This window comes from Osmerus eperlanus, chromosome 26, assembly GCF_963692335.1.
Source record: "Osmerus eperlanus chromosome 26, fOsmEpe2.1, whole genome shotgun sequence".
Lineage (NCBI taxonomy): Eukaryota > Metazoa > Chordata > Actinopteri > Osmeriformes > Osmeridae > Osmerus > Osmerus eperlanus.
In genome coordinates, this window is record NC_085043.1 from 2,728,427 (window position 1) to 2,800,515 (window position 72,089).

General features: G+C 40.7%; 1 protein-coding gene and 2 long non-coding RNA genes across 5 annotated transcripts in view; 1 reads left to right on the top strand and 2 right to left on the bottom strand.

Annotated features, from left to right (window-relative positions):
* Positions 1-465: 465 nt before the first annotated feature.
* Positions 466-54,097, bottom strand: trmt13 (tRNA methyltransferase 13 homolog). 2 transcript variants are annotated; one of them, XM_062452677.1, is made up of 11 exons: positions 53,961-54,097; positions 52,077-52,126; positions 28,852-28,918; positions 28,161-28,223; positions 24,818-24,887; positions 24,611-24,717; positions 24,344-24,511; positions 23,524-23,596; positions 8,752-8,826; positions 1,625-2,009; positions 466-696 (listed from the first exon to the last, which is right to left on the bottom strand). In XM_062452677.1, exons 1-11 carry the CDS (start codon positions 54,093-54,095, stop codon positions 519-521), a joined length of 1,371 nt encoding a protein of 456 aa, XP_062308661.1. In that variant the 5' UTR covers positions 54,096-54,097; the 3' UTR covers positions 466-518. The 2 variants fall into 2 exon arrangements, with proteins under 2 accessions (XP_062308661.1, XP_062308662.1); XM_062452678.1 differs by lacking the exon at positions 52,077-52,126 and having other exon boundaries at positions 53,961-54,090.
* An 8,480-nt stretch (positions 54,098-62,577) lies between these two features.
* On the bottom strand, positions 62,578-63,639 carry LOC134012745 (uncharacterized). 2 transcript variants are annotated; one of them, XR_009928631.1, is made up of 3 exons: positions 63,453-63,639; positions 62,849-62,994; positions 62,578-62,699 (listed from the first exon to the last, which is right to left on the bottom strand). It is a non-coding gene; the product is annotated as an uncharacterized LOC134012745 (long non-coding RNA). The 2 variants fall into 2 exon arrangements; XR_009928632.1 differs by having other exon boundaries at positions 63,432-63,639.
* Positions 63,640-70,914: 7,275 nt separating this feature from the next.
* LOC134012930 (uncharacterized) overlaps positions 70,915-72,089 on the top strand; it is a 1,629-nt gene continuing 454 nt past the window's right edge. Inside the window, exon 1 of the long non-coding RNA XR_009928657.1 lies at positions 70,915-71,094. This is a non-coding gene — a long non-coding RNA (uncharacterized LOC134012930). The remainder of the gene's footprint in view (positions 71,095-72,089) is intronic.

Below are 72,089 nucleotides of genomic sequence, written 5' to 3' on the forward strand. Positions count from 1 at the left end.
AGACAATAATTGGGGGCACAGTTTTCATATTTTACTTATTTTTTACTTTAGTTTCCATCAGTTGACAAACAAGCAAGGTATCTCCCCCCAATGAAACTCTACAATGTTCAAAATAAAAATATACAACCAGTAACACAGAGTGAAATAATAGTGTCTATAGAAAGTGTGAAATGCACCCTTCTAAACATTAAAGGCTAGAATGTATTCCTTTTGTCACTTGGTTTTGGAATTTCTGTAGTATTTTCCCACCTTTGAGAGTTTATGGAATCTATGCTGTAAATGCAGAACACATTTGTTACATTTAGTGCCTTCACAACAGCATACATGTACACTTTAACGGTGTGGTATGCTTCAGCTGAAATTTGGTGTAAACAGGATCTTTGACGGGTGAACTGGCACTGGTTCTCAGAGACAGAACTTTGTTCAACTGAAGTTCTGAAATTTCTGGTAAAAGTTTTGTTCTTAAAATTTGTTTAGTCATATTGCCAAATATGTCATTGCACAAGCATGCTGCCACCTCACAGTGGAAAGGTAGGTAATGCAGTAAGCAACACATTTTCTAAAGATACATCTTTGCTGGTATAGTAGCGCAGACTGGATTTATATCCTTTTTGCTCCAGAAAGTGAACCCGTCCTTGGTCAATTAGCAGTTTGCAGAGGCTGCCTATGTGTTCACGATCCTCAATTGATAAGATTCTGAAAAAATTAAAGTACATTGAGATTTTTAACATGCATCTTATTTTTGCACTTACAAAGCTGAAGAATTTTAATGTAGATTTTTTCCTCTCTCTTTTCCAGACATTTTGGATCACTTAAAATGTGACTTTGATAGTCCATCTGAGCATTGTAGTAAACTTTGTATTTTTATGCCAACATTTTACAAGGGTTTATTTGTTTTCAATAAATGTTACAATGCTCAGAGTACCAAAGTCAAGTTGTAAGATAGTGTTTTGCACTGGAAAAAACACTGAGCTATAAAACCATTAACAGTCTGTAGCTGCGTCTTAACTAGTCACTGCTATTATGAACTGAAATCATGTCAGCTATGCACAACAGTAAAATGTTGCTAAACACAAAGTCAAATTTGTAACAAGATATTGACTTCAGAATAAAACTTAAGTTTATAAACGAGTAGTTCAGTTTATTTTTTTATCATATACATTCAACATTCTGGACACATTTTAGTATTATGGACAGCACTTTCTACAAAGAGCATATTCTCAACACTATCGTTGGACCCTATGTGAGTGCGAATTTCCTGGGACCTCCATTTCTTTCAAGGTACAGTATAGATGAAGTATATTAATCAAGTATAAAAGTCAAGACATTTATTAATCTTTTACTTGTGGCTAATATCTTGCCCAACTTTCCCTTCCCAAAAGCAGACAATGATCTAAAGCACACTGCTTCCAAAGTTTGCATTGCTAATGTGGGAATAAACTGGGCTGAGACGCAACAATTTTACGCTTCATGTATAGAGATCCAAACAAAGTGGACTGTCTTTTCTTACCCACTTGCTTTGTATACAGTATATTCGCAAATTCCTTGCAGACTGAAAAAACCCCACTACATGTTATTGATTTATCACACAAAATGATCTGATTAACCGAAAGCCAATACTTACTCCTTCAAGCTGTTTCCATCCTCTCCCTTAGTTGACTTCTCAGTAGTATGGTCACTTTGACATGGCTGCATAGGACTCTCTTTGGCCTTTCTTATACCGCAGGTAGCCCAACTTGACATGCGCTGGAAAGCATCAAATTCTGAAGCACCTAATCCTCGCTCTCTGAAGAACTCCTTTCCCACATAGTGCCTCCAGTCACAGCGATGGTGGCAGCATAAGGCAATGGCTATTCCAGATACTTTGACCTCGCCATTCAAAGCTCTGTCATCTGGTTCTAAATCCTCTATGGGTAGAGGCAGAAATTTACACATTTTTCTGGGTGGCTGGTCATCCATCCCATGATGAGTTTTTCCTGATCGCTCCAGCAGACATCTTAGAGCCAGATCTGTTTAGAGCAGCAGAGGTTTAACAGTAGAGCACAAAACACAATTCCAACAACCACTAGTAAAATCACTATAATCATAATGAAAATTATGTACTAAATGAACAACAACAAATAATCTGTATATTTTATATATTGCATATGAATATACTGACTTGACTAATTAAATGGTCAATGCGATCTTGTACACATTTCTGCAGAATATATTTGGCAGCTAAATAATATTATTAGTCTGTTTCTGCAGGTTTGTTAATCCAAAGAAGCAGTACTTAAGGTAATTTAGAAATGTTTCTGATCCCAGTGTATCCTAAATCAAAGATCTATGTGAAAAAACTATACATGTTGAGATGCTGTTGAATGCTACTTCCACTGACTAACTATAAATGTAAAGAAATATGTTTACTGGTGGATGGACAACATCTACTTCATTTAGACAGGATGACAGCACAACACATTTGAGCAGCTTTAGCTATGACCTCAGTGATTTATTTTAAATTACCGTATTTCTTCGATTAAACGCCACCCTCAAATAAACACCGCCCTCGAATAAACGCTGCACCAAAAATGAACACTGTGTAATAAACGCCGCCCTCGATTAAACTCTGCACCAAAAATGAACATTGGGTAATAAACGCCGCCCTCGATTAAACGCTGCACCAAAAATGAACATTGTGTAATAAACGCCGCCCCAGAAATACGGTAGTAGCAGCATGTCATTTTAATGAACATGAACAATGAACCCCCTAGTGTTGCACTAGGGGCCCACTGCTAGCTAAATACGTTTCAAATATCACATCAACATACCTTACTTAGCAAATGACTCTAGCTAGCTAGAAACTAGCTGCTAGTCGGCATTAGAAGGGAAGCTTACAAAAGACTAGCCAGAAAACGAATAGCAGTCTAGCCTATTGCTAACACCTGTCTAGATTATGGATAGGGATGGGTATCGAGAACCGGTTCTTGTTTAGAACCGGTTCCCAGTGAATCGATTCTTTGGAATCGTTAGCAAAATTCCTTAACGATTCTGTTAACGATTCTCTGTGCCGTTAAACAATTAAAATGCTAAAATGCTATTAAAATGCTAAAATGCGAACGTCTGTCTGAATAAACTATAAAAGTTCACGCACGCATGCGCGAAGACAGACTGCAGCAAACATGGCAACTAGGAAGAAGCGTTCTAAAGTTTGGTTGTATTTCACACAACAAAATGACAACAACGCCACTTGTAACGCGTGTAAAAAGTCTATTTCGTCGAAGGGAGGAAATACTACAAATATGAAGAAACATTTGAACACACAGCATGGAATGTAGTTACTGGAACGTCATGTGTTCGATGCATGCAGCAGCGCAGCTAACGTTCGCGCTTCATCTCTAACTATCTAAGGTAGAGCTAAACTGCTCAAAAGTGATCACAACCACTTGTTACTGTGTGAAGCAATTTGCCTTTATTGTGTGTAGTCGATCTAGTTATCTTCTGTCCCGTCGTTTGAAGCATACATTTTAGCTCCGGCATTCGTCTCCCATTAGTATTGAAGTTATTGATCATTTCACGTTATCGGGGCGGCGTGTATTATCAGCAAACGTTCGCGTGTCCCATTATTAAACTGAGCATATCGATTTTTAATACATTATTAAACTTAGCATTTTAATTGTTTAACCTTTTAATAGTCCTGTTAAATGTGCATGAAAACGCCTAAACAACATACCCAAAGTACATTGAATCAAATCAAATCAAATTTATTTGTATAGCCCTTTTTACATGCAAGCATGTCACAGAGGGCTTCACATATGCCCATAGAACTGCCCCTCAACCAACCTAAACCCTCAAGGAAGACAAGGAAAAACTCCCAAAAAACTCTCAACAGGAGAAAAAAAAATGGAAGAAACCTTGGGAGGAGCAATTCAGAGAGGGATCCCCTCCTCCAGAGACGGTTGGTGGGAGAGAGGAGCAGAACACAGGCTAAACATAGTCATACAGTGTCGATGGGTTTTTAAAACACCAAAATCCATTATTCAACTTTATAGATGTAGGACAGGACCGGGAGGACATTGAAAGCTGTTGTTGAACGATTTAGGGTACATGCATGTAAATGGTCTCTTTTGAAAGGTGACACTGAAGTTATTTCCCCTGTTGTTAGGACCCCTGTAAGTCCTACTGGTGTTGAGCAATAGAAGCTTGAACACAAGGAAACTGAAAGTTTCTATCTCCGACTAGATTTTGTTTTGAAAACAGAGGCCTGAAGAGGCCTAGAGGTGGTAGGTATTAGCTCATTTCAGAGCCAGTCAAAGCCAGTTTTAGAAATGTGTTTAGAACGAGTGTGTGTGTGGGGGGGTGCAGGACGCAGACCTAGTTGGCTGTAGAGGGGAACATCGATAAGGAATCGAATCGATAAGCAGGAATTGATAACTAGTCGGAATCGTTAAAATCTTATCAATACGCATCCCTAATTATGGAGAGAGATATGTCTCAAAAGTATTCGTAAATGCAAGTACCATGATCCACAAATGTTACACGATTTACAAATATGTTTTGCGATCCACAAAATTCTTTTTTGATTTGTAAGTTGGCATTTACATAAATGTGCTATGATTTGTACACATAGATGTCCATTTGTAAATATATCGTTTGTAATTTCTTAAAATACTTAACATTTCGTGTGTGCATTTCTCATGGTCTGTCATTTGTAAATCTACAATTCGCGTGTGAAGTGTTGAATCTGCATTTGTGGATCGCTCAATACACGCGTGCAATCCTTCTTCCAATTTTTGAGACATTCTTTTCGGTCTTTTGCGATCCACACACAAATAGCTTTTGGATCTACAAACACAACCCCCCCCCCCCTCCCCTTCGACAGTGCCATCCGGTAGGTGGCAGTGTTGTCCTCTGCCCACCGGCTTTCCTTTGACTGAGCTATTAGCCCAAAAGCTAACGTTATGCTAGCAAGATTCAAAGGCAATAACATTGTGTAAGGTTGACAAACAGTAAATATAATTTTACAGTATGTTTGACAAGAAGATTTGCTAGCTAACCAGCCATGTCACTGTCCCAAAATCAATATACATTTTTTTACGAACAAAGTATCGTCCATTTAGCTCTACTAGTACTAGGCTACACGTAACCGCTCATCTCACATCCCATTTGCTATTCACCTCGCTCCACAGGCTGCGGCCGTACTGTAGCGTAGTACTAGTATATGGCCGATAGGCCTACTTTGTTCGTGAAAATCTTGACGCGTGTATTGGGCGATCCACAAATGCAGATTCAACACTTCACACGCGAATTGTAGATTTACAAATGACAGACCTTGAGAAATGCACACACGAAATGTTAAGTATTTTAAGAAATTACAAACGATATATTTACAAATGGACATATGTGTACAAATCACAAGTAAGAATTTTGTTTTTGTGGATCGCAAAACACATTTGTAAATCGTGAAACATTTGTGGATACACAAAATAACTTTTGAGACATATCTCTCTCCATACTAGATTATCTATTGAAAGAACTGGAGAGACAGGTGCTTTTGCGTTAGCAAGCTAAACTAGTTTACATGGCTACAGTAGGTAGTGTTTTCGCTATCTAGCTGTTCTTGCATTCCTTTCAAATCAGTGTTAATAATAATTTTAAAAAAATAGATAGAGCTAGCTAGTCTAGCTAACATTTGTTCGTTGCTTAATTGGTGATTTAGAAGACCGTACTGTTCAAACTAGCTAAGAACATTTAATGTGGCAAGCTTGTCTAAAGACACGTTAGCATGCTAACGCAGCTAGCCTAGAATACCGTATTTCTTATAAATGCCGCCCTCGAATAAACGCTGCATCAAAAATGAACATTGTGTAATAAACGCTGCAGCGTTTAATTGAAGAAATATGGTAATATTAAAGTATTTATTTTTATGGTTCAGAAGTTTTTTTTTTTTTTACAAAACAAAAAACGTAGAATATCTTATGTTAGAGGCCATGTTGCAGGTTAACCACCACAGTCGATACATAAAGCATTTTTTTTAAAGCAATTCGGTGATGACGTCACATGGAGGAGACGTGGAGGAGACTAGCCTCAGCCTAGTACTAGAACTATGGCGACTGACTGGGATGATGAAGTGGTGGCAAGAACCACAATATGTATGATGGCCCGCAGCCGTATAATTTCGAACCTGTTAGACGTGAGAGGGCGAATGAGGAATTGCCGAGACCTGATGGCCGTCAAAGCCAATTAAATGCATTGTCCGAGGAGAATGAGTGGAGAATTGGTGAAGTGTCCTGGTGAGTTGCTATCAATTAGCAACGCAGCAACGAGCGCTGGAGCTAGTCTACGAACAGCAGTGCATACAATAACGACCCTTTTTTTTTTACTGTCAGTGAATAGCACCGAGTGAAAGTCAACGTTTTCTTTATATCTAGTGACAGTGATCATTCAGGGCTTGACATTAACTTTTTGAGGCACTTGTCCTTTGGACAAGTAGCCTACATTTAGGTTTCACTTGTCCATAAGTCACTTTTAAAGATTGTCCAGGTAAAGATTGTGCCTTTGACCAACAAAGATGAGCTGTAATATTATACAAATTATATAGGTAACAATTGAGGTGTTATTAAACATTTTATTTGTTACATTTACACAATTTCTGGCTAGTTCTGCCGGGCACTCTTCCTTAACATAATTTTTTGCTCCAAACACAACAACAGCGGATGATAAAACAACTGCTGCTGAGCTGACCAAATTATTTAATGCTGTGAAATATCACCACTCTTACAGGAGTTTAGACTGCAGTTTAGACTGTTGACTTATTAAAATGACTAATGTTATTGTCTTAATTTCATCCTTATGGCCCCCATCTCCCCCGGTCAACAACTTTTTGGGATTGTCCTCCTTTTTGGACACAAGTGTCCTCCTTTTCAGGGTCATGCTTCTGGTCACCCTACTAACGACATTGGCTAACTCAACTTCGTTAGGCTATCCTCAGTATTTGCAAGCTGGCCAGTGCAAGTAACATGGCATTTTATTTTCTTTGAGTTTTAACTTGTCCAGTGGGGCAAGAACATTTCTCTTCCACTTGCCCTACAAATATATATCCACTTGTCCGGGACAAGGGTCTCAAAGCGGGCTTTGGTCTTTCGTCTCCCCAACGTGACGTCATGCAATGCATTGTGGGGGAAAGGACAATCATTGAAAACAGCTGTAAAATAGTACCTACTTTTTCAACATCAAATACAATGGATAACAGTTTAAATGTTTATTACCAACAAGCAAATTCGTTGGAAAAATAAACATGCAACATGGCCTTTCATCACAATGGGCCTCATTCACCAAATGTTCTTCAGAACAAATCTGTTCCTAAACCCCACTTACGCACGTACTTTTCACGAAGATTCTGGCATTTACCAATGTTTTCTTATTTGGGATTTGTTCTTAGGTAAGAACAGAATTTACGCACACCCAAGAGCACTCTTACACACAATTGAGAGTTGACATGTTTGCCCAAGATAGTAGGCCCAAAATAAGTAGTTATACCGTTCTAATAAATTGAATATTTCTCCTTTATAACTTTGAAACTAATAATTTTCATAATTTTACACATTATTATATGTTTGTTTTAATAAATAAACAGTACACTTACACTTCTGCTCATTTGTAAAACACTTTGAATTGCCATTATGTATGCATTGTGCTAGGCCTATATAAATAAACTAGCATTGCTTTGCCTTCAATTCACATCAATTATGTTAACGGGGAACCTTGCCATTCAATAATAAGTGACTTATCACGGTATTTATAGGCCCAAAGTAGGCCTATTCCACACACTAGGACTACACCACACAATGGTGTATTTATTGCTGCTGCAAAATTTTACAGATCGTGCCCTGAGGAGGGAACGCATCTTCCGTGACCATACCTATTTATTTGCAGAGAGTGACAAATACCTGTTGGGACGCTTTAGGCTACCAAGAGCAGTCCTCATGGATATTTGTAACAGTCATCTGTCTTATGTTTTTTTGTCTCAGATTTCAGATCAAACCATTTCTTTTTCACTTCATCAGTTCTGCGCCCTTTTCCAGATACAGCGTTCACTGCATGAGTAATTGCATTCCATGCATCGGTTTTATTTACTGCTTTGTATCCACCGCTGACACTAAATATGATGTGTCATTTGTCGCCAACTTCTTGCAGCAGTACCTCCACTTCAGAATTACTAAGGTTTTTCTTTCTTTTGGAGTCGCGGCCTCCACCGTCTTTACGACATTTCTCTGAGTGTGCACACGGCCCTGCCATCACCTATGCTAAATTGGAGCAACGGGGCACAAGCTTTGGGATATTGGGATTCATCATTGTAAAACCACACCTGCTAACAATTCTGCTGTTTAGGAACACGTCATGAATCACACATATACTTTTCTTAGGAACGTTCTTAAGAACAAATGTAAGAAACAACTTCGGAAGATATTGGTGAATGAGGCCCAATCAGTAGATCAGATATTGCCTTATCTGTTATTATCCTGTATTATGCCTTATTGTTCCATTCATGTGTGCATGAATACAAGAAACCTAAACAATCTGCAGATATTACATTTAGTCACTTAGTCATGTTTACTTAGTCAGATATACTTATAAACCCAAAGCCAAACTGAATAGTCACACCGTTTAGTGGTTTAACATTCCCAGCTGTGGAATAAACAGCAGTAAAGTACGTAAAATGTATCAAAGTTTAAAAGGATCAAGTCCCACCCTAGCGGTCCCTGGATTTACCTGTTGCTGCACCACACAAGTGTTTACCCATGCCAACCACTGGAAGTCCCTTTTCTCTGAGGATGGGAACTTTGCCTAGAAGATACAAAATCAAAGCAAACACATTTGTGACATGCTCTGGTGAAAAGGGGCCGTTGTTGGCCAAGGTAATTTCTCAGTTTTTTACATATTCTGAAAGCGCAAATTGTAAACTTTCAAATGAAGTGTCATACATTGAAATCGTAAACAATTTGAAGAACATATGCGTATCTGAATGTTTCTAAACCTGGAATCCTCTAGCAGAGAAATCCCCCGTGAAAGATTCTATACCTTTTCACGCCTTCAGACAATTTTTTTTCGTGTTAATCATTAGAAGGCCAAAACGCCGGTCATTTCACCGCAGTGAAGAGAAAAGTTTTTATATCTTTGCACTCAATCAAATTCCAGGGTCCTGCCATCAGCCATTCTTTTTTTTTTATCACACTAGGAAAAGTTAGTTTAAAGCTATTTTCCTCCTGTTTTGTCAATTGCTGCCGTTTAGTTTTTAGTTAGCTAGCTATCTACCAGAAGTTAACAAGCTACTAAACTAATGTTCTACTAGGTAATCGCGCGTGGGTTTGTGACTAGCTAGTTAGCTTCACTTTTTTCCACAAAAACGTAATGATGCCTAAACCATCATACGGAAAGTTCACATGGATACAAGAAACACAATCTGGACTAAGATAAACTTTTGACACTGACATTGTGTATGTAGTGCAAAAATTTGAGTGTTAGAGTGGGAAAATAATAAAGAAATAATATCTATGAGAGAGAATATAGGTTGTGCCTTGTCAAAGGCAGACACACAAATATGCACAATTATGACAACAATTTAATAGATTTATATGAAGTGCATTTGCTTCACTAGATAGCCATTTGTGTGTAGACAAGCGCAATTGTTATGTTATGACATTAGCGGTAACAATAATTGTAATGGTAAAATGTTTTGTAAAGCGGACATACATAAATAAATGCATTTCTGAAATATCAAGAGGTATAAATGAGTCAAGTGAGTTACAACAATTTAGTATTCCACAACATCTTAGAAAGCTAAAGGAAATGTAGCCCTATTCTTGAGGTGATGAGCGCTGTTTAAGCATTGGAACGATTGGAATTTTGACGGTAACTTGACAGGAGTAGACTGCATCTCAGTAAATTTGAATATCATCAAAAAGTTCTTTTATTTAGATAATTCAATTCAAAAGGTGAATCTCATTATATAGTCATTTACTACAGAGTGAAATATTTCAAGCGTTTATTTCTTTTAATTTGGATGATTATGGCTTACAGCTAAAGAAAACCCAAAATGCAGTACCTCAGAACATTTGAATATTGTGAAAAAAGTCAATATTGTAGACTCGTTATGTCCCACTCTAATCAGCTAATTAACAACACCTGCAAAGGTTTCCTGAGCCTTAAAATTGTCTCTAAGGCTGGTTCAGTAGGCTACACAATCATGGGGAAGACCCTGACCTGACAATTGTCCAGAAGACAGTCATTGACACCCTCCACAAGGAGGGTTAGCCACAAAAGGTCATTGCTAAAGACGCTGGCTGTTCAGAGTGGTGTATCCAAGCATATTCATAGAAAGTTGAGTGGAAGGGAAAAGTGTGGTAGAAAAAGGTTCACAAGCAACAGGGATAACCACAGCCTTGAGAGGATTGTGAAGCTACGGCCATTCAAGAATTTGGGGGAGATTCACATGGAGTGGACTGAGGCTAACCACTCCTAAACCAGAAACAACGTCAGAAGCATCTTACCTGGGTTAAGGAGAAAAGGGAAAGGACTGTTGCTCGGTGGTTCAAAGTCCTCTTTTCTGTATTGGGTATTGTCAAGAGGAAGATGAGACACCAGACCCAAAAATGTAGACGAGCTGAAGGCCGCTATCAAAGCAACCTGGGCTTCCATAACACCTCAGCAGTGCCACAGGCTGGCCTCCATGCCACGCCGCATTGATGCAGTAATTCATGCAAATGGAGCCCTGACCAAGTACTGAGCGCATATATATATGAACATACTTTTCAGTAGGCTGACATTTCTGTATAAAAAATCCAATATTACATAAATTTGTTTTATGTAATATTCTAATTTATGAGATACAGAACGGGGTTTTCAATATCTATAAGCCATAATCATCAAAATTAAAAGAAATAAACACTTGAAATATTTCACTGTGTGTAATGACAATATACAGGGTGTCTACAGGTATAAACAAGTTCACGGTCTTAAGTTCAAGACTTAAGACATCGTTGCTAGCGGTGGAAATGGTGGAGCAGAAACTAGCAATTGCAGGCTGCTGGCGTGCCTTTACGTAGGCTAGTCTATTTTGTTTTTTGGTCTGCACATGCGATTCCACCGCTCTGAACCCCATTGTCCCAAGTTTTAAATTCTTCCGACACAACGCAGTTCATTTCATAAGCATTTCCAGGCACCGACCTTAACCAAGAATACTTCTTCTTTACAAGCCATTTGTTATTGAACTTGCATTTCCCCATGTTTCTAACTTGAGTGGCTATCAACCTGTAATACCTCTATTGCCGATGCTTTACGTCATCAAAAGCTGCACAGTCGGCTACGCTCTGACCTAACCATGGACAACGCAGCGCATAGCCTACCGTAACAGAACAGAACAGATTGCCTGCATTTTCGCAGTGACATGAAAAAATTTAATTAAGACCCATCCAATCTGAATTTAAGACAATTTAATACTTTTTAAGGCCTTATTTTTAGGAGAAGTGATTTAAGACTTAAGGACCCGCGACCACCCTGTATATATAATACGAGTTTCACTGAAATTTAATTATCGAAATAAATGAACTTTTCCATGATATTCAAATGTATTAAACACGCAGAAAGCATGCTTGAAAGTTGACAAAACTACTTGTGAAAGGTTATATTTAAGGGTTTTTTGATTAGGAGTGGGGGGTGGGATATCGCACTGTGAACAGACAAACACAGCCTACATACGAAACATTACAACTATTATAGTCCAACTTCTATGGGAACTACGCTAGAAAGATAGCCAACTGAATGGATTTGGGAAATGGGGGTAGAGTTCACTCCTGTTATGACATAATGTTCACTTGTCTATTAACTGTCCTTCTCGTTGTAGATTCTAGAAACTTCAGAATTTTCAAATAAATTATACTTGCCTCTCATATTTGCAATAGGCCTACTTGAACCGTGCCCTGACAATTGTAGCACAGAGTAAACCTTAAACACGGTCATAATCTGATCACCTCAGTAAGACATGGTACTACATTAGCACAAGAACCCCCGACTTTGCATTTTAAGACGCCTCATACAATACCACTATCTTTCTGGATGAAGGGTTGATACCAGACCTGGTGTCATGGGAGGGAGAAGGGCCAGACAAGTGGCCCATCTTCATCAGCCTCTCCGTACTCCATACAATGGATCAAACAAATTAACATCAAAACTGACCTTTTAATGTATGTACCAACATTTCTCAAGGACTACACTGTTTGTGGACATTACAAGGATTATTGGAATTTGTGTGCGACAATTTATGCTTTTCCCCTTTATGCTGTGTTGATTTAATTTGATGTTTTAATGCAACTTCCTGTCATGTTATGATAAGCTTGGTATCAATGTTGTATCCAGATTATGAAGTATATGCAAGATATAACCCTCAAGGCCACAATCCTGAAATTGTATTCCAGTTCACACAACTGTAAACCACCTCGGATAACACCCCAACCAAGGAACTGACCAATGGAAGTGCCTTACCTGCATGAAGACACTCCCCTTTATTCAGAGTATAAATAAGTCGCTCTGGATAAGAGCGTCTGCTAAAAATGACTAAATGTAAATACCAACCGCAAATCTCTCACTGAGTTAATTGATACTGCAAGTCCAGAAAATGGATAAGCATTCAAAAAGGATCTCACCAAGCTCCTGAGATTCAACATTACAGGTATTGCAACACTTTCTGGACGATTCTGCAGAAGTAACCAAACGCAATTCTAATCAATGCAAATCTGAGATAACCCAACTCCACCGCTGATTAAAAAGAATATTTTCACGAAATAACCATTTGATCGGATAACACAGATTTATTTACTACAGCCAAGACTACTCTGTCTTACCCCTACCCATTAGTTTTGCGCGTTCGCGTGAGAGTAAGTGGCAGTGTTGTGCATGAACGCAACTTAATGACAAATAATGAATTGAACGGTGTACACGTTCATATTATCTGAGGTCTAGCTAAAACGTTACGGAATGTTTTCCTTCTCCTGAGGAGAGACGCTGTCTAAATGGAATGCTTGCACAATGTCGTTGCTCAGTGCCCGTAAAATGTTCGCAATGTAGCCTAACCTAAACCAACTAACTCGACTTCGCACTACGTTACCCATGATTCATTGCACACACATGTAGACCAAACAAGCATCGTATTCCAAGACAACAGGTGTGTTCGACTTAATGCAGCGCTGGCGTCGCCTGCAGCTGCCTGCAGCCAGGCTGACTTGAAGTAGCCAATGGCATTCTCAGCATCAAGGCAGCCGGCTTCAGCCGTCTGTCGGCGCCGTCGTTGCATGAAGTCGAACACACCTATTAGCTCTCGGTCTCATAAAAATGGCAAGTGGAAGCAGAGACGCAGACTCTGACTCAGTGACAACATCTGGTGATGCACCTTATTATTTTTTGCAGGATTTCTACACACAGTGTCAGTCTGATAAAGATTCCGACAGTAAAAATCTCACCTTTCTGTGTAAATTGTGTCCTCCTGCGCTGAAAAAGCAAGTCCGGACATCAGCCTCATCTGCATCTAATTTAAAACGGCATGTGGAGCTGAAGCATCCAGCTAGCCTAAAACGTTATCTGCAAGTATATGAAAGTCAAAAAAAGACCAAGACCCCCTGCCAACAGACCCAAACCACATTGTCTGCAGCCTTCAAGGGTATGATTTCCCAGCAACAGGTAGACAAACTCGTAATTGACTACATAATTGGAGATTTACAGCCTCTGAGTAAAGTGGAAAAGCCCTCCATCAGGCTAGTGAATGGTTTGCAACCAGGCAGACGTGTGCCTTCAAGAAGGCAGGATAAGGGACTGTTAAATAAAGAATTCAGTGATGTTATCAGTAACCTTAAAGCTGAACTTGCTGATATTTACCATGTTTGCAGCAGCAGATTGTTGGTCAGCTGTCAACAAAGGATTTATGGGCATTACCATTCATTGGCTGGACAAAAATGATATATCACAGAGAAGGTCAGCAGTCCTTGCATGCCGCCGTGTCAGAGGAGCACACACACATGATGTGCTGGCAAAATTGTTGGCAGATGTGTATAAGGAGTTTAAAATTCAAAACAAAATTGTGTGCACTGTGATGGACAACGCTTCAAACTTTGTTAAAGCATTCAATTGTTTTGGAGAGAGTGTTGCCATTACTGATGCAACTGATGAACCAACTGAAGATGATGCATCAGAAGAATCTGGCCCTGCTAGTGAGAGCTCAGATGAGGATGATGGGATTGAGCCTGCACCTCTCTCAGATTTAGAGGATCCTTGCCTTCCACCTCACAGAAGGTGCATGGCTCACACCTTAAAGATCCTGTAAAGTGGACCTGGAAACGAGTTTTGAGTTTGCCACACCACAGAATAATGTGTTATTAACTACCCATCCAAATTCGAATGAAAAAATAACACCGACAAGTATGTTAAATTAGGCTTTGAAATAGTGAAAAAATCAGCAGTCTTCTCTGCTTGAGACTGGGGGGGGCGTGTCACCTGAAGGAGCTGAAGCTCCGCCCTTCACTGCCTAGTGCCTACCTCCGACCCAGATAATGGACGCTATGTCAAGCCGAACAAAACCGTATAGAATTAGAATTTATTTGTTCAATGAGTGAAACATACAGATGCATATAAATGAAATGTTCCCCTGAGCTGTAACAGTAAAAATGGACACCAGAGACAGCAGACAGGAGCTCTCCAACTAGGCTACTTCTAACACATTAGCTACCATATCACCAAAATTTCTCTAGTTTATTTTAGGAATTGATACATATGAACTACAGTTTGAGGCAAGGGGTAGTGATGGATAAAGTTTTCTTTATAAGGAGTAGCGTCGCACATATGTGATCATATGAAAGCGGGTCCCACAGTAGCGTCACACGTGTGATTATTATATGACTAACGCTATACTATGGCTTCAAATTTTACAATGAGGAAGCTAACAAGTAACCCTAGTAGTAGCATTGCTACGAGTATTATTCTAGGTTGCTAGGTAACGGAAGCTAACTAAAGCTGGCTAGCTTCCGTTTCGGAAAAATAACTCACTCTGGTGGGAGCGTCAGAAATATTTAGAACTCACGCATCTAAGGGTTAAAAAACAAGTTAAGTCTTTCATTCTCACTTACCACCTTAAAACTATGAAATGAACTGAACTATGAACGAGTTCAGAATTTAAATGGTGAACTAAGAACGTGAACGATTCATATTTACTTGTATGAACTGAACTTTTGAACGAGTTCATGAGAGGTATGAACGGGCACAACACTGGTACTTAAGGCCGAAATATGCTTCTGCGTCTCCGTTTACGGATGGGCGGGCGCACGGATATGGACGGATAGACTTCGTTTATGGTTCTCCGTAGGCTGTGGGTGCTGAAAACAATTCACCGCCAGAAGAGTAGGTGGCGCAACGGTTTTTTGTAAGTCGTCGTGGAGTGTTTATTTACCTAGGTTATCATTTCTCGTCACATTTTAATTCAGATGCTGATTTACATGTACTGTTTAGCTGAAATATGAATTGTAAAAACTTACAGCAATGGCGGTCAAAGGATTCTGTTCGTCCTGTTTATCACGGCAACCCCGCCCCTGACGCAAGCGGTTCTTAATACTGACCAATCACAGCCAAGGGGGTATCCGTAACTATCCGAAATTACGACGGATAGTTAGAAAATTCAGGAGGTGCATGTCGAGCTCTCCGGGGCTCTCTGAGGGCTCTCGGAGAGCTCGGAGAGGGCGTTCCCCGTAGAGGAGGGCGTTCCCCGTAGAGGAGGGAGTTCCCATGTGTCCGTTTTTCAAAAAACGCAGAAGCATAAATCAGCCTTTACCAGTGGTGTCCCAATACTCTTTTTGATCGAGGGGTAGGGCTAAGACGAAGGGGTATACACCCCTTAAAATCAAGTGTTTTTGGGAGCTTACTTGAAACCTAGGGGTATGTGAATACTGCGCAACCTGCAACAATGGCGGCCAGATCCTCCAGAGTCCCATAAATGTAATATTTTCGGCTGAAATAATGATTAATTACGACAGTCTTGTTTTGTGCTCTACAAAGTCCTGTACATATGTATTTGCAACCATGTTCTTAATTGAAAGTTTTTTTAAATCGCTAGTTTGCTATGCTGACGTTACATTGCTGATTTTCACAACATTCCCGCATTTCTCTGATTAACCTTGAATGGACTCCATGCATGTCTACAGTTTTAACTGAACTCCATTGGCAGTGAATTTCGTTTTATATCAGTGCATAACACTACTTGCTTAGGAGACATCGATATAAGTAACCGTAACCAAGTGGTGTCTCATTTCATAGGGCTATGTAGCCCTTACCGCTCAGTTTCGAGGGACAAGGGCTAGGGGTAAACTAAAGGCCGAATTATACTTCTCCGACTCCGTTACGGACGGAGTCGGACGGATTGGTTGAATTTATAGTACTCCGAAGGCTGTGGGTGCTGAAAACAATTTACCGCCAGAAGAGTACGTGGCGCAACGTTTTCTTGTAAGTCGTCGTCGAGTGTTTATTTACCTAGGTTATCGAGAAGCCGGAGCAAATGTAGAAATTAGCCGTTTCATCAATAAAATACGCACATTTTCAGCAACTACACTGCCCATTTCTCGTCACATTTTAATTCAGATGCTGATTTACATGTACTGTTTAGCTGAAATATGAATTGTAAAAACTTACAGCAATGGCGGTCAAAGGATTCTGTTAGTCCTGTTTATCAGGTTCTTTCCCCTGTTGTCAGGACCCCTGAAAGTCCTACTTGTGTTGAATAATAGAAACTTGAACACAAGGACATTGAAAGTATTTATTTCCGCCTGGATTTTGTTATGAAAACAGAGGCCTGAAGAGGCCTAGAGGTGGTAGGTATTAGCTGGAAGACAGAATTGGACCACAGCATGAAGCCTTACATAATTCAAGTCAAAAGTCAAATATAATACCACAATATATTCATATTTGGCACATGTTTTTCTAAGAGTACGTCCAGGGGTTTTCTAAAAGGGCCTTTTGGAGACTCCAAAAGGACCCTTGGTAACCAAGGTCAAATACTGAAGATAAAAAGGTATTATTTTTCATAATTGTTATCTCTAATGAAAGGTCGTACTTAGAACCAGTGTTGGGGAAAGTTACTCAAAAAAGTAATATATTAGTCATTACTTATTGTGCAGTAGGAGTAGTGTGATTAAGTTACATTATTACTTTCTGTACAAAGTAATATTATTACTTATTATATTACTTTTAATAGTAGCGAGTTTGACTTTGTAAAAGATTTGCAAGACTATAGGCTACAGACGAAAAATAGTGTTTCTGAGCCTGTCCTCGGGCCTGGACCGCTAAGAGGTTCGGCTCTGCTTTTGACTCAACTTCAACACACCGGTGAACGTAAATGTGACTAGCCAAATTTCTTACTTGTAACATTGGCATGAAGTAATTGATGGTGTGTTTCAATTAGACTACATGTAAACCTAACTCCCGTTAGTCTACCACTAGACATTCCTGTTATTAGGCAAAGGCCTTGATTCTTTCTCCTCCCCCATTCCCGCTCTTTCCATCTGACCCATTGTATATTTGGTTTTATGCGTTAGCCCATCAAACCCGAAGCCAATAACATATCTCCATTACAGTTCATTACATTTCCATTTATTTCAATACATCATTGTGTACACGGCTCGACAATAACGATGGCCCGGGGCCAGTAAAAAGTAACGTTGGGACAGTTAAACTAACAACTCACTGTCCCGATCGGGCCACTGCAAAGCATTGATTGGGAAAAAAAGCATTGTAAAACTTAACATCCTGCATGTTTTGCTATCTGCTAAATGCATAAATAACTTTGAAGCTTGTGGGGCGCACCGTTGGCCAATCAAGAGTTGAGTAGTGAGTAACGAGTGGTTGTCAAATTGTAATTCTCTAATCTCAATACATTTTTTAACAACCGGCACGAGACACTGAAGTGAAGATTGCAGCAAAGGAGAGCTCAAACGGAAGCAACTTTTTTAATGGAACTAAGATGCACCGTGTCGTCTGTCATATGTTCCCGTCTAAAGCAGACAAAAGTGGATCTTTTTACACAGGCACCGACAATTTTCAAAAACAATCCCTGACAAGCCATGCTAATAGCAGACAATGGTTGACAATCCATCTTCCGGGCCGTTGACCATGCTAGTCAGGAATTAAAATGCAGATGCCCATCATGTTATTGCACGACTTATAACAATGGCATATCACTTAAGACGGACCAGCCGTTCCCCTCGTTCCCCCGGGCTATTGAACTGCATCAGAAGAATGGTGTCGACTTGGGTACTCAGTATCATACTGATGAAATGCTATGGAAGGTTTTATATATTAGCATTGAGGGACCAGAGGTTTCACAGTTTCAGCCAGACAGAGTTGTGCAGAGATGGCTGTCAGCAGGGGAGAGAGCACGTCATGTTTGAGGTTAAAAGTCAATTGTTTTGCTGACTATTACATTTGTATTTTTTATCACTACCAATGTTTTTCATTCTTGTTCTTTTTATATCCAAGATATGTTTAATACATGGTTAAACATGTTAACAGAATAACATAACTTATAAGTCTTTGGTTTTGTTGTAACAATGATAAATTACAACTTTTGGAGGAGGGGCTAGTAAAAATGGTCTTGGGGCCGGTAAGTTTCAAACCCACTGGAAAAAGGTTTTTACGTTGAGCCTGGTGTATCATTTTAAATCGCGTAATCTATTCCCTCACGTTATTTGATCTGCTCTACACAGAACAAATTCTTTCCTTCAGAAGAGACTCATTATTACATATCACACCTAGGTTTCCTTGATGTCCTAACTCAATATCAAGGTGGTGTACCCTCTAACTAAATAACTGATTATAGATCAAGTATATTTATTCTTAAACGAGCAAACCCCGCTACACAATAAATGAAGAACATTACATGTTTTGGCAGTGTAACTGGATTTAATTAGACTATTGAATGTTTATGTTTATAGTTTATAGAAATTCATTGTGGGGGGGAAGGGGGGGGGGGGGGAGGGGGGGGGGTGCAGGACGCACAGACCTAGTTGGCTGTAGAGGGGAGTATCGATAAGAGAATCGACAAGGAATCGAATCGATAAGCAGGAATTGATAAGGAGTCGGAATTGTTAAAATCTTATCAATACGCATCCCTACTAGTGAAGGTGATGTCTATCATTTCTGGCTCCAAATTGTCGACAGGGGATTCAGAAACATGCTAGCTTGGCTGAGTACTCTAACCAAGTTCGAGAGCGATACCAACTTGGGTTGAATGCCCGAGGAGCTTGGCTGAAAATGCGCATGGGGTACGTTTGCAGAACCGGCTGCATTGGAGTGCTGTCATTCAAAGTGTGCTCGCCTTCACCCAGTTAAACTTTGCGTTAAACACTGATGTGTACACACTGCTTTCTAGAGGCGGGATGTTGTCCCTTTGCCGTAACATAACCGAAATGCATTGTGAGAGATGCAGTTTATGGTCAATGCACGCTGTGAAGCAGCGTAGACTTATTTCAATACACCATTTAAGTAGTGCTGTCAGTTAAACGCGTTATTAACGGTGTTAACGCAAACCCATTTTAACGGCGTCATGTTTTTTATCGCGAGATTAATGTTCTTTTTGGCCTAGCAAGTAGTTTTTTTACATGCTGTTGCAACAACTACTGACGTTAGAAAAACTACAACACCACACCGGATCTAGCTAGACCGGAAACAAAACAACAGGCACGCCGCACACACTTGTTTGGGTTTGCGGAGCCGGCTGACCTTCTGAGCAGTGAACGGGACTGCTCCCGACTACATCAAGTCTCTCCTCCAGCCTTACACCCCCACCCGCCACCTACGGTCATCTTCTGAAAACCAGTTACTTACTAACCAGTTACTTCCCCCCGAAGCAGGTAGGGTGAAGTGCCTTGCCCAAGGACACAACGTCATTTGGCACAGCTGGGAATCGAACTGGCAACCTTCAGATTACTAGCCCGACTCCCTCACCGCTCAGCCATCTGACTCCCTACCACTCCCATCCACTCAAAACGTTATGTTTTGAGTGGATGGCGAGCGCGAGACGCCAAAATGGATGCCAATAAGATTCTGAATGGAAAGTTTACTTTTAAAAAGTTGCCAAATGGTTCCATTGACAAGACCAAAGTGATCTGTGTGTTTTGTCGTTGTGAACTGAGCTATCATTGCAGCACTTCCAGTCTTAAATACCACTTGATGGCCAAGCAGCTGATGCGAATTCTCCGCCCCCTCGTCAAAGCCAGCCGATTGCAATGTTGTTTTCAATTTAAAAAAACATTTGCACTAAGCAATCCAATCCACTTTTCCATGTTGATAAGAGTTAACTATGACATTAATGCGATTAAATATTCGTAGACAGTACTTGTCCTCTTGCTCAGTTGTGTACTGGGCCTCCCTTTTCTATACTGGTAGAGCCAGGATGCCCTGTTCTTTGAAGGGAATACACAGCGTTGTACAAGATCTTCTATATCTCCTGCAATTTTTTGCATGGAATAGCCTTCATTTTTCAGAGCAAGAACAGACTGACGGGTTACAGAAGAAAATTCTTAGCTTCTGGCCATTTTGAGCCTGTAATTGAACCCACAATTGCTGATGCTTCAGATGCTTGACTAGTGTAACAATTCCAGTTTTAATGCTTCCTTAATCCGTTTTCAGATGTGCCAATATAATTGCAAAAGGATTTTCTAACGATTAATTTTCCTTTTAAAATGATTTAAAATGATAAACTTGAATTAGCAAAAACTCAAATGCCCTACCAGAGAAGGAAACACCTTGGATCACTGCTACTCTACAATCAGCAAAGCATACCATGCGGTCCCCAGAGCAGCACTGGGTCCCTCTGACCACGCCATGGTCCACCTGAATCCTGCATACAGGCAGAAGCTAAAGCGCTGTAAGCCTGCTGTGAGGACATCGAAACAGTGGACCAGTGAAGCTATGGAGGATCTGCAGGCGTGCTTGGACTGCACTGACTGGGACATGTTCACGAGTGCTACCAATAGTCTGGATGAGGCTGTGACATCATACATCAGCTTCTGTGAGGACTGCTGTATACCAACACGGACCAGGGTGAGCTACAACAACGACAAAGAGAGGGGGCTCAGGCAGATTACCAACTTCAAGCCCAGAGCCCCCCACTCCACTAACGACTCCCGCCTGGCCAACAACCTGAATGAGTTCCACTGCAGATTTGAAAGACAATTGGACAGTCCTGAACTACCCCTTCCCACCCAGGATGCCTCCCACCTCCCCCCCTCTACAGTGACGACTCTCTCCATTCAGGAGGGTGAAGTTAACAGAATTTTCATTTTCTCTCCAGCCACCCTCAAGCACTGCGCTGACCAGCTGTCTCCGGTGTTTACCTACATCTTTAACACCTCCCTTGAGACATGCCATGTGCCAGCCTGTCTCAAGTCCTCCACCATCATCCCTGTGCCCAAAAAGCCAAGGCCAACAGGACATAATGACGCCCTGACCTCTGTGGTAATGAAATCTTTCGAGCGCCTGGTGCTGGCACACCTTAAATCCATCACAGACCCTCTACTAGACCCCCTGCAGTTTGCCTACAAAGCCAACATGTCTGTGGATGATGCAGTTAACATGGCCCTCCACTTCACCCTACAGCACCTGGACTCCCCAGCATCCTATGCCAGGATCCTGTTTGTGGACTTCAGCTCTGCCTTCAATACCATCATCCCCGCCCTGCTTCAGGACAAGCTCTCCCAGCTGAAGTGGGAACTGAACATCAGCTCCCTCACCAAGAAAGCACAACAGAGGATGTACTTCCTACGGCAGCTGAAGAAATTCAACCTGCCAAAGACAATGATGGTGCACTTCTACACAGCCATCGAGTCCATCCTCTCCTCCTCCATCACCATCTGGTACGCTGCTGCCACTGCCAAGGACAAGAGCAGGCTGCAGCGTATCATCTGCACTGCTGAGAAGGTGATTGGCTGCAATCTGCCTGCCCTCGAGGACCTGCACACCTCGAGGACCCTGAGGCGAGTGAGGAAGATTGTGGCCGACTCCTCCCACCCTGGTCACTCCCTGTTTCAGTCACTCCACTCCGGCAGAAGGCTGCGGTCCATCAGGACCAATACCACACGCCCAAAAAAGTTTCTTCCCTTCCGCTGTTGGCCTCTTCAACAAGGTCAAGGGTTCACACTGACTTCATGACTCAATGCCCTTAAAACACACTGCTTTTTGCACTGCACAATACAATCTTGTACCATTTGTATTTTTTTTTATATTTGTATTTTTATATTGTAAATTACTGCTACTTATATTTTATTTTATATTTTATTGTAGTTTATTTTAATCTAATTCCACTTAGTATTGCTAGTTATGTACCCTTAGTATAGTTAGTCCCCATATTTAAATTTTAGATTCCTATATGTTTAATGTTTGCACCTTCCTGCCAAAGCAAGTCTGTGCAAACTTTCATGGCGAATAAAAGTCATTCTGATTCTGAATGTGCCATTGGAAGAGAGGACTGATTGTTGATAATGGGCCTCTGTACGCCTATATAGATATTCCGGGATATCAGCCATTTCCAGCTACAGTTGTCATTTTGCACATTAACAATTGCAACATTAACAATGTCTACACTATTTTTGTTCAATTTGATTAATCCCAATGGACACAATTTGCTTTTCTTTCGAAAACAAGAACATTTCTAAGTTACATCAACGCTTTAAATCAGGGGTGGGGAACCTTTTTTCTGCCAAGGCCCATTTGGATATTTATAAAATCATTCGGGGGCCGTACAGAATTATCAACTTAAAAATGTGCCCGCTATATTTGGTCAAACATTTAATTAACTCACCCCTAATGTGATGGCTGGAACTGCTTCTCTTTGGTGAAGTTTGTGATGTTAGCTGGCACGGGTGCAGCCTGCTTTGACTAGGGGTGCATCGAAAATTTATTGGGGGGTATCATGATTACGGAAAGGGATCGTATTATTTTTTATATTGCTACCATTTTTGAGACTGCTTATCGATCTGAGTGTTAATCAGGCGCGGAGCCATACGTTGTAAACATTCGGCGCGACGGCCCAAACCAAAAACGTATTCTGGGTTTGATTTGCTAGAAAGGAATTCCACACTTAATGCGAGCGCGCAAGCGACATTTTTTGGTACATTGGTACACAACGCTGCGCGCCTCCACGGTCCTCTTCCACATATTAAAATAGTGCTGCTGCCAACGAACAATGCACCTAATAATATGGTTACTGCAGTGCCATGGCGGGCTGGACCAAATGATTTTGCGGGCCGCATACGGCGGACGTTCCCCACCCCTGCTTTAAATGGTAGTATATGTACAGTCATGTGATCTTTAACATTTGTCAACAAAACACAAGAAACATTACTGATGTGACGCAGGCCTTTGTGTCTTGAGTGGCTGTGCAGTTGTAACCATTGTAAAGCTTGTTGTATAAATACATGCATATGATTCCAGGATAAAATATAAATAAGGATGACATACTTAAATCCAGGTGTTGAATATCGACTTGTAGTCTTTGGAATTTTGCATCAGTACTTTGGTGTTTGCCGTCAACCTAAAAAGAATAGAACCATTATTTTTTACATTACCATTAAAGGTGTAGGTCAGGATCTTAACTATTGTTCAGTCATAAAAACACCCATTGCAATTTTATCTACAGAAGTTTCTCATTACATCTGTGGACAATTTGCGGCACATTTTAGTAGGCAGTTTGAGTCCTGGAGTGTGTCTGTAGGAATGTGGGAAGTGGTTCAGACCAATCAGTGTCCTATGAGGCATTACTGACTGCTTCGAGTGCGGTTAAAGTTAGCTTGTGATAAACGGTGAAAGATGGTTCATCCAATTAGCAAGTATTTTTTGAAAATGCCTGGCCTTTTCAAAACAGTTTCCAAGGATGGCTTTCCAGGTGGACATATGTAACAATCCATCTGGTGAATCTGGTTAAGGGATCTGTGCAGGCCAGTGAAGTTTTTCCTCACCAAACTTGACAAAACATTTCTGTATGGATCTCACTTTGTGCAGCAAGGGTATTTCCAAGCCAACTGAAAACTGCCTTTTTTCATGGTTTTTGGCTACAGTGCTTGGTTCCACTGGTGGAAATATGAACTCTTCAAACTCTGTGGCAACAACTTGGGGAAGGCCCTTTTCTGTTTCAGCTTGATAATGCCGCCCATGCGAGGTCCATACAGAAATGTTTGCAGTGCAGTGAGTGCGGTCTGACTGTGGGCCATGCGCCATCAGCCAAGCAGAGTAATCATAAACTCAAGTGATGTGCAACAAATTAGCTTAATACTTTACATGCCTTGAAACGAGAACTTGATCTCTCAACAAGTAAAAAATGAATATTGTCATTTGCTTTCAAGGCCACATGTATCCAGTGGGACAGCTTTCCTTTTCCAGCTCCGAACTCGACAAAACACTGGTTGGGTCCAAGTAGGTTTAAGGCCTCCATGTTTCCTAAAAGGGATGCCTTTTAACAGTAAACACAATACATCAATCCACTATATATATTCAGTATAAAGGGCAAAGAGATTTTATAAATACTTTATATAAAATTATTTTTCACTACCTGCTGCTTGAGGTGTTTGCATGCAAAGTCACCATTATTTGGATCATTCAAAGCTTCAATGAGAGAAGGGTGAGACTGTATGCTATCCTGATGTTCCAATTTTAATCCTATAAAAAAGGTGTAAATTCAGGATTAACCAGAACCTTTTTTTACATTTTCTGAAGTTGTACATAGTTCTTGTTATACACAAAGTGTATTTCAGCTTACCTTTCACTGCACTCCTCAATTTTTTCAAAAGCAAGTCCAACTCCGTGTTACTGCGATCCGTTAAAGGCACCTAAACAAAAGTTGCTTTATGTAGTTACCCTCAGCCTCACAACCCCATTAGAGATTTGTTTTCCCATATCTTATTGCTAAACACTATTTGCAGTTTACAGCGACAATTCGTGCTTTTTATGCCGCATTCACACTTTTGTACACTGTGCAGTGTGTTTCAATTAAAGATGCACCGATCATGACATTCCGGTCCATAATCAATTCCAATGTTGCCAGTTTTGACAATAGCCAATGCCGATTGTTCACACCCCAATTGATTTGATTTTTGGGGGGCTGCTGTTACATTTGTGAAAGATGCAGGGGCCGATAGCACAAAACACCTTTGGTTTTCCCCTTAAGTATGACACTTAATTTCTCCTTCGCTAAGGGATTTACTTAAGGGTGTTGCACAGAATCCCTTAAAATGTTAAGGGATTAAATGTGATTTTACGGCAGTAAAATTCTACAGTTTGTGTGCTTGCAGTAGCGCTTGTGAAAACCTGTTTCACCTAATCTAGCTCTAACTTGCCTTGTAAAAAATGGAAGGCAAGAAAATCCAATGTTGTTAACTGGTTTATATTTTGAGAAGAAAAAAAAGAATACTGGATTACAAATTGCCTAATGTTTCATGATGAGGCAACTTGCTCATCAAATGCTGAAAAAATTTAGTTGTCAGAGCCACTGGTGATAACCTTACAAGGTTAGGCTAGCAGCTGGCTATGTCACTTGACTTACTGAGGACAGTAACATTTTCCGCTAATGAGTCAACATGGGAGTTAGAGATGCTTTGCAATGGCGCAAAACAGAGATCTTTGTTTTGAGATGTGTAAATAAACATTTTCGCTTCATTATGAAACTGTGGCAGGCTGGCACCTTACGTATTTAATGAGAAACATTGGGTTAAGGTAGAGTCTGACGTACCTTAACACTAGAAGCGCCAAGCCATTTTTCCTTAATTATAGTGCCGTTAGGGGTCAGTTGGCCCATGAGTCCACAGACAGGGACGTTGTTACTGACACGTTATGGTCGCTAGATGGCGCATCTTGCACAGAGCTAAAGGCAAGGTCGGAAAATGAACGTGCCTTCTTGGTGATCTGTCATTTATTTCTGTGTTGTTAGTTTCATTATTTCATTAGAGCATTTGTTGTCTAGCCCTTCAATCGTTCAGCAAAATGTAATTTATTGACTGAAGTATGTCAAACACATTGCGGGTTAGGCTAGACTGCAGTTGGTATATAGTAGCATGACATTATTAACATTTTATAGTCGGCTGACAAGATTGCATTGTTGTCCCCAGTCAAAAGTATACCGTATTTTACGTAAAATAATCCGCGGCTTGTACTCCGATTTTACAGTTGTCTTGTGCGGCTTATATTTCGAAGCGGCTTATACTCCGGTTTTAGAACAAAAAAGTGTCTTCTCTCAAGATCTCTACTGACCGTGCAGCTAATTTTATGCTCAACACTTGAACGGGGGCTTATTACTTGAAAGAGGAATTATTTACTGTTTTCTCAGTTACACTATCAGGGCTTGGAAATACAGTGACTTGCTAAAGTAGGCAAATGGCTAGTAGAACATAACATTTCATAATAATTTCAGTTAATCAAACAGCTGCAAACCCAGTGAAATGTTGTAGGCTAGGCTAGCTAGCAAAATAACGCTAGCATCGCTAACAACATTACTAATTCAACTTTGGTAGTCTAACCGAGCTCTTTGTAAGTTCGTTTTAGATATAATTGTATATGATAGTGTGGACAATAAGACACGGACGCGGTCTCTTTTCATAACTTGTATTTTACCACTGCTCTTCTTGACATCGCCATTCGAACAGCCCTCACTGATTTCACGTAATGCTTTCAGCATCAAGCCTACGGCAATTGAAAGCATTGGTTCCGCCTAATATTAGCCGGCGCACCGGTAACGTTGTGTGCTTTCAAAGTGTGTCTTATATTCCGGTGCGGCTTATACTTCGATTTACAAACACAAAGTGCTCATTCTGGGGAGGTGCGGCTTATACACAATGCGGCTTATTTACCGTAAAATACGGTAAACACACAGGGACATCATGAACATTCAAATCAATCGGCCGAATTAGATCCAGTTATACTGGCAAAACATATAATGTTCTTCATTTATTGTCGGGACACGGACAAAGTATTGTAAAAATGAGAACGACGTATAATTTGTTTGGAAATTCTAGGCTATTGACTTACTTGATTTTAGCCTGTTGATGCTTAACCTGTTCAATTGAACAACTTTCGGCATGACAAGACGGGTTAATATGTCCAAAACAATATCATACTGGTTGAGAATGTGTATTTTGGTTTTATGTAGGCTATTACTGTAACATTAGGACTCCAGTTTCATGAGTAGATGGTAAAGAATATATTGTGCTTATTAAAGTTCTGTCTTATGATCTGAGAAGTGTGCTCAGGCTTAAACATGGTGTCTCACACAGGGTGTGGGAAGCAGGCTGTTCTTTGTGTCTCTATCTCTTCATTTTCAGAAACAACCTTGAAACCGGGTGGAGACGGCACCCGAGCAGGTGGGACGCGTAGGCAAGAACAACTCCCTGATGCACGAGAGAACAAGCTCAACCCTCTTTTCATCTTTTTGTTTTAATTGCACTATATAAATATATGCTGGGGAGGGACAGATAGCCAGTTGGACTTCGTGAACGCAATCTGAAGATTGACAACATGCAAACTTTTTTTACCAGCACGTGTCACATTTGAACTTCCCTTCAGGGATTACTTATCTTTGAATGATAAAGACACAAATTCAATTATTCCAACATGTCAAACCACACATGTGCATGTCACATGTTGCCTTTGTTGATTTACCATCAGTGAACATTATCTTATTTGCTTATAGGCCGATGGCAGTCAACAAGGGAAGTATCAGCCATGTATGTCCGATAGACCGGTGCATCCCTATTTTCAATGCAATCCTGTAAAAATGCGTTTGACGCCATCTTTTTTCAAATGTTGTGAAATGCAACAAATACGAGCACAAAAGTCCTGTACAGTAGCCTATCTGTATTAGCACAAGTGATTAGTATGCCCACCCTATGGAGACATTTGTTGAAAATATACTGTAGTGAGAACATAGCATGAGCATGCACCCCTAGGTGGAAATCTTGTATTACTGAACTCTTGATAGTACAATACATACTTTACAAATGTCAAAATTCTAATGTACCTGAATTTGTGATATTCTTCTACACTTCTTGTTTAATTGAAGGAACTTTATTCTCTCAATCATCTATCATGTTGAAAATTGTGTTGTATCTTACCTCACAACTGGAACTGCCTTCATCACATACTGGTCCTGCATTAATATCTTGCGCATAATAAACCTGATTTGGTTGGAGAATACAAAATATTAACAGAAATATGGGAGTGACATGTATGCACTAGTGCAGCACCCATGGAAGGACACCATATTGGAGTGACCCATGTTGGTTATATTTATTTATTGCAAGATGCATGCATTGCTTAGTGGAGATCAACATTTATATTTGTTCCAAACCATTCATCTAAACAACTTGCAACAAACACACTTGACACTTCACACCTGCCACATTTCAACATCATACAATGAACGGTTATTAAGATAAATCAAGGCATAAAAAAACGGACACACAATTAACCATTTGCAAAAGCCCCACCCACCTTCGTTACTGTTGCTAGCCCGTCAAGCAAAAAACAAAAGTTCAAATTAAAAGATTGGGACAACACTAGCCCAACTCGGTTATATTATTATATATATATTTATTGCAAGACACATGGTTCCATTGCTTAGTGCAGCGATACATTTAGATTTTTATAGACTTAATTATATTTCCACGTGAACTGCTCATCCAAACAACATCACACACGGCACTGCAAGTCCATGATTTCTGAGCAAGACACCCGCAGACTTTGAGATAATCGAGAGACAGAAAATAATCTTGCAATTATAGTTCTATATTTTAATTTACTCACAGGTCTGGGCTTCTCTCTAGAGTTGCACTTTTTCAGATGTTTTTCCAAAAGGTCTTCAAATACAGTACTGTATAAAAAAGGTAAAAAGAAAGCAACATTTGTTACCCACGCAGTTAATAATAGCATCAGTTTCACCCATAGGTTTGACTTACATATATATAGATATATATTAGTGGTGGGCCGTTATCGGCGTTAACGCGCTGCATTAACGTGAGACTCTTATCGGCCGATAAAAAAAATATTGCCGTTAATCTATTATCAAAGTTGGGTTGGGTGCTGGGTCTATACTACGCAAGCTATGATGACTTTCACCTTGATATATTAGCGCGGATGTATACCTAGCCGAATTGCACTGTAGGGGGCGAGAACGAGTCTTCGAACCTGTGTGTATGCCTTGTGTATGAAATTATCACATCAAATGTGACGTGCTAACAGGGCTCGAAATTGGCACCCGCCAAGCGCCAATGGCGTGTAGATTTTTGGGCTGGCGACTAAATTGTGTCCGATGCTCCGCCATTTGGCGAGTGAAATTGCGGAGTACAGCTCCCGACTACCGCGCCCGTCATGGTAAAAAAGAAAGCTTGCAACGCCAACACGAACAGTTGTGCGCGCATCTAGGTGGCAGAAAACCGGGAAGATAACCTTTATAAAAGCTAGAGAATGACACGGATAATACAAATAGTTAGATTTAAAAAGACAAAAAAGGTCGAGGATGGTAGCATTTAAGAGAGAAAGCAATTCCCCATTGATCTGTCGCATCAGAATTTTGATTTGGGTCACGAAAGTCTTGAAATTTGAGTGAGTGCGTCGCCAGATAGACCACATAGTCTTATGAGGCGGCAGCCATGTCTCTTTCTTGGTCGCGTCATGTCACAAAGTTCATAATTTTACAGTTCGGTCAATTCTACAACAAAAGTTTTACACCAAAAAAGTCAAGCAGGGCATTTCAACAGATATGGGAATTCTGCTTTGAGCTCCTGGTCTAATGCGCCACCTGGCTTGAAAAACCCGTTCTCAAAGACTTACTTTTAGTCATTATTTGGGTAGCACACATATTCTGAATGCCTTCGGCATTCAAATGAGCCATTTTAATCTAGATTAATCTAGATTAACACCAAGATTACAGTGAGATTAATCTAGATTAAAAAAATAGTGGTGGGCATAGATAATTTTTTAAAATCTAGATTAATTAACCCAAATAATGACTAAAAGTAAGTCTTTGAGAACGGGTTTCTCAAGCCAGGTGGCGCATAGACCAGGAGCTCATCTCCTGTTTCCAAAATGCATCACAAACTGCTTGAGAAATCTGTTCTACTATGATAATTGGTGATGAAAATAAATTATGTTCAATAAGATGTACTTTTGTTTATTAACTGTTTATTAGATTAGTTAGCTTGGCTGATAGAGCTATGCTGACGGGCTTGCCTCGGTTGCACTCAAACATCGTAGTTTGACGACGACTCTTCCCCTGCGCTACATCAGTACTTGGCCCGGCATCTTCCGCATTAGCTAAGGGATGCTTTGCGTTTAGGTGGTATTTGAGACTGGAAGAACTCCTACAGTAAACTAATTCCGCATAGCACAAGGTACAAACAACCTTAGTCTTGTCACGGTTTCCATTGGGAAGCTTCTTAAAAATACATTTTCCCTGAAGCAAACCAGGCGGCTTCATAGCTGCATCCATGTTAGCACGTCACGTTTGATGTGATAATTTCATACACAAGGCATACACACAGGTTCGAAGACTCGTTCTCGCCCCCTACAGTGCAATTCGGCTAGGTATACATCCGTGCCAAAATATCAAGGTGAAAGTCATCATAGCTTGCGTAGTATAGACCCAGCTCCCAACACAACTTTGAGAATAGATTAACGGCGATATTTTTTTTATCGCCGATAAGAGTCGCAGTGCGTTAACGCCGATAACGGCCCACCACAAAAAATAAAAAAAAATATATATATATATATACACATTGTGTGTGTGTGTGTGTGTCTTTAGCAGTGTTGGGGGTAACGCGTTACTGTAATCAGATTACATTTGTCTGTAACGCAGTAATGTAACGCATTACTGTTGATAACTTCAGTAATCGCATTACAGTTACTAATACAAAAATGTCGTTACTTGCGTTACTTGCATTACTGCGATCTGCATATCGGGAGGAGAAAAAAACAACAATTCAAACTTCCCTTTACAGTAGGCTACGTGTGTTTGCTTAACACTCGTCAGTTGACTTAGCCTCAGAGTTCAGGAGGCGAAACAAGAATGGCAGAGGACGTCTTTTGAGGGATGGAGGTATGCACATTACTTCGTATTAGTTGCGCGAAAGGACAAAAACATAACTGTACAATGTACATTGTGCCCACGCCAAAAACACCTCTCCACCGCCGCGAACACAACCTCTAATCTGTCAAAGCATCTTCAATGGCAACATGCTAACTCAAGACTATAGCTAAGGATCCCCGAACCCTGAGTGACACTGACGCCGATAAAAGGTTGCCGTTGCCATTGTTGCCGACACCAGCCAAGCAGCCACAACTTGACTTTCAACATCAGAAGGTTACCAAATCAGAGATAAACAGGCTTGTAGCAGCATACATAGTAGAGGAAATGTTGCCATTTAAAGTTTTAAGCATTATTTTATTTTGAGACATTTTGCTTACTGCCAGTACTGTAGCCTTGTTTTGCTTGACAACTTTTAGGTTGATGTTCACAACGTCTTTGTCAGCTTTGTGGTATTAAAATGCATAAAAGAGAGATCTGTCCTCATTATAATAACTATGAGTTGATTTGGGCATATATATTGTTATTTGGCAAGTGCATCTCAGGTGATGTCACAGAGTAATCCAAAAGTAACGTAACTAGTAGTGTAACTAGTTACTTTCAGCAGTGAGTAATCTAGTAAAGCATTACTTTTTTTAAATTAACTAGTAATGTGTAATCAATTACTTTTTTTGAGTAACTACCCCAACACTGGTCTTTAGTCACACAAGGTTGCAGGAGCCAGAGTGTGAATCCTTTGCAATTACCTGTATTTCAGCATTTATTGGGTGTGCATGCCTTTGCATAGGCACAAGTGTGCTTGTGTCATCTCACACATATATTTAGTAAGAGTGGGGGGAAAAATCGATTCACGTATGAATCGCGATTCAGTCTTCTAGCGATTCACATTTTTATTTTTTATTCTTGTACGTTTAATTTCAATTTTTGTACAAACTAGTTATTCTATTTGTCTCAGGGCTGCCTTGCTTATAAAAACAGAATACTATCATATGTTGAATGGTTGCAGTCAGCTTAAATTCAAATGCATTTGTTTTATAACAATGAGTTTACTAAACTGCAAGAAAAGCAATACATTTCAAGGTTTTGATGCAGTGGGATTTTTTTCTTCACTTAACTGCCTATCACAGTCAAATAGAAACAAGTAACACTAAACAGCAAACTGGAATCAAATGTAAGCATATATTGAATCGAAATTTGATTAAAAATCTAATCATGACCCCAAGAATCGATTCGAATCTAATCATGAGGTACCAAAAGATTCCCACCCCTACTAAGTACTTCCAGTAAAACTGTCTGTTCCCCATTCTAAATTATTGTGCAGGTTACATTGTACAGGCTCATACTAAATGTCTGAAATAAATTACCACAACAACAGGGACGGAGTCAAAGTCTCTGTTTACAATTTTGAAAGACTTTCGAAAACAAGCTAACATGTAATTACAACAATAAGTAACTTCAATATTTCTTTTAACCTATTAGGAAAATTTAACTTTTCTGAATTTACTGTGTCAGTGTCACGTAACCGCTCCTCTCACATCCCATTCGCTATTCACCTCGCTAGTCTAGTCAATCTACTTTAGACTGGCTGCGGCCTACACGACATGCCGATTATTTTGTTCGAAAAAATCTTGATTTGGGGACAATGACATGGCTGGATAGCTGGCTGGTCTTGTTGTCTGGCTGGCTGGTCTTGTTGTCAAATTATAATTACCGTTTGGAGAATATGCCAACTTTGATCCGATCATCTCACATCCATTTGCTATTCAACTAGCTACACAGGCTGCGGCCGTACTGCAGCCTAGTACAGTACTAGTATATGGCCAATACTTTGTCTGTGAAAATCTTGATATTGATTTGGGGACAAAGGCATAGCTGGCCAGCTAGAAAGTCTTCTTGTCAAACATGCTGTCAAATTATATTTACTGTTTGTCAACCGTACACAATGTTGTTGCCTTTAACTCTTGCTGGCATAACGTTAGCTTTCTGGCTAATAGCTCAGCCAAAGGAAAGCCGGTATGAGTTCTATTAGCGCACTACAGATATCTGAGCTGGCCAATGTTGATTTCTATTGCAAAACGCATAAAAACATAAATTAATGTTTGTAAAACAAATTCGTTGGTAAGTGACCATGGTATAAGCAGGATATAATGCCCTTCGAGGTGTCCAATATCATCCAATAATGGACTCCACTGCGTGTCGGATATCGAAGCAAATCAGTGACATGTTTTGAATTGTAGGCATTGAATACTTAATATTGAAATTTAAACACCACCGGATTCACACGAATTTATTTAAATGAAAACAAATTCTGATCTACAAATTCAGTTTGCTCAAATACGAAAAAGTATATTTTTTTCGAATGGTGAAATTATATGGGTAGAGTAGACGAGCCTCAATGCCAGCAGATTATTTGCACTGTCCTAGCACAATTTTCCTCATGCCTGTTGTCATTTGTGTATTGAATGAGATTCCAGATGAGATCTACTCAGGCAGAGTTGCCACATTTGCGATTTTTTTGCTAAATTGGGGAACTTTCAAATCAGTTTCGCGGGTGAAAATGTACTGATCGCGGGTGGCATGTTTTTGGGCTACTTCTAAACCTCATGCAGCCATGGCATTTCTGCCTTAAGTGACCTGCACTGGGAGAGAGGGAAATAGCACGGATGGGGAAAGTGTGTGGGGAGAGCGAACATTAAGAGTTCATAACCTACACACACTTCCTTTAGTAATGTTTCTCCTCACTTTCATAAAGTAATTGTTGCTCTGTGTTTCAGTTTGGTGGTGATAGGAAGCGGCATGATAACATAACTTGTTGTAATGCCTTGTGTTGCCAATCCATGCAGAGATTTGTAAGTTCTACTACTAACCTACAAATCTCTGCATGGATTGGCACCACTGTACCTCTCCGGTCTCCTTGCACCCTATTGCCCCGCAAGGACACTTAGATCTCAAGATGCCGGCTATCTGGTGGTTCCCAAAATTAAGAAAAAAACAGCTGGAGGTAGGGCGTTCTCATATAGAGCGCCTCTTCTCTGGAATAAACTACCCGTCTCAATTAGGGAGTCTGATACTGTTTCAACGTTTAAAATTAGGTTAAAAACATTATTGTTTAGTCAATTCTACGACTGTTAAAGGTAAGTATGTTACTAGTTGGAGGCAACGGGGGACGGGTTGTTTCCATCCTTATTCTTTAAGTATAACTTATTTTAGAGTTCTCTTCCCCTGGAACAGATTTCATGTTCCAAATGAGGGGGGCTGTCGCTGTCTTGGTGTGTGGGGTTGCATCAAATTCCCCTTTTTTGCTCTGTTAAATTGCTGCACCAGTCCACACTTGACCGGTGGGGATCTCATTCTATTATGACTGTAACTGTTAGCTGCTCCTGGCATTCTCTAATCCCTGCTCTCCTCTCTCTGTCCCCCCCCACACACATCCCTTGTGGTGTGGGGGGTTTGAGTTGTCAGCACCTGCCTGGTCGTCGGTCAGCCAACGCTGGACCTGGTCGCGAGTCTCCCGGTCCTGTCCTACATCTATAAAGTTGAATAATGGATTTTGGTGTTTTAAAAACCCATCGACACTGTATGACTATGTTTAGCCTGTGTTCTGCTCCTCTCTCCCACCAACCGTCTCTGGAGGAGGGGATCCCTCTCTGAATTGCTCCTCCCAAGGTTTCTTCCATTTTTTTTTTCTCCTGTTGAGAGTTTTTTGGGAGTTTTTCCTTGTCTTCCTTGAGGGTTTAGGTTGGTTGAGGGGCAGTTCTATGGGCATATGTGAAGCCCTCTGTGACATGCTTGCGTGTAAAAAGGGCTATACAAATAAATTTGATTTGATTAATGAATTGGATAAATGTGGTAACTCCTCAGTTGTACGCCCAAAAGATTTTGGGCTAGTCTTAAGGCATTTTGAGCACTCGTTGGGCTGGACATTTTCGGTTAGTCCTGAGTCAAAGATTTTAAAGAATGGATCTCTACATGATGGGCCTGATTAGAGCACAGGTGGCCTTACATAACACGCTTCAAAGATGCCACTTTCAAAAGGGTGGAATTTTGACCCTATCAGGCCAAGATATCCGAAGGTTGGTATGCATGCCTTACCACTCATGGGGAACAAAAGTCTCAAGAACTCATATTGTCGGCAGCATGGATTTTTCGCTACAGTGACCAATTTGTGAAGAATTTCAAAATATGACTTAAAATCAGTCATTGCCCCAATTGAAATGTTGAAATGTTGTGTACATGTATTAAATACATGTTTGTATCATGTCAATTTTGCAAAAATTTGCAATGTTGAGGAGGTGAAGTGGAATAATATCACACTGTTGTAATTATGAAAGATGAAGAATGAGTATGGATTATATGATTGAAATATGCCTTTTAATCACTTTTATACCTTTATATGTTACACTACTGAAAAAGCCTGATGCAAAGCCATTGACTGTTTAGTATTTCCCCTAAGATATAGAAGGAAAAATTAAGCCCAAAAAGGTTAATCTGGATGATTGGGGCTGGGTGTGAGAGAAGGCTATGTTATCAGGCTTCTACCATAGAAAAACTACAAAACCCAGCAGTAATGAGGCGATTTTACAACCCACGGCCCGGAGCCCAGTGTGACCGCAGAGCGGGTCTACAAAAAATAGATGATTTCTCTATGCACCTGTAATCTGAAGCCTTTAGAGAGAGAGACCAATAGAGTATAAAATGAATTATGCATTTGTGATAAACAATATTGTACCAATAGCAAATTTACAGAACTGATAAGGTTTTGATATAAAAGAATGTCCGGAGAAGATTTCTCAGTCTGATTCTGCAGAATCTGGCTCACGTTTGAAAGGAATTCACCCTGTTGTATTGGATTCTGATTAAACACTTTGCATCAAACTCGGGAAGTTTTTGTGCTGTTTCAAACTTAGAGAAATTAACCCAAGGACTTAGTACTTTTCTTCATCAGAGGAACCCCCCATTGCTGCCTGCAGCTATATTTATTATTATTATTATTATTTTCCCACCCCAACTAGTCCCTCAGTTTTTGCACTACATAGTCAAAATGTTCGTCTTGGTCACGATTGCGTTGCTTGTATTGGATTTTACGTTCCGTCGCGCGGTTTAGGTTTAATTTAAGTTTTTCTGGCAAAAAGTGAAGATAACGGTGGCTAACGAGTTAGCCAGTCACTGACGTCACAAACCCGTGCGCTCGTTAACTTCAGGGAGATAGCTAGCAACTTAAAACTGCAAGACAGCGGCAGAAACGCCACAGGCAAAGGCCAGGGTGATAACCATTTGCTCATTTAACGTTGTGAAATGTAATGTACAATACGATAGACGCTGATATTATTAGTACATCTACTTTCGGAAACAATAGTCTGCAATTTCAGTGAGGTGTGAGCATCATGACATTAGCATCTGATGTACAACACATATGACAGCCGTCTATTTCCAATCGTTAAAGGGGTCATTGATTGCAAAACCGATTTTACCTTGTCATAGTTGAATAACGACTGTTCGGTGGGTAAAATGGACATACAGTGAACCTCAAAGTCCATTGACACTTCTTTCCTATCTAAATCTCATGTCTCTATCTAAACTTGAAACTGCAGCTGTATAACGATCGGTTTCGAAAAAGCTGAATTTGTGACGTCACAAATGTAGCATCACCTTTGTCACACACCAACATTTACATACAAACCAGCCCTGTGGTGTTCTGGCCCAGGATCTCAGACACTAGTTTAGCTGTGCGCTGCTCTGTGTACTTCCACGGGAATTACAAAGGAGAAAGTTTGGAAGTTTTTAAAGGATATTGAAAATGGACCATCGTAAATGCAGTGTTCCAGGCTGTACAGGGAATGCTGACACTTTTCAGAGTCTTCCTAACAGTGCGTTCACACTGCAGCGACACGATGCGAGCGACAACATGTTTTCCATTCATTTTCTATGGAGCCAGGCGAATCGCTTGCGTGGTGCATTGTGGGTAGCGATGCGACACGACCGAGTTGAGATTGTCTCAACTTTATGCAAATGAGGAGCGATTTTCGCTAGCGCTGGCCAATCTGAGTGTTTTCTTGTTCCGCGTAACGTAGCAACCATGGTAAACATTTCTAGCTTTCTAGGTGGAGGAGAAACTAATTGTGTGGCTGCTTACCCAGTCCTGTACGATACATAGCTGTATTCGTACAGAGATGTTAATTTAAAAAAACCGATGCATGGCGCAAGGTTGCCGAAGTTGTTGGTGCTTGTACTTTCAAATTCAGTGTAGTCACATTACGTAACTTCGTTCTGCGGTAACTAGCTAGCTAGCTAGCCCGGCTGAAACTCCCTATCGTATCGACAGATAAGCAGAGACTTTGAGTAATATAACAAAACGTTTTTTACACGTCAACGTGTATGTCTATTAAACAGTTTTGTATTTTATATACAAGTTGTATTTTGATCGATGTTGCAAGTACGTAAACCCAAGTCTGCACACTTGGCCATGACAACTACAACAGTGACTAGGGATGCGTATTGATAAGATTTTAACGATTCCGACTCCTTATCAATTCCTGCTTACTGGCTTTGACTGGCTCTGAAATGAGCTAATACCTACCACCTCTAGGCCTCTTCAGGCCTCTGTTTTCAAAACAAAATCTAGTCGGAGATAGAAACTTTCAGTTTCCTTGTGTTCAAGCTTCTATTGCTCAACACCAGTAGGACTTACAGGGGTCCTAACAACAGGGGAAATAACTTCAGTGTCACCTTTCAAAAAAGACCATTTACATGCATGTACTCCAAATGGTTCAACAACAGCTTTCAATGTACTTTGGGTATGTTGTTGATAAATTGATATGCTCAGTTTAATAATGCGACACGCGAACGTTTGCTGATAACACACGCCGCCCCGATAACGTGAAATGATCAATACTAATGGGAGACGAATGCCGGAGCTAAAATGTATGCTTCAAACGACGGGACAGAAAATAACTAGATCGACTACACACAATAAAGGCAAATTGCTTCACACAGTAACAAGTGGTTGTGATCACTTTTGAGCAGTTTAGCTCTACCTTAGATAGTTAGAGATGAAGCGCGAACGTTAGCTGCGCTGTTGCATGCATCGAACACATGACGTTCCAGTAACTTCATTCCATGCTGTGTGTTCAAATGTTTCTTCATATTTGTAGTATTTCCTCCCTTCGACGAAATAGACTTTTTACACGCGTTACAAGTGGCGTTGTTGTCATTTTGTCGTGTGAAATACAACCAAACTTTAGAACGCTTCTTCCTAGTTGCCATGTTTGCTGCATGCTTGAACTTTTATAGTTTATTCAGACAGACGTTCGCGTGTCCCATTATTAAACTGAGCATATCGATTTTTAATCCATTATTAAACTTAGCATTTTAATTGTTTAACGGCACAGAGAATCGTTAACAGAATCGTTAAGGAATTTTGCTTACGATTCCAAGGAATCGATTCACTGGGAACCGGTTCTAAATAAGAACCGGTTCTCGATACCCATCCCTAACAGTGACTTTAGAGAACTACATTCTACATTAAGAATGTGTGATGATTTAGTTTATTGGCAATGGGGGCAAAGTTATTTCATGTTTCTGACTGGCAACAGAAGTGGAAACAACTAACGTTATTTCAAATGATATCTAGTCAATCTGTTGAAAACAGTGTTGTGTAGACTAGGGGTGGAACGGTACACTGAAGTCACGGTTCGGTTCATACCTCGGTTCAGACATCACGGTTTGGTACAATGGAGGGAAAAGAAAATCAAACCAGGTTCCTCTACGAGTGAATACGGGCGCATTGAAGATGACATGTAAATTCTGATTGCGTCTGATTTTTTTGGCCCTATTTGTATGTGTATCTAAAGGCTGGTTAAGCACTGTTGGGAGGAGAAATGTGACCTTTTTTTTGGTCTCGTTCCAGTGATTGGCGCACCTGGGTGATGGCGTCAGACATTATTTGTCATTTAGCATACGCTCTTATCCAGATGCGTTAAATGCGTTAGCGTGTTAGATGTATTTCCACTCACATGCCCCACAACTGCTGAACAACGCCGACACACAGTGCTTGTCTTATCCACCACTCTCTCACCTGTACTACTGTAACTGAATGGGAAAACCGACGTTTTCCCAAAGTTGCGATCTTAAAGAGGCCGGCGGGCCCTCTATCTCTTGTAGATCGCCACCACTCGCCATACTCGTCCTTATTGCTGCTAGCTATCTCTGACTCATGGCGGCGCCAATCAGAGCTTCAGAGCTAAAGTGGGGTAACAGATTAGGTGTACCTAAAGAACACGAGTATCTATCAGTAGTTCTGCATTACATTAATTCATTTGCACGCAAGTTTAATTAATTTTTATACCGTGTATTCTCTGTGTAATTTCATGCACCGAACTGTGACGCCCGTACCGTTTCGGTTCAATACGAATACATGTACCGTTCCACCCCTAGTGTAGACACAATAGATTTATTTGTACGTTTTTATTTCAAGTCTCCACCTTCGATGTTTCAGTGAGTGCTGTTGGCCGTGTTGCGTCTTTGCTCCACAGCTTCGCTCGTTGTAAACCAACCAAATCAGCGCGCAGCTCATCTATGTATTCATGAGCATCCCATAAAAGGAGAAAACCTACCGTTTCATTCTAGGGCTATTTCACAGGATACATCAGGGGGCAAAGAACAGCACCCGGGCCATTTTCAGCCCAACCAATGTTACATACCCTATTTTGAGACTTTAAGGAACAGTGTGAAATACCCCAAAAATGACCCCTTTAAAATAATCAACATGCCTCACAAATAAATGTTCGTTTTAGGATTTATTATGACATTACTGTAAAAGTCAACGATTCGTTGGTGAAATAATCATTATATACCTGTATGTGTAGCTCACGATAACACTGGTAAGATTTTTTATTTATTTTTTACCACCGTTTAGGAAGCCAAACCAAACGGCTACAGTGCATTTTCGGCACTCCCCTTATCAAAAGTCCCAGATTGTTTCACCAATTGAAAAACAAATCTGATTCCTGACCTGAAATTCAATGCCACAGCTTAAACTGTATGTCAATCTTTTCACAAAGGTCTCCTCTACAGTGCTGTGAAAACAGCCAACATCTTCCAGTTGAGATATTTGAGCTTATGTCCGACGAATGCCCCCGTTTTAGAGCTACATTCTGAGCATTACATAGAGCATTCGCTCTATTTAGCTAGTTAGCTTGCCACGGGCATTTCAATATAGACAGATGAGGGAAAATTGTGCCTCGTTTTCGCTCATTTCATCCGATCGACCTCATAATCCGTTTCGATATAGTTGAAACATAGGCCTACATCTACAAATGTGTGTTCTCAAATATAAGCCTACATAAACATTTTTCAATTACTGCGCATTCAAACAATCCCCTCAGTGAAGGTTGGCTAGCAAACAGCAGTGACTGACCTACAGCAGGGCTCCAGACTAACTTTTTCCCTTGGTTGCACTGGTGCGCCTAACTTTTTTATTTAGGTGCACCAGCACAAAATTTAGGTGCACCCAAATTTTTCCTTGCGTCGCCACAATTTCAAAGTCACCTTTTTATCACGCTCCATATACATTCATATATATTATGTAAATGACCTTAAACAAGAATAAGGTGTAGGTAAATATTGGTTTTATTTGACGCACAATTAAACTGTATATAAAAATATTTTAAGTGCTTCACTGAGCTGCCAAACTAAAACATTGCAAGCAAAATAAAAATAAAAAAAATAGAAAGTGCTACTGTTTAAAAGTGCTTCCCTGAACTGAGACCTAACATTTCATGGCTCAGTCTTATAGCGGGTCCCCCCTTGCTGTCGCATGCCCTTCAGATGGCCAACACCTGTAATTTGGCTTTCTTGCCCTTTGGCCTTGGCTAAACCAGCTTGCCACACTCTCCCTAGCATCAACATCCTAGCTCCATGGGTTAGCTCCATGGCCCAGCTCCGTAACTCAGGGGTGGGCAATTCATTTTGACAAGGTGCCACATGAGAAACCTGAAATGTGTTGGAGGGCCGCATCAACGATAACTTGAACTTAATTCTGCTCACTATTCATTTTCCCCCATTGTAAAAAGCAGTAAAGTATATATTTTTATTAGCTGCTACTGGTTATCAGAAGAATAAGGATATTCTGTGAATATTTATATAAATATTTTACATGTTGGTCAACTAGGAAAAGACTATCGAAGTAACAGTAAAAACTAAAATAATCATTACATCAGTGTTTCATTTTCTAGTTCATCTTCACCAACACTGAAAAGTTGTTTTGCAGTTGATCAACTTTATACAAAAAGCAATACTTTTTTGCAGTTCATTTTGTTATGTGAGAGGAATCCAGTGGGCTTGAACAAGTGCATCGAAATCTGGCTGAATGTCTGAGGTGGATATGCGAAGGACAGCTGACAGGTGATGATCCGAGTGTGCAATTTAACTAGCAAACCATCAGCCCGCGCCCACTGAATCAGTCAAGTTCTTATTATGTCCGCATTCGTTTTTTTCTTGAGTCCCTTAGTGCCGATTCAATTTGTAATCCTTCAACACAGCGACCTGTTCTCCAAAACTAAGAACACAGCTTTGACTTTGACCTCAGTAAACAGATACTTAGAAGTCCATGTCTTGTTAAAAACTCTACATTCTGTATCAACCTTTCGTTTTTCATTTTCGAGGGCTAACCACCTAACTCTCCTGTCGGTGAGGTTGCGCAAGCGCACATATGTAAATTGCCTGATCACAAGTGTTTCAGGACTACATATTTACAACCGCTCAACACATTTATTTATTTTTGATTTACCTCACGCGGGCCGGATTGGAACAGCCTGTGGGCCGGTTGTGGCCCGCGGGCCGTACAATGCCCAGGTCTGCCATAACTGATTCTCTGGTGCTCAGGTCGTAATTTCAATCACACAGCACGGAGCAGTGTAGGCCTACAGGAATATCTGGACCACAGCCAATCAGAGGCAAAGACCCGCCCCATCTCTGTCTCTGATTAGTTTAGACCACGATATGATCCAACCATGAGTGCGAGTTCCGTCAAAGAAGAAACAAACGCTTCGTTCCTGGAGAGGCAGCGGATGCGAGGAGGTTAGGTGCACCGGTGCGACCTAGTAAAAAAATTTGGCGCACCCGTACAAATTTTGGTCGCACTCTAGAGCCCTGTACAGTGACAGGTGGGGGGAGGTGCAGGACACACTATGTGGTATCTTGCTTCCAACTTTTGTTTTGACAACCCAGTCATTTGGAGCAAATAAACCTCTAAAAACATGCAGGACTACAGTAGGCCCAAGGACCAGGATCAATGACCAGGATTGAGAGTATATGTAGAGGGAGTATTAGAGAAGCTGACAAAGTTCAATGCGCTTTTCCCTACTTACGTGAATAGCCGATCACATGAGCCCCGAGTCTTCAGAAAATAATCGCTTCCAGTAAACTTGTTATAGTAGCCAGTGTTCCCAAAAAAAATTGAAAGGGTATTTATGTTTTTGGGGGCATATTTTCCGTTTGCAGATGGTAGTGTTTGAATGGCGATTTTGATACTGACAAATTGTTTGAATCAGCTTGTTTCAGAGGGGGTTCTAATGAATGAATACAATAGAGCAGTGTTTCTCAAACTTTTTACACCCTCATACACTGACAACACACACACACTCATACACTGACAACACACACACACTTAAAATACAGTACGGAAAGCCTACTGTATTTTGAGCTACACATAGTTCACGCAGGAGTTCATCATTTTAGCTACCTCCGCTTACCATCTTGCCATCACAGTTCAGCTTGTAACTATCGTGGATGTTCACACACGCCACTACCCGGGAACAGTCAGGTAGTAGCGCGTGCAAACATTTATTTTTGTTTCGAAACAAAAATATTATATGGAAAGCAAAACTTATTTTAAATCACATTTCAATGATTTCATGGTTAAATATTTCTGAGATTCCTCCACGTACCACTAGAGGGAGCCATAGTTTGAGAACCATGGCAATAGAGTAAATGCTTAAAATATCACTAGAAGGGAAATACTTAAGGGGAAGTTTAAGTCATAAGTAAGGACCATTTTTACACAGGATTGCCATATTTCAACTATGTGAGGCTGCCATATAGCCCATCACCATTCCCTCATGCACTATGGGAAATGAGGAGAACCGTTTCATTTTAAACTTCCCTCTTGGTATTCTGAAGTGTAAATGAGCAGCAACAAATGTATGCTATGCAATCTTCTTTAATTAAAAAGTATGCATACTTAATAATAATCTGATACATCAGTTGAAGAATTTAAGTACACATGAAAAATCTCTGATATTAGGTTAAACAATAGGTTTGGAGGTGATATAGTAAAAAAATATAAATACAAAATTTACCCTTTGTAGTTGGTAATTACATCGGATCAACTAAGACACACTAAGACAAATTGTCTGTTTCAACGAATAACTGAATTAAATGACTATCACCCTAGTATAAGTGGTTGTATTGGCAAGATGTATGAATGATTGAACTTTATTTACATTGCTCTTCTGTTGCTCCCCATACTGCCATGGCATCTAATGTTAATCAAAGCTAATGTGGATATTCTGAAGTGCCTACGCATTAATATTAGTAATATTAATATTATCCAGATTGACAATATTGAAGTGTTAATTTTTATGTTATTGGGTGTGCTTTGCCTTCAGCAAGGGCACAACCATTGTTCTCTCACATATATATTATTATTATTATTTATTTTTGCCCCCCTAAGCATCCATCAATATTTGGACTACATAGACAACCTAGGTGTCAAAAGTTTCGTCTTGGTAGAGATTGAGTTGCTTGTATTTTTATTTACGTTCCGTTGCACGTTGTTTAGGCTGAAATAAATTTTTGTGGCAAAAAGTGCCTTTTGTCAACAAAGGATACTCAGTGCTAGCCTACGTCATAACGTCAGCACACGTTAGCAACGACGCATGGATACAACGTGCATAGATGTGCTGTTGCACACAAGCCCCCACCCCTCGCCCCTCGGCTTGAAGCAACGGCCCCGGTGGATGTAGGTGGTATTGCATTTCGGATTTGACTTCCGACTCTTCCGGTCGTTTTTATTCTATTAACTCCAGTCAACATTTACAAAACTATCTCCCCCAATAATTTTAGTTCGATTCTCGAACCTGGCTCATATTACTAGCTTTTTCATAGAAGAATTTTTCCTGATTTTTGCTAAATTTGAAACCAATCCGAAATGGGTAAGCTAGCACCCCATTTATTTGCTTACGTCAATAAAAGTTGCCTGCAAATGTGCTCGCGGATACTAACAGGGCACGAGCACAAAAGTTCACATTGGCCGATAGCCGATTTACCTGGAGCTGAAAGAAATGGCTTGAGTTGCCTGCCCTGTTGTAGCAAGTTTAGCAAATGGTTGTCACACGTACATGAAATGTTGTTAATATAGTTTATTCCCGTTATTTTCAAATAGATTTGATTTTTCGTAAAAACGTTCATGACATGATGGCAAATATTATGTTATGTTAAGCGTGAGCATAGATTGCTGACATGTCTATCTGGAGCAAAGACGAAGATTAATAGGACTTTAACTCAGTGGTTCTCAAAGTGGGGGTCGCAACCCCTCTGGGGGTCGCAAGACAACGAGGGGGGGGTCGGGAGATGATTTCCAGAAATCAAGGAACATTGTAAAACAATTAGAAATAGCATATTTTAGCCAAAATTTTAACAAGTTAAAAATAGTAGTTAAATTAATGCATGCAAATAAAAAGCCATCAGCCTTTTGATTTTCCATTCACTGTAAGTACGGCAAACCATCTGACATCCAAGCAGCAGGACGCATTAGTTGAACTGTCAAGCGACCACCGAACGTTAAAGACAGCGTTCTCAGCCAAGACACTGGCTGAGTTTTGGATTTCAGTGGAGAGGGAACACCCATGGCCGTGGGAACTAGGGGCGATGAGGGTGCTGCAACACCCCTTGATAGCACGAGAATTTAAAATAATATGACTTGAAAATCCACCACCGCGGCACAGCCCCGCAGTAGGGGACTGGCCATCGGGAGCACCGGGAGAAGAATAACGATGGAAAACCAGGTTAAGAAACGTAAGGGTGGGGCTGAAAAATTAAGAGACAAAAATACATCACCTTCACTAGATAAGCAGTTTATTTTACACTAAAGCTCAAAAAATATTTTGCGCTCAAATAAAGGCCAAAAAATGTGCACACGCTCGCATTTACTGTCGAACTCCCGAACTAGCATCACATCAAGCATTGCATGCATTAACAGGTTAGCTGGGGTGGCGTATACGGGGGCCGGTTCTGGTGGGCAGGTCTGGATCAGATCCAGGGCCTCTTTTTACTCCCACGTATACCACCTCCGTGGATGCGGGGGTCGCAAGTCACTGGCACCATTATTTTAGGGGTCGTGGGCTGAAAAGTTTGAGAACCCCTGCTTTAACTGATAACCACAATAGGAAATATACAGTGAGGAAAATAAGTATTTGAACACCCTGCTATTTTGCAAGTTCTTCCACTTAGAAATCATGGAGGGGTCTGAAATTGTCATCGTAGGTGCATGTCCACTGTGAGAGACATAATCTAAAAAAAAAATCCAGAAATCACAATGTATGATTTTTTTAACTAAAATGACGTTGTGTCCTTGGGCAAGGCACTTCACCCTACTTGTCTCAGGGGGAATGTCCCTGTACTTACTGTAAGTCGCTCTGGATAAGAGCGTCTGCTAAATGACTAAATGTAAATGTAAATGAAAAGGTCCACTGTTGGAGCAATCATTAGAAAATGGAAGAAGCTAAACATGACTGTCAATCTCCCTCGGACTGGGGCTCCATGCAAGATCTCACCTCGTGGGGTTTCAATGATCCTTAGGAAGGTGAGAAATCAGCCCAGAACTACACGGGAGGAGCTGGTCAATGACCTGAAAAGAGCTGGGACCACAGTTTCCAAGGTTACTGTTGGTAATACACTGAGACGTCATGGTTTGAAATCATGCATGGCACGGAAGGTTCCCCTGCTTAAACCAGCACATGTCCAGGCACGTCTTAAGTTTGCCAATGACCATTTGGATGATCCAGAGGAGTCATGGGAGAAAGTCATGTGGTCAGATGAGACCAAAATAGAACTTTGGGGGTGTTTGGAGGAAGAAGAATGATGAGTACCATCCCAAGAACACCATCCCTACTGTGAAGCATGGGGGTGGTAGCATCATGCTTTGGGGGTGTTTTTCTGCACATGGGACAGGGCGACTGCACTGTATTAAGGAGAGGATGACCGGGGCCATGTATTGCGAGATTTTGGGTAACAACCTCCTTCCCTCAGTTAGAGCATTAAAGATGGGTCGAGGCTGGGTCTTCCAACATGACAATGACCCAAAGCACACAGCCAGGATAACCAAGGAGTGGCTCCGTAAGAACCATATCAAGGTTCTGGCGTGGCCTAGCCAGTCTCCAGACCTAAACCCAATAGAGAATCTTTGGAGGGAGCTCAAACTCCGTGTTTCTCAGCGACAGGCCGGAAACCTGACTGATCTAGAGAAGATCTGTGTGGAGGAGTGGGACAAAATCCCTCCTGCAGTGTGTGCAAACCTGGTAAAAAACTACAGGAAACGTTTGACCTCTGTAATTGCAAACAAAGGCTACTGTACCAAATATTAACATTGACTTTCTCAGGTGTTCAAATACTTATTTGCAGCTGTATCATACAAATAAATAGTTAAAAAAATCATACATTGTGATTTCTGGATTTTTTTTTTAGATTATGTCTCTCACAGTGGACATGCACCTACGATGACAATTTCAGACCCCTCCATGATTTCTAAGTGGGAGAACTTGCAAAATAGCAGGGTGTTCAAATACTTATTTTCCTCACTGTATATATATTTAAATAATATTAGTCTTGCCTTCAGAAGCTTTTGTTAAACACACTCATTATTCTTTTTTTGATCGTGTCAAAGCCAGACTGCTTTTGTGGGACAATGAAGGTCCTCAGTGACTCTGTATCACCCCCACTTATATCTGATGGAAACGTCTTGTATATAGTTCTGTTAATATTCCCCTTTCAAAGGCACGTTCAATAAAGTAGATTATATTTTAGACACACTTCTCAATTTATTACATTATTACCAAGTCTTGTTAGATCACGTTATATCCATTAATAGGCGTTTGGGTAATGTTTTATATGTTCAACCTACAAAACCAAGCCACATTTCTACACTAATGTTAAATTGAAGGCAGTGTGATTTTCGTGGCATTTCGTTTGAATAAAAAGTTGACAGTAAGCTATGGTCAGGGTTCTTGCAGGTTTCAGTTAGTCAAATTTAAGACCTTTTTAAGACATTTTAAGACCATAAAGATTGAAATTTAAGACCTACATGACGCATCACCCCAAAAAATATTCAAATCAAAGAAATTCTGAAAAAAAACATTTTATTTCAATGAATTCAGTCATTGAAAAAGCATAAATTTAATTGGTTTTGTAGGTTGAACATATAAAACACAAGCCACATTTCTACACTAATGTTAAATTGAAGGCAGTGTGATTTTCGTGGCATTTCGTTTGAATAAAAAGTTGACAGTAAGCTATGGTCAGGGTTCTTGCAGGTTTCAGTTAGTCAAATTTAAGACCTTTTTAAGACATTTTAAGACCATAAAGATTGAAATTTAAGACCTACATGACGCATCACCCCAAAAAATATTCAAATCAAAGAAATTCTGAAAAAAAAACATTTTATTTCAATGAATTCAGTCATTGAAAAAGCATAAATTTAATTTACAGATAAAACAATCACATTAGTAATTTTTGAATATTTTTTGGGCAAAGTTTGCAGCGAGCCTTGTACCTGGAGCTGGGTACCGCTTGTAACCAACAGCGGAAATCGCTGTGATCTAGCCATGTCTCGTTGAAAGTACACTTTCCCATTTTCCACACGTAGCCGAACTTTAACAAACTCTGTGGAAGCGCAGACGTATTTCGCGGCAGGTATTGCATTTATAACAGGATTTGTAGTTTTATCACCGTGTACATACCAACACCAATATCCCCCAGAAAAAACTACAACACACCGAACCAACGTTCTGAGGGCAGCGTTCTGCTGGTTTCGTTTGTAGAGCTCCGCTTTGTAGGCTGCGACTCAATACTTTTTTGTTACTTTGTCATAACTTTCTACGGCCAGCGGTTCTGGAAATGAACGAGGGTAAAACCTTTTTTAGACGTGACTAAATGAAATTTAAGACCTCGGATGAAAATCTGGCCGTTTTTAAGACGTTTTAAGGCCTTAAATTTAAAGTTCAGAATTTTAGACTTTTTAAGACCCCGCGGGAACCCTGTATGGTAAGTCTGCATTATGGAAGATTACTGTTACAAAATAACTATTAAGCTTTCTTTGCCTGGCGAGAACAACGACGGAGCTAAGTGTTCATGTTAATAGTTTATTTAATCCGATACAATGCGTTGGAAATCATACTCAAATCACGAAGAAAAAAACAACATATGTGATGAGTTCCATCTAGAATAGCCCTATATTTAGCCCTATAGCCTATTTCTAAAAAACAAGTGAAAGGAATACTATACAGTGACAGCATACATTTCCGTAAAGTTTGCATCATGTCTCTGATTCTTATCGGACTTGTACCCCATTCTGCCACTGCAATGCCTTAGCTCACACACGCTCGCAACCATATAAATCTATACTCGCGACTGGTTGTCGCAAAGTATGACGTGTACAGCTAGTTGCAAGCGTGCACGAGGTCTCGGAGCTAGGGAAAAAAAGAGCCACTGTTTAAAGCTAGACCGGAAGAGTCAGAAGTGGAAATATGGCGCGGTCCAGTTTCGTACTCTCGCTTGCCTCACTGCGCCACTGAGCACTTTTCATAGAAATGAATGGCAGGGCTCAACATTAACATTTTTTGGCACTGGCCCCATCGGGTCAGTGGGTTTGAAACTTACTGGCCCCAAGACAGTTTTTACTGGCCCCCCCTCCAAAAGTTGTAATTTATCATTGTTAAAACAAAACCAAAGACTTATAAATTGTGTTATTCTGTTAACATATTTAACCATTTATTAAACACATCCTGGATATAAAAACAAACAAAAATGAAATCACATTTCTAGTGATAAAAAATTAAAAAGGTTATAGTCAGCAAAACAATTGACTTAACCTCAAACATGACGTGCTCTCTTCCCTGCTGACAGCCAACTCTGTCTGGCTGAAACTGAAACCTCTGGTCCCTCAATGCTAATATATAAAAGCTTCCATAGCATTTCATCAGTATGATACTAAGTACCCAAGTCGACACCATTCTTCTGCTGCAGTTCAATTGCCTGGGGGAACTAGGCGAACGGCTGGCCCGTCTTAATTACGTGATATGCAGTTGTTATAAGTTGTGCAATAACACGATGGGCATCTACATTTAAATTCCTGACCAGCATGGTCAACGGCCTGGAAGATGGATTGTCAACCATCCGCTTAGCTGTCACGCAAACCAGGGGCTGTCTGCTAGCATGGCTGGTCAGGTATTGTTTTCGAAAATTGTCGGTGCCTCTGTAAAAATATCAATTTTGTCTGCTTTAGACGGGAACATACGACAGACGACACAGTGCATCTTCGTTCCATAAAAAAATTGCTTCCGTTTGAGCTCGTAGCTCTACTTTGTGGCCCGATCGGGCCAGTGAGTTGCTAGTTTAACTGTCCCGACGTTAATTTTTACTGGCCCCGGCCCATCGTTATTGTCGAGCCCTGAATGGGGACGTGGATATGGTTGCACAGCGAGTATCGTATCGTGCCGTGGTGTACTAGCAGCACATGTAGGTTACATTTAAGCAAATCAAGACTTGCATGTACAGTAAGTAATGTCACATTAAATCATGTATTTAAACTCAAGCTTGTGTGGTGCGTCGCTGTCTTCAATGCCACAGCCTAAACTTGATGTCAAAAGAAACGTTTTTCATTTCTGGCGCAGTCAAACAATCCCCTTAAGTTTGGCTAGCAACAGCAGCTAGGCTAGCTTGCTCGTAGCACAATTTACTGGTCAGCTTCTCCACCGTGCAGGGCTCTAGTCTAAGATCAAATGGTCGTATTTGGCATTGTTACTGACAATGATCGCTTCCAGCAAACTTCTTTTGAATTAGCCATTTCCCCCTAAATAAATGTACTGCCGGTGACAACGTTGTTAACTAGCTACTTAGAATAGCTTGTTTCAAGGGGGTTCAGCTTGTTTAAAAGGTGGTTCTTAATGAATTAATGCAATATGAGTGGGCTAAATGCTTGAAAATATCACTACTGTAGAAGGGAAAAACTCAAGGTGACGTTTTAGTCATATAGGTTAAGTTCATTCTACATTTACAGTACATTTAGTCATTTTAGCAGACGCCCGTATCCAGAGTGACTAACGGTGCGTTTACACTGCAGCGACGCGATGCGAGCGACAACATGTTTTCCATTCATTTTCAATGGAGCCAGGCGAATCGCTTGCGTGGTGCATTGTGGGTAGCGATGCGATCGAGTTGAGATTTTCTCAACTTTATGCAAATGAGGAGCGATTTTCGCTAGCGATGGCCAATGGCAGTGTTTTCTTGTTTCTCGTAACGTAGCAACCATGGTAAACATTTCTAGCTTTCAGTTTTTAAGATGGAGGAGAAACTAATCGCCTGTGTGGCTGCATATGCAGTCCTGTACGATACGTCTCTGTATTTGTACAAAGACATTAATAAAAAGAATGAGGCCAGGCGCAGGTTTGCCGACGTTGTCGGTGCTCCTGGTGTTTTTTTTGTACTTTGTACTCTCGAACAAAGTTACGTTCCAGGGAGTTCCAGCCGGGCTACTACTATAAACCCGGCTGGAACTCCCTGGTCGTATCGACAGATTAGCAGAGACTTTGAGTACTATAATAAAACGTTTTTACACATGTCAACGTGTATGTCTATTAAACAGTTTTGTATTTTGTACAAAACAAGCGATTCGCGTCGCTGCAGTGTAAACGCACTGTAACAGTGCGTGTCCACTGCAGCGACGCAAATTGCTTGCCATCGCTCGCCTTCCCACAGTTCACCACGCTCGGGGGCGTTTCAAACAGATTAATGTAAAATGTAGTTCTCTAAAGTCACTGTTGTAGTTGTCATGGCCAAGTGTGCAGACTTGGGTTTACGTACTCGCAACATCGGTCAAAATACAACTTGTATACAAAATACAAAACTGTTTAATAGACATAAAAGTTGACATGTGTAAAAAACGTTTTATTATATTACTCAAAGTTTGCTAATCTGTCGATACGATAGGGAGTTCCAGCCGGGCTAGCTAGCTACTGTAGTTACCACAGAACGAAGTTACGTAATGTGACTAGACTGAATTTGAAAGTACAAGCACCAACAACTTCGGCAACCTTGCGCCATGCATCGTTTTTTATTAACATCTCTGTACGAATACAGCTATGTATCGTACAGGACTGGGTAAGCAGCCACACAAACGATTAGTTTCTCCTCCACCTAGAAACCTAGAAAGCTAGAAATGTTCACCATGGTTGCTATGTTACGAGAAACAAGAAAACACTCCGATTGGCCATCGCTAGCGAAAATCGCTCCTCATTTGCAGAAAGTTGAGAAAATCTCAACTCGGTCGCGTCGCTACCCACAATACACCACGCAAGCGATTCGCCTGGCTCCATTGAAAATGAATGGAAAACATGTTGTCGCTCGCATCGCGTCGCTGCAGTGGACACGCACTGTTACAGTAAGTACAGGGACATGCTACACTTCACTTTTTGTATTTTGAATTGTACATGAGCAGCAACAAATGTGGGCTATGCTTTTAAATCTATGCGATCTTCATAAATAATAAGTAGGCATTTTTATATAAAATATACAAAAATATCAGTTGTAAAAATAGCATGAACGGACCCATCTGCAAGCAAGCACACCCTACAATTTCCCCAGAAATTGTACCCTCTCGAGTTTCTTATGTACTTACTGTTTTGGATCAAGAGGACATGATATTCTTCTTTTCTTGCTTTCCTTTTCCTAGAAAAAAAATAGAAGTTCTCAAGTTTGACTGAATACCTATAATGGGGTTTAGTTAGCCACTAAACTTTACTGTGAGGTAACATTGTGTACTTGCTGCACTGCAATGTGTGGTAGTCGATTACATTGTGGATAATTCCGCAATAGTTTTATTGGTGCAAGTTATTCATACCTACATACTAGGGATGTCACGAGAACCAATACTACCAAAGGTGGTGCAATGTTGTGAGAGATATGTTCATCTAGCACTGTTGTTGTTTTTGCTCAGTACCTTTTGAAAAGATGTCTGGAATGTGTCTGGGGACACTAGTTGTTGCACTAAGAGCATTACTTGCACTTTATTACGTTGTTCTATGCTATATTGCACCTATTTTTATGTCTTGTTATGACATTTTGATTTTTTTCAAGTATTTTAATAAAGAAGTTCATACAAAGTGTAGCGCTTCACATAATAAAGACAATATGATGGAAATACATGAGTAGGGCTCAACATTAACATTTTTGGTTTAAAACTTACTGGCCCCAAGACCATTTTTACTGGCCCCCCCTCCAAAAGTTGTAATTTATCATTGTAACAACAAAAAGAAGACTTATAAGTTATGTTATTCTGTTAACATGTTTAACCATTTATTAAACACATCCTGGATATAAAAAGAACAAAAATGAAATCACATTTCTCGTGATAAAAAATAGTAATAGTAAGCAAAACAATTGACTTTTAACCTCAAACATGACGTGCTCTCTCCCCTGCTGACAGCCATCTCTGCACAACTGGCTGAAACTGAAACCTCTGGTCTCTCAATGCTAATATAGGAAGCTTCCATAGCATTTTATCAGTATGATACTAAGTACCCAAGTCGACACCATTCTTCTGCTGCAGTTCAATAGTCCGGGGGGAACGAGGCGAACGGCTAGCCCGTCTTAATTACGTGATATGCCGTTGTTATAAGTCGTGCAAAATTATTTATGCATTTAGCAGATAGTAAAACATATTAAGGATGTTAACTTTTACAATGCGATTTTTTTTTTTCAATCAATAATTTGCAGTGGCCCAATCGGGCCAGTGAGTTGGTTTAACTGTCCCGACGTTACTTTTTACTGGCCCCGGGCCATCGTTATTGTCGAGCCCTGTAAGTGTTACTGATGTGGTATACCTCCTCTTGGCTAATTATAATTACATATGTCATTGACTCATGTTATTATTATATGTTTAGGCGACACACACTTAAAACAATACTGTACATTTATTTGAACAACGTTCTGCCCATTTCATTATCACTTAACTGTTAACTTGCTCTGAAGACTAATAGCAGCGCAATAATATAACAAATATGCTCGTTTAAGTGGAATGTTGCAATGTTTCTTTAGAGAATACCTTAATTACCCATTTGTTTTACTTTTTCCATACATTTGAAGCCCAGTCACCCACTAACAATTTACTGGCTCACCAAAATGCACATGTGAATGTTTACTCGCGTGTACTTTGCGGACCAGAGTTGCCCGGAAACTGCCTGTGTCGATAAATAAACTAAATGTTTGTTTCTTGAAAAATTTGCAAGAACTGGACATGCCAACAATTCTTTTAAGGGGTGTAGAAAGGTTTTAAAGCGATACAGAAAAATCCAGCTCCTCCATCGCCAGGGATCGTTCAAATGCACTATTTTTCGCTTCGGCCCACCACCTATGAGGAATTCTATTCATTTTGCCATTGCGGGCAGCTTTGACTACACGTTGCCAACTTTCTTTGATGTAGCTAGCTAGAGCTAACTATCTACAGAGCACTACATTTACAGGATATTACAGCGGATTTTGCAGTTCGCCTAAAGCTTCTTACCGCATGTGCGTGCTCCCCACAAAACCTTCTTCCACTTCCAACTTGCATTTTACAGAACCGTTTTTTCCTTTCCACATAAAATGCACATCTTTCAGGATGTGGGGCTGACAAGCCTGGTGTTGTGGCGTCCGCCATGTTTCTTCTGGAGATGACCAGTGTTGCCAACTCCTCAGTGAGGAGAGTAGCTATTGGCTGTCCCAAAAGTAGCTAAAAGTCGCTAAATGACGTCATCGCCTAATATGCATATTTGTAACGGCTACTGTGTGGGAGAGAAATAGCTTTGTTGGAGAGACAAAAGGTGGGTAACAACACCCGAAATATGTTTATAACTACATTCTTCTGTTGATTGTTGAACTATTTTGGATGTTTTGGCATTGACAAAGGCCATCAAATCTCTAAATAACTTGATGACTTTAATGCTTTGTCTATACCCACATTAGGCATAGCCTAAATCAATTTAATCCTTTTAAAACAAAAGACTGCTATGTGGGGTGGAATTGCTAGCTCTACTTCCAACCCTTTACTTATTACCCTCCTCTTTTATATGTAGGCTTGGGACTGGCAAAGTGAGCACAAAAAGACACTTTGGCACTTTTTTGTGTTTAAAAAAAAAAATGTATATATATATATATACTGTATATATATTTCTTTTTTTTTTAGCGTTTTAGCGTTTAAGTAAGGGACCCTAGAACAAGTGATGATAAAACATGAATTTTCTTTTCCATAACTATAAAACATCTTTTAAACCTTTTTTGGTATAAATGGTTTTAACCTTAACCACATTAACATCTAAATGGACCAAAAATAGACAACAACACAAAACTGTCTTTGTGTTAATAGATTCTTAATTATCTTTTTTTAATTATTATTCTTTAATCTAAATGCATACTTTTATAACCCGTATTGTACTTATTAAATGTATTTTCACATCCTTATAATTGTCATCATATTCTGTAAGTTTATGAATAAACTATTGTATAACAAGACTGTCAATCTGGCCGTAATTCAGGTTCATTGTTCTTTTTTTCAGACCCCTTTCCACACACACACGCTGTGCTGGCTCACAGAAAGGGTACATCCTCTTCATGTTGGTCAAGGCTTTCTATGGCAGGTTCAGCAACTGAGGGAGTTGACTTAAAGGAGTAAGCAGCTGATGTGCCAAAAATCTGCAAAACATTATCAGGCAGTCACCTGACAGCTTCAGACCATATCGGATATACAGAGTGGAGTTAAGGGTCTGCAAGGACATCCGATTTCTGAGTTTGCTTTTTACCACACTCATCTGGCTAAATAATCTCTCAACTTCAGCATTTGAGTGTGGCAAGGACAACACAGACACAGCAGCCATGGCAAGTTCCTGAAACGAGTTGATATCAGCTGCATCCCTGAACTTCCAAACCTTACTCCAGAAGCCCACTGTGTTTTTTGTTTCATTCCACTTGCTGAGATGGATGGCACGCCATTGATGGACAATCTTGTCTATCTCTAGCCATGGAGCTTGGCTATTTTTTCTATTTCACCCAGGTTCTTATTGTGCTTTAGAGTTTCCTTTACATTGAACACTGACATGTACTGCAATGTTTCAATGTTGTCCGGCAGTCTCATCCTCAACTCCTTAGTGAGGGAGATGGTGAAGGCTAAACACCGCTTTCGGACATCCTCCTCAGGCGCAACGTGGAGCTCAGCTGCCTTCGACTCGAAAAGCTAACCAAGGTACGGTTTGGGACTGATGTATCCATCAATTGGCTCTTTGAGTACATCAATTTTTGCCAGTGGATTCAACACCCTGCTACATACAGACTTAATCAGTCTCGTTAAGCTTTCAAGTAGTTTAAGAGGATCTATCTGCTCTCCCTCAAAAGCCTTGATGGCCAACTGTACCTCACCCAACACTGACTTCAAAAAAGTCAGGTACAAAATGTTCTGAGGATCACTGTACATGGAGTACAAAACCTCAGCCATGCAGCAGTGTTCACTGTATTTGGTGTCTGCAAAATGCAGTTTAAGCGCATCCCACTGGTCTAAAATGCGTGAAACTGCAGATTCAATGGAGAGCCAAGGTGTGGCACACACCTTGCAAGGGTTTCTCCCCACAGTTGATGGTCTCATATATGGCCTTGTAGGCCTCCCTGCGCTTTGGTGACACTGAAAACCAGTTATAAGTCTCCCTTACCAAGTACTCCACACTACGGGGGATGGTGTCATTGGAAGCATGCCTTACAGCAAGCTGCAGAGAGTGACAGACACAGCGAATAAGGACAAGATCTTTGAGGTTATACTCTTCCTTGAGCACTTTATGGACCCCATTGTTAATCCCTGTCATAACAGAAGCATTGTCAGTCCCTATCCCCAGGAATTTTCTTTTCTCAAGGCAACACTTCTCCAGGAAAGCCACAACAGCTCTGGCTATAGATCTGGCATCTCCTCCCTCCAACTCAACAAGCCCCAGAAATGTTGATACAATTGTCTGCTTGGTGTCACTAAAGTACCTTATCACAACCCCCAGGTACTTGGAAACACTGATGTCTGTGGACTCATCCAGAAGGAGACTGAAACGCTGGTCACCCACATCTGCGACAAATTTTTTAGAAAGTGAAGGACTGAAATTCTTTGTGTCTATTCCAATATGGAATGATGGTATTCAATGACACAAGTCTGTGTTCTAGAAAGAGTGGTTTGGAGTCGCAGAGGTCCGATAATATCAGCTTTAATGCAGCAGTTGGAAATCAACAAGTACAGAACTCTGGGGTTGTCTACGTTTTCCTACCCGCAACAGAGTTTGGGTTGGTTCACGAAGTCCAACTGGCTATCTGTCCCTGCCCCAGCATATATTATACAGTGCAATTAAAACAGAAAGATAAAAAGAGGGTTGAGCTTGTTCTCTTGTGCATCAGGGAGTTGTTCTTGCCGACGCATCCCACCTCATCGGGTGCCGTCTCAGCCCGGTTTCAAGGTTGCTTCTGAAATGGAGAGATTAAGACACAAGATACAGCCTGCTTCCCACACCCTGTGTGAGACACAATGTTTAAGCCTGAGCACACTTCTAAGTTCATAAGACATAACTTTAATAAGCACAATACATAACTTTAAGACATCCATCCTTTATAAAGTTGACGAACATTGTTCCTGTTGCTATATTCACTAGTGCACAGTGCCCGTGATGCATTCGGTGATTAAGATGCCACAAATATTAATGACTGGAATTATAGATAGTGCTGTGCCCGTGATGCAGCTGGTGATGACAGTTCAAGAATTGTACTGTAATGTATTATACATTCTTTAGTACACAATACCCAAACCCAGATATTATAATTTATGTAATTCTTCAATATTAAATCAAACCACTACCACTAGACTCGTTTTGATGACCAGTCAGTGACAAAACGGGGTCGGCTGTTCAGGTCTGTGCCAATACAGCACAACACTAGCTAGCTGAAATGGCCACACTGATGTCGTCCTTTTATTGTTTTTCCCTGCCAAAACAAAGTTCTAACCCTAACCCTAAATTTCAGGGCAGGTTAATGTAATAGTCTAATAACTAATGTAATATTGCACAGATTTTAGTCCACAGATTTTCGTCCCTAAAGCAATAAGGTTAGGCTACTTAAAGACACCTTCCACTCATAAAGTATGTTCTAAATGGCATAAATGCTGCCAATTAATAATTGCTGTAACAACTGATTGTAAATGGTCAGTAGCCTAGCCGATCGATTAAGGTAGCCTACTCGAAAGCATGTACACTGTCTGCTTCATTTGATCTTGATAGGCTAAGCATTCTGTAGCAAATAATACAAATAAACCCACTATTTATTAATTAAAACGACTTCAGCATAATTATACACCTAAAATACAAACGTCAGTGAGGGCAGCAATCGCTATCGAACCACAGACGTGCAATTTAGCTAGCAGTGGAAGAATACAAAACAACAAAAATCACCAGTTAACTTAATTTAAATTTGCAAGAACTATAGACTAATACAATAACAGGCTTAAATGAACTGACAACATAAGTTATACGACTTACATGCTATTCAGATAACTAGAGGCACAAGGCAAGGATGTCCCCTATCCCCATCACTATTTGCCTTGGCTATAGAGCCGTTGGCATTCGGAGGGGAATGCTATAAACTCGGTTTGTATGCTGATGATTTGATGTTGTATCTGACTAAAATAGAAAAATCTATTCCATATCTGATGAAAATTATTGAGCAGTATTCAAAAATATCCGGGGCTCTTACCCAAAACTGAGAACTTATTAAAATACAATTTCAAATGGCAAAAGGAAAGGATTAAATACCTAGGGTGTTATATCAGTTTAGATAAAACAAAACTATATAAAGACAATCTCTCTCCATTAATAAAGGATCTTAAGGCTAGTCTAGATATTAACTAAATTATTAACAGATCAGAGGAGGATACTTGGGTAAACATAGAGGATCATCAAATTAGGGGTAAAAACCTGTTTATAGCCTTATTTACAAAGGGGAAGATTAAAAATGTCAGTTTTGTCTCAAATAGCACATTAAGAGCTTGGGAGAGAATAAAACCTATTTTGGGTATGGAAATCATGGTTCCAAAGACCACATGCCTGTGGAATAACCCATCCATCATCATTCAAAAACAGGAGCTAAAGTGGAGATCATGGAGTGACAAAGGAATAACAACGATTGGGGATATTACTTCTGATACGAACGTAAAGCCTTTCAAACAATTGGTAATAGAATTCAATTTAACTAATAAGGAACTTTTTAGATACTTTCAACTGAAGAGCTGGATAACAGATAACTTTGAACTGTTAACCAGCTCTACAGATCCTCCAGCTATTCAGAGACTATTCTTGAATCAAGATGAAAACAAGAAATTAATAGGGAAAGTGTATAAACACCTTGTTGAGGCACAGGAAAACAATTATTCGTTACAAAAAATATATGAGAGTTGGAACAAAGATCTTAACATAACTAACTCTGACAGTATATGGAAGGAATGTCTAAGTACAACCAACACGATCACCACTAATGAAAATCTGCGGCTCATACAATACAAGCTCATGACAAGAATATATTACACAAGATCAAAAATAAATAAATTTGATGCCTCTTTCTCCCCTGTCTGTGTCAAATGTGGCATATACAAGGAAACAATTATACATGCCTTTTGGGAATGTGAGAAGGTCCACAAGGGATGGTTAGAGATTCAAAAATGGATGACCACTACTTGTAGAATCAAATTTGAATTCACAGGCATGAGAAGTATTTTTCAAAATACAGATACACTTAAATATCCCATTGGATGGATGATCATATTTTCCGCTTTGGTGTATAAAAAGTTAATTTTAAAAGATTGGAAGGGCTCCGAGGCTCCATCATTACAATTATGGAAGGGTCTAATGAAATACTATTTAAGTATAGAAAGATCATTGTTTGAAGACCGGAACAGAAGGCGACAATTTAATGAGGTGTGGCAGGACTTATATGAAGCCTTGTAAATTTAAAAGCCAAGCAATACGGAATAGGCGTGGTGGCTGAGAGCTGGGAACCGGGTGTGTGTGAGTGTGTGGGTGTTGAGGGGGGGGTGTTTGTGTGTCAGAGTGTGTGTGAGTGGTGGGAGGGTGTCTGAGGGCGGATGAGGGTCTCTGTGTGGCGCGTGTTGTCGTGTTGCCGTCCCATAGGCTTAGCGTGTTGTCGCCGTGTTGTCAGCCCATAGGCTTAGCGTGATAGGCGGCGCTATAAAGTCGCACACATGCACGCACACGCGTCCTCGATTACCTTTGTGTTTTGCGCTGCTGCCACCCACCACCATCCCCTTCTCACCCATGTGGTCTATCTGTTCTCCCCGTGGGGGATTTAACTTGTTGCTCCCTGCCTCATGTCATGCATGCTGCAGTGAAGGCAGGGAGCGCTTCCCCATGTACATCCATTCCGCCAATGTTAAACCATTTGTCATGTGTATGAATAAATGGTGAAATCAATCACGTGAGTGTCTTGACTGAACTCCCATTGGGAACCAATGATAAAAAGGCAGAGACGACACAGACATTGTGGGCAAAGCTTGTCTACATTGTATGCTTTTCAGCAGTGCGATGTAGGGCTGAACGATTAATTGCATTTGCGATTATATTGCGATGTGACAAAACAAGATTTTGTCATCGCAAAGGCTGCAATTTTAATTTGTGCACGTGACACACGAGAGTTTCCAGACGAAGGATAAACTTGGCATGCTACACTGTAGGCCTACTTTCGCGTGTACAATGGCCTCAGGCTCGACAGAAACTTGAATATCAAAGAGGAACAGTCAGTCAGTCGTGTGGGAGTATTTTGGATTCAAAAAAGATGATGATGCGCAGTGTAACGTTTTGTGCAAAACCTGCCTGGCTAACGTTGTGTAACCCAGTAAAAAAGGACCAGGTTACAAATTATTTGTTATTTTAAATGGTTAAATCTAAAGGTTGATTATAGCTAAATATTTCATTTGTAACTAAACAAGTATTTAGAATAAGCCAATCACGTTTTAGAAATGTAATGATGAGCACTTGACTTTATGCCAATCAGCTCACGGTGTGATGTAGGCTCACTCCCTATGGAACGCCGACAGGGTCAAATGTATGGAACGCCGACAGGGTCAAATGTACTCGTAATTTAAACGCGTATTTTTGATTGGACACCCGTTTAGGAAGCGCCTGCAGCTGTTTCATAAGCGGCTGCAGCCGTAAATGTGCAGGTGAAAGTTACACATGAATGTACGCGTTAGTTAACGCTTGCAGGCGTTAAATAAACGCCTGTATATTTACATGTGCAATTGCAGGCGTTAAATAAATGCCTGTATATTTACACATGCAATTGCAGGCGTTAAATAAACGCCTGTATATTTACACGTGCAATTGCAGGCGTTAAATAAACGCCTGTATATTTACACGTGCAATTGCAGGCGTTAAATAAACGGCACATGCAAATCACTGCCCACAATTTCCCTAGCTCCTCCTGCAGTTATCTGGGCTAGTGTGATTTGATTCTTCCCTGTATTTTCAAGTACCAGCTCCTCCCCACTGTAGAAGCGGAAGATTTCAAAACAAGTTTAGCCCAGCACACAGAAGTTTGAAGGATGAGAAGATGGCAAGAAGGAACTTCCTAAGACAGTGTAAGCAGACACTAAATGACTGCACTCAGCTTTTGCTGTCGGATAACCCTGGACACGACGACCTTCAGTCCATGTTGACAAAGGTACAGTTTTTTCGAAATCATTATTTGTGACTTAATCGTAATCTTCACCGGCTAGCTAGGCTAACAGGGGTTTAACTTGGTCACTCGCTGTGCGGATAGCTTTTGTTTGTTTGTTTTTTAGCAATGGATTGCTACTGTGATACTTCTGCATTGCTAGCTAGCCAGTCACTGACTAGTCTAGACTGTTGGATAAAGACTAGCTATTTGCGTTTCGTTTTTATCCGTGAAAGCTGCCATGTTAAGGCTGGACAGTCCATATCCAACTATCTGTCCCCTAGTTATGTAGCTAGCTAAACGAGTTAGCCTCAACCCCCAACCATCTGCTATCCTCAGTAGTCAGTACAGTAGGCTCCAGTGCTGCACATTCTTGACATTCATTTTTTGTTGTTACCTAAAGTCGATTAGTCTAGCTAGCTGGTATTTTGAGGCAAAACCACTGCTGAAGGCAAGCAAGCTCAACCTTCAACCTAGGCGACTATTTGTTCACGTTCTTATGAGATATGGTCGATAAATTATTACTGGTTTAGATACAACGACAAAAAATACTAGCCTTGTCTACTTTAACACCATTGTCTTCTTTCAGGCTGGAAACAATGCAGCGAAGCCTAGAGTGGGCAAAGGGGTACGCTCTTAAATGTTGCTTCAGCAGACGGCCTGATAGCTGAAGTGTCCGAGCTTTTTGTATGTGTCTGACACCACAAAGTTCTGTAAAAGTGAAGTTATATTCTATTCGCTATGGCTTTTGCAGTCCCTCAACCACAAATGTATAATGTTAGAGAGGCAAGACACAAGGACGACTCTCAGGGCAGATTCAAGATATACATTGTTTATTTTTAACAATTAGTAAACAAACAATGACAATCACCCCTCCATATCACTCCATCAACCTATGTTGTTATGAAACAAGCTACATTCACTTCTTCTTCTTCTCGTTATAATTTAATGTCGAGCCGTAACCTACATTCACTACTGCAGGAAAATATTGATTATCTGTTCAGGTCCATGGTTATCCAATTCAATAGGTGGCAATCACCTGTTCTAAGCCTGGATGGACTGTGTGGCCTCAGCGTTTAGTAATGCTGCACTTGTTGCTGGAAGCGTGGAGAAACACAAGGCAGCTGTAACCATCAATGCCACCATGGATGACTATCCTCCACCTGAAATCACAAAAAACATAACATTGGACTTTGTCACTATAAGCATGTATATTTCAAGGTGCTACTACTGTATCAATAACCAAAGTAGCAGCAACATCATAAAACTATTCTTATCCACATATCCATGTCAGTTCTTGCTCTAATTGATAAACAAGTGAGCTACCTGATAGCATTTGAGATGTTACAACCTACAGTTTAAATAACCAAGATATACCAAGAAAGTGAGTGAGTGAGCGAGCATCTACCTTCAGTCTGTAGTTTCCATCGATGTGTTATAAAGAATTCAGAGCAGCAACACTGTACCTTCTGTGCAGCCTCTGCAACATTGATGGGAAGGCAGCTGCCTTCAGGTTAATGCAAAGTGCCTGACAAGACAGAAAGATTGACAATGCCCAGATGAGACAATGTATCACTAGAGTACTTGATTATTGACAACCCATTCATGCCAAAATTGTGGAAACCATGCATTTAAAAGCTTTGCATTTCATAGCATTCAACCCCAAGCACAACTGACCTTAGATGTGGTTTGAGTGTAGAATGGAACACGTGAAGAATATCTGCCATCTATCATCAGACCCCTCAGTTGCTCTCCGGTGATGTGATAATGAGGAGCACCTCTAGCTCCACTCCAAGTCAATGGAGCCTGGTAACCGGAACTGGCTGCAACAATAATACAATGCTGTGCTTACAACATTTAACCCTTGTGTTCTCTTCGGGTCATTCTGACCCATCAGTCATTGTTACCCACCGTCGTATTGTGACAACTTTACCGCATACAAAAACAAAGTGAAGCATTTTCTTTTAACCGTCGGGCTGTCTCAGACCCTCCACATTGCGAAGGTTAAAAGAAAATGATTTTTATTTGTTTTTGTATTGGGTAAAATTGGGTAAACACAACGATGGTTCGTTATGAACCTTTGGGTCATGTGACCCGAAGGCAGCACAAGGGTTAAGAGACTGTAACTTGCACAAGCTCTAGGCATGCACTGTTAAATACCACTGCAATTTAACAACAAATACTGAACAAGGGCAGTAAAAAATACTGCACAAGGGAAAATGCAATGGGCAGCAAGTGAACGATGTGTGAAACAACCCACCCCCACTGAAATGGTTCCCACCTGGTTGTGCATGCCGACCATGGGTGCGACTCTCCTGCATGAGCTCGGACACTTCAGCTATCAGGCCGTCTGCTGAAGCAACATTTAAGAGCGTACCCCTTTGCCCACTCTAGGCTTCGCTGCATTGTTTCCAGCCTGAAAGAAGACAATGGTGTTAAAGTAGACAAGGCTAGTATTTTTTGTTGTTGTATCTAAACCAGTAATAATTTATCGACCATATCTCATAAGAACGTGAACAAATGGTCGCCTAGGTTAAAGGTTGAGCTTGCTTGCCTTCAGCAGTGGTTTTGCCTCAAAATACCAGCTAGCTAGACCAGGGGTCGGCAACCCAAAATGTTGATAGAGCCATATTGGACCAAAAAAACAAAAAACAAATCTGTCTGGAGCCGCAAAAAAATTAAAAGCGGCAAGTAACTTGGGCCGCGGGCCAGTATTTTTCCTCGCCCCAAGATGACGGGCCAGAGTCTGGGTTACTGCCTATCTAGACGCTGCGATAGGTGCCCTTGCGATACGTGCACTCGCAACAACTAGGCCTATTAACCATGTGAATGAGCCCATTGGTGGTCTGTTTGAATAATTTAATTATTTTAACGAACTCTCTCTATCAACATGGTCGTCACTGTCATCCCAACGTGGTGGGTCGTCATCGTTGGTGCACATAAAAACTGTCTCATCCAGTGAGAATAGGATTACTAGGACCTAGCGAAGGTTTTGATGTGAGGTGAAATCGGAACTTCACATTAATGCGAGCGCGCATAGCGCGCGAGCGAAAGGTTTTTCATTAATTTCGGTGCAAAATAGTTTTTAAGATTTATGTAGCCTAACCTAAATAAACATTACGTTGGACTCATATTCTTATATTTTCCGGAAATTACAACCCAAATGTTTACCTGAAAGATTCAGGGCTTTTAAGAAAACATATTTTTCCCACCCTTGCAAGAACCTATAGATTTATGAAGTGACAGATCTTTCTTTTTTTACCTGGCTTTTTCAGTTCCTCCTGGGATCTTTGTCCCTTCCATTTTATTCTTTTCGCATCAGCTTAATCTAACTCCCTCCACAACAATAAATGATGGTTTAGGGTTGTCTTCATAGCAACAACTTGGTACATACTTAAGAGAGCATGCGCGACAACTGAAAACAGCACTTTTTAATGCACGGTCAGATCATGCGCTTAATTAGATTAAAACCTAATGTAGCCTATTAGCTTACTTATCAGTCACACAGTAACTTAACAAACTTAAGACATATCCTTTTATTCGGTGTGTGAAAAAACTAAGAGAAAGCAGGCGATCTTCTGGCCTAATTTATAAGCGGGCAGAGCGGCCCACCGTGAATTCTCCCTATTCTCCCGATGGCCACTCCGGGCCTGAAAACTATTAATTTCACAAGCAATATTTTGGGGGGTGCTATCGGGGTGCTTTGGATCATATGTCTATGGTAGCGATGACATAGCGAGAAAATACTTCAGAAAAGTCAATGACACCATACCCAGTTTCCGGTTTCAAAATAAAAGTCGACGGGGAAAAAAACGATACAAAAAATATATAAACGGAAATATTTTGACGGGCCAAATAAAATCGCTGGCGGGCCACAATTGGCCCGCGGGCCGCCTGTTGCCGACCCCTGCTGTAAGTGTCTATAGACCAATTATTTGTTTGTAAACATTCGGGATGCGCGCGCAATGTGGCTGCAGAAAACCGGGAAAGGATAGCCTTTATAATGGTTAGAGAAGTACACGGATTATACAAATAGTACGATTTAAAAAGACCAAAAATGTCGAGAAGGACAGCCTTTAAGAGAAAAGTCGATTCCCCATTGATCTGTCACATCAGAATTTTGATTTGGGTTACGAAAGTCTTGAAATTTGAGTGAGAACGTCGCCCGGTAGACCGCATCTCATGCGGCAGCCATGTCTTCACGTCACAAAGTTCATAATTTTACAGTTTTACAGTCAATTATACACCTTAAAAGTCAAGCAGGGCAGCTTTAAAGAGATATGGGAATTCTGCTTTTAGCCAGCTGGTCCGATTATTTTTGTGATTTGTGTAAAACTGGCAATCTGAGTGAGACTGCGTCCCCGTTACACTGTTTTGACGTTGTTAGCCTCAGTCAGACTCGGGTCGCTCACTGGCAGTGTGCACAATGTTGTATTTCACTCCATTCTCCACTATAAACGTCAGGGAGGACTGCCTTTTGTAGATACAAGCCTGCTGAAGATAGCCAGCATCTCGGATTTCTTTAACCAAGCCTGTTTCATTCATCATTTGCCTGAGAAAGCGACCTTCGTTAGCCAGGCTAGTTTTGCCCGAGCCAGCCTAGTTTTGCCCGTTCACTCCATTCTACAGTAAAAACATCAGGGAGGACTACCTTTTGTAGATACGAGCCTGCTGAAGATAGCCAACATCTCGGATTTCTTTAACCGAGCCTGTTATATTCGTCATTTGCCTGAGAAAGTGACCTCCGTTAGCCAGGCTAGTTTTGCCCTATCACTCGGTCAGGATATTTAACCCTTGTGTTATCTTCGGGTCGTTCTGACCCATCAGTCATTGTGACCCACCGTCGTATTGCGACAACTTTACCGCATACAAAAACAAAGTGAAGCATTTTCTTTTAACCGTTGGGCTGTCTCAGACCCCCCACATTGCGAAGGTTAAAAGAAAATTATTTTTATTTGTTTTTGTATTGGGTAAAATTGGGTAAACACAACGATGGTTCGTTATGAACCTTTGGGTCATGTGACCCGAAGGCAGCACGAGGGTTAAGGTATCGGGCGTCAAGTGACTTTTGTGCATGGACAAATGAAACGTAAATGTATTTGTTCAAAGGACAAGTGCCTCAAAAAGTTAATGTCAAGCTCTGAAATCCAGTGGCCAGATATATGATGACCTGATCCAAGTGTATACCTGGGAGCAGAGCCATAGAAAAAGAGAGTTGCGACACTTCCATAGACTCCCATTGTTATCGAGGAATGCGGAAGTAAAGCGTGTCACATGCGACCTGTAGTTCCAAACATTGCATTTTACACCGTTCAACCCCATTCATTTTCAGTGTTTCCGAAGCAAGTTAGCTGGTAAATTGATGAAAATCCTTCATTTTTTCATATTTTTACCACCACATATCAATTGTTATTAGTAGTATTTCATATAGCTAGCTTTAGATAAAGTTTATCGTAAGATTATAGCTTGTTTGATTCGAAACGCAGTTAGAGCTAGACTGTAGGTCTAGCTAGTAACATAAGCAACACTTTTACTGAAGCTACCTAGAGAGCACGTGTATCATAACCAGAAGTCAGTTGGCTTATAGTCTGTCAAATTAGTTCATGTAATACATACATGTTAATAAAGTATCAGACATACATGATACAACACACCAGTAACCAATTGACATTGTGTTAATATACCGAAAATGTCCGTGAATCGAGATGGTGCTGCTGTCTGTCCCGCCGAAAACCATTCAAACAGGTTGACAGCAGTGGGGGTTTTGTTTAACTACAGGGAGCTACCGGAACCACGTGACAAAAAAGCTCTAGCCTTTTTCCTGTGTTTCACTGGCAGTGAGTGTTCACAATGTTGTATTTCACTCCATTCTACACCAAACACGTCAGGGAGGACTGCCTTTTGTAGATACGAGTCTGCTGAAGATAGCCAGAATATCGGATTTCTTTAACCGAGCCTGTTTCATTCATCATTTGCCTGAGAAAGCGACTTCGGTTGGCCAGCTTCATTGAAAACCATTCAAACCGGTTGACAGCAGTGGGGTTTTTTGGAACTACAGCGAGCTACATGAACCACGTGATCACGTGTCGGCGAGATCAAAGCGTGTCGCAACTCTCTTTTTATATGGCTCTGCCTGGGAGAAGTCCGTCCTTTGCAGCCGACATGCGCAGTTGAGCATGCTTGACAGTGGTGTGACGTAGGGTGATAATTGGTCTATATTAGCTATATTACTATCAAAATTATAAGTAGGCTACAAATACATAATGAGCATTCATGCAATCGCACTTTTTCTCTCACTCCCAACTGGGTACTCGGCTGCAAATGTAGCATGCCTTCCCTGGAAATGTCTGTTACTCTTTTTGTTATTTGACAACTTCTCATTACAAAGCAAACATGCAGGCAATCCTTCCGCATTGGCAATGAAAGCAAATGATTCGGTCCAAAAACTGTTGAATCCTCTGTTCTCCTCAGCTATCTTTCTCTTTTTCCCTTTGGGATCCATGGCCCATGACACACCCGCCGGTTTGTTTGCAACAGCCACCTGTCTGGCATTACGCAGAGCTGAAAGAAACGTGTGTCACAGGCTATGACGTAAATCTTCGTTGACAGAAATGTTGAAATAAAATATTTATTATACACATTTTGCTGTAAAAATGTGTATAATAAATATTTTTTCAACATTTCTGTTTTAATAATTATAACAAAAAATATGTTCACACCATCTTTTTCCATTTTCATATTTTTGAAAAAGCTCCAGGGAGCCACTAGGGCGGCGCTAAAGAGCCGCATGCGGCTCTAGAGCCGCGGGTTGCCGACCCCTGAGCTTGACTAATCGACTTTAGGTAACAACAAAAAATGAATGTCAAGAATGTGCAGCACTGGAGCCTACTGTACTGACTACTGAGGATAGCAGATGGTTGGGGGTTGAGGCTAACTCGTTTAGCTAGCTACATAACTAGGGGACAGATAGTTGGATATGGACTGTCCAGCCTTAACATGGCAGCTTTCACGGATAAAAACGAAACGCAAATAGCTAGTCTTTATCCAACAGTCTAGACTAGTCAGTGACTGGCTAGCTAGCAATGCAGAAGTATCACAGTAGCAATCCATTGCTAAAAAACAAACAAACAAAAGCTATCCGCACAGCGAGTGACCAAGTTAAACCCCTGTTAGCCTAGCTAGCCGGTGAAGATTACGATTAAGTCACAAATAATGATTTCGAAAAAACTGTACCTTTGTCAACGTGGACTGAAGGTCGTCGTGTCCAGGGTTATCCGACAGCAAAAGCTGAGTGCAGTCATTTAGTGTCTGCTTACACTGTCTTAGGAAGTTCCTTCTTGCCATCTTCTCATCCTTCAAACTTCTGTGTGCTGGGCTAAACTTGTTTTGAAATCTTCCGCTTCTACAGTGGGGAGGAGCTGGTACTTGAAAATGCAGGGAAGAATCCAATCACACTAGCCCAGCTAACTGCAGGAGGAGCTAGGGAAATTGTGGGCAGTGATTTGCATGTGGCGTTTATTTAACGCCTGCAATTGCACGTGTAAATATAAAGGCGTTTATTTAACGCCTGCAATTGCACGTGTAAATATACAGGCGTTTATTTAACGCCTGCAATTGCACGTGTAAATATACAGGCGTTTATTTAACGCCTGCAAGCGTTAACTAACGCGTACATTCATGTGTAACTTCCGCCTGCACATTTACGGCTGCAGCCGCTTATGAAACAGCTGCAGGCGCTTCTTAAACGGGTGTCCAATCCAAAATACGCGTTTAAATTACGAGTACATTTGACCCTGTCGGCGTTCCATATTTGCTAGCTATTTCGTTGCTATGTCTAAGTTAGCCTGCTCGGTGTGTTAGCCAGGCTAGCCATTGTTCACGCCACATGCATTTTTATTCCACGTGCGTTTAGTCGTTTTAATGTTACATTTTTCTGTAATGCCTAGACCAGTTTACTATCTTATTAGTTCGACAGTAGTTTTCAAGAATATCCTTTTTGAATATATGTCTTCTGATCCTGTTGTAAAACAGGTCGGATCTTTTGTGAGTGTAACTGCGTGTCCACTGCAGCGACGCGAATCGCTTGCCATCGCTCGCCTTCCCACAGTTCACCACGCTCGGGGCGTTTCAAACAGATTAATGTAGAATGTAGTTCTCTAAAGTCACTGTTGTAGTTGTCATGGCCAAGTGTGCAGACTTGGGTTTACGAACTCGCAACATCGATCAAAATACAACTTGTATACAAAATTCAAAACTGTTTAATAGACATACACGTTGACATGTGTAAAACACGTTTTATTATATTATTCAAAGTCTGCTAATCTGTCGATACGATAGGGAGTTCCAGACGGGCTAGCTAGCTAGTTACCACAGAACGAAGTTACGTAATGTGACTAGACTGAATTTGAAAGTGCAAGCACCAACAACTTCGGCAACCTTGCGCCATGCATCGTTTTTTATTAACATCTCTGTACGAATACAGCTATGTATCGTACAGGACTGGGTAAGCAGCCACACAAACGATTAGTTTCTCCTCCACCTTGAAACCTAGAAAGCTAGAAATGTTCACCATGGTTGCTACGTTACGAGAAACAAGAAAACACTCCGATTGTCCATCGCTAGCGAAAATAGCTCCTCATTTGCATAAAGTTGAGAAAATCTCAACTCTGTCGGGTCGCTACCCACAATGCACCACGCAAGCGATTCGCCTGTCTCCATTCAAAATGAATGGAAAACATGTTGTCGCTCGCATCGCGTCGCTGCAGTGGACACGCACTGTTAGACAAGTTAATACAGAGTTTTAGTTCTCTAAGGTCACTGTTGTAGTCATGGCCAAGCGTGCAGATTTGGGTTCATGTACTCACAATATCGATCCAAATACCACTTTTACACAACATTTATGTAAAATTACCGAATTTTTACTAGTGCAAGATTACAGTAGAATACATGTTAAGCCACCGGTCTCTAGTCGTTTGTAGGCTGGGCTAGCGAGCTAGCAGTGGCACAGAACAGTCACGTAATGTGACGAGACTGAATTTAAAAGTAGGCTATAAAAACACACTAGGAACACTGACGACATCGGCAACCATGCACCATGCATTATTAGTTTAATGTAATCCTTAAATTCAGGCTCGTCACATTAGTAACTTTAGAACTGGGTGTGCAGACACATACGAAAAGTTTCTCCTCCATCTTGAAATTGTGAAATGTTTATGTTTCACAATGTTTATGCATAGAAATGTTTATCATGACCAACGATTGCTACGTTACAAGAAACAAGAAACCAATCCGATTGGCCAACGCTAGTGTTTTCACGTTCCTCATTTACATAAAGTTGAGAAAATCCAACTTGGAACGCTCCGCTCGCCTTCCCACAATGCCCTACGCGAGCGTCAACGCCTGGTTTCATTGAAAATGTATTGGAAGCCGACGCGCCGTCCGCTCCGCTGCAGTGTGAACGCACTGTTATAGGCTGTGGCATTGAAGACAGCGACGCACCACACAAGCTTGAGTTTAAATACATTATTTAATGTGACATTACTTACTGTACATGCAAGTCTTGATTTGCTTAAATGTAACCTACATGTATGGAAGGCCTAGTGGTCAAGTATTAAGATGCCCCCGTGTGTCAACCACGCGTAATTAACGCCAACTTTGCATACAAAGACGGCGTCCATTACGCCGACTTGCATACAAAGTCGGCGTCTTTTTCGCCTCAAATTGAACCGTGTCACGTGACACGTGCTTTTAACGTGTCACAAAGCACGCGTCTAAATAAACGCGTGCTTTTTTGAGACGTGTCTAGCAAACCACACGAAATTAACGCCTGGTTTGGCTCAATCAGCGTCTGGTTTTCCAAAATTAAAGTCTGCTTGCTTGAATCTCCGATGGGAAATTATGACAACAATTGTAACATCTAATACGTAAGTACGGCAGTCAGGTGGCTGAGCGGTTAAGGAGTCGGGCTAGTAATCTGAAGGTTACCGGTTCGATTTCCGGCTGTGCCAAATGATGTTGTGTCCTTGGGCAAGGCACTTCACCCTACTTGCCTCGGGGGGAATTTCCCTGTACTTACTGTAAGTCGCTCTGGATAAGAGCGTCTGATAAATGACTAAATGTAAGTAGAGTAGGTCTTAGGATGCTCGTGCGAGCTAGGCTACTATCAAATACAATGTTGGTTAGCTATTAGTATGAAGTTGGTGGTCACAATTGCAATACTCTATGATATAACAAGGGGTGCAGGGACAAATAAATGCAGTAATATCTGGCTGTCTGGCTTGGAGCTTTGTGAACTTCCCTTGCACTGCGATTGCGTTGCCTCAGTATTGTGCGCAATTTGGTTTCACTGCCAACATTCCTTAATGTAAGAGGCAAATGCGCAAACTTAGTTGGTGGCAATATACAACTGTTGTTAGGCTAATCTTCAAGTCAAGTGTATTTTATTGTCATTTTCAATTGCATATGGTTGTACATAATAAAAACTAAACAGAGTTTCAAGTTCAAGTCTTTTAATGTCAGATGCACAGATCAACACAGGGTCAGACTGTGCACTGAAATTCTTAGGACAAGACAACGCAAAGCAACCTGGCATAACATGACATATAAGTACTCAGAACAAGTTTGCACCTATGACAAGCTAACATATAATAAACCTCCTAAATAAATACAAAATAAACACTAAACCTATTTCGACAGGATCGTGATGCCATATAAAACAACATATAACAGTAATTGGTGCCAGTGCAAACGTATGTAGCCTACAGTGACAGGACAGTATGTTCAGTGACAGGACAATATGTACAGTGATTGGAGGTAGCAGTTATGAAGTGATAGGTTCTCGTGCCAATATATTGTGATGCCAATTTGTTGAGCGGTCTTCTTCCTTGTATAGACCTAGAAAAGTGAAATACACAGCCAA

Coding starts and splice junctions, on each gene's coding strand:
- trmt13 (XM_062452677.1), bottom strand. CDS start 54,095: ATGGCGGACGCCACAACACCAGGCTTGTCAGCCCCACATCCTGAAAGA. Junction 24,718..24,817: donor ATTGAGGAGTGCAGTGAAAG/GTAAGCTGAAAT, acceptor CCTTTTTTATAG/GATTAAAATTGGAACATCAG. Junction 697..1,624: donor GATGGAAACAGCTTGAAGGA/GTAAGTATTGGC, acceptor TAATTTTTTCAG/AATCTTATCAATTGAGGATC.